The sequence below is a fragment of the Amphiura filiformis genome, chromosome 18 (assembly GCF_039555335.1).
Source record: "Amphiura filiformis chromosome 18, Afil_fr2py, whole genome shotgun sequence".
Lineage (NCBI taxonomy): Eukaryota > Metazoa > Echinodermata > Ophiuroidea > Amphilepidida > Amphiuridae > Amphiura > Amphiura filiformis.
The window spans coordinates 3,125,529-3,182,183 of NC_092645.1; the positions used below are offsets into that span (position 1 = coordinate 3,125,529).

At 38.3% G+C, this 56,655-nt stretch overlaps 2 protein-coding genes across 2 annotated transcripts; both read right to left on the reverse strand.

Annotated features, from left to right (window-relative positions):
* Window positions 1-1,632: 1,632 nt before the first annotated feature.
* LOC140139753 (ceramide kinase-like) lies at window positions 1,633-49,367 on the reverse strand. Its single transcript, XM_072161461.1, is given in 15 exon segments — window positions 1,633-2,199; window positions 2,881-3,140; window positions 3,814-3,824; window positions 3,827-3,925; window positions 3,928-4,017; window positions 7,692-7,795; window positions 9,459-9,564; window positions 10,957-11,109; window positions 12,625-12,699; window positions 27,004-27,149; window positions 28,101-28,164; window positions 30,601-30,729; window positions 31,549-31,671; window positions 32,831-33,004; window positions 49,021-49,367. Coding segments are annotated over 15 exon segments (1,812 nt in total). The 5' UTR covers window positions 49,169-49,367; the 3' UTR covers window positions 1,633-2,069.
* Window positions 13,492-18,452, reverse strand: LOC140139563 (uncharacterized). The gene is given in 4 exon segments (XM_072161270.1): window positions 13,492-14,913; window positions 15,266-16,637; window positions 16,640-16,702; window positions 17,590-18,452. Coding segments are annotated over 4 exon segments (2,649 nt in total). The 5' UTR covers window positions 18,053-18,452; the 3' UTR covers window positions 13,492-14,162.
* Window positions 49,368-56,655: the final 7,288 nt, after the last annotated feature.

Consider the following 56,655-nt stretch of genomic DNA (forward strand, 5'->3'; position numbering starts at 1 on the left):
GCAATTTTGCTAGTAAGTTCTGACAGTGCTTTTGCAAAGTTCAGATTATATGGGTAAAATTTCTGGAAAATAATATCCAAATTCAAATGTTGCTTCATACATCACCAAAATTAGCTATTTCTGCAGTGCTTTTACACAACTTTTTTTGTTAATTTCAGATTGTTAGGGTAAAGTTTCTGGACAATTAAGTCCAAATTAAAATGTCTCTTAATATGTCACCGAAACATGCTATTTCTGAGTACTGTCGCACATTCTTTTTGTGTTCATTTCAGTTTGTAGTCAAGTTTTTGGATAATTAACTCAAGTTTAAATGTTTCACCATGCTTGTGCAGCATAACACACACACACATGATCCTACATTTTGTATTATCATTGTATTTCCAGGATAAATTATTTCAGAATGGTAATATGATAATCGGAAATCAGTACAGCAAGGACAAACTATGAGGAATGAATGAAACTTGAAAATCTTTTCCCAAAATGAACCAACATTTATTTGGAGAAGGCAAAAGATCCTCAATACCATCTGGCATTGACACTTTCATCAACCTTTTTGGCAAATCCTGAAAACGTTTGCAAGTGAACTGCTACATACACAAATGTGCTCATAGCATCGAGCTACTAATAGAAAGAGATTCCACAGAAAAATCCTAATCCACTCAATAGGGTTAAGCCGATTACGCTATTCAACGCGAGTCATCACTTGGAATGGATTTAATCAGTGCAGTCCCTCAAACACAGCCTTTGATGTTTATGATCGTTATGCGACAATATCGATCATCCATTTTAAAATTTAATTTAAACCGAACCCCCAGGTGACCCGTACCGAAAATGGATGGTATTAGTGCCCTTTTGCATCGGTCACATGATCTTCGATTGCGTTATTTTGTTTCCGAGTTCAAGTTGATTTACTAGCGAAAACCTGATCGAATTCCCTCATTTCCTTCCAAAGTTACGGTGAATTTATGTATTTTTTCTGATCGTGATTAGTAATACTGGCGGGTGTCTGCGGGACTTTTAAACCACTGGAAATGATTTAGAAAGGTTTTCCAAGACTTACAATGTTGTTTCTACGATCCGCCAATTAAGCTTGGCCATAAGAAATATTGGCGTTATAAAATTACGAAGTAAATTGTTTTCCTTTGTTTATGGTCACGGCCACAATGCTTTGTGGGTAAAAATGACGTCATTCTGCTTAGAAGTCGCGATAATGGTGGTTCATAACCGGCCAAGCTCAATAGATAAGAAGCTTAGCAAATCGATAGTGCACCATTCATACCTGATTGTTCAGTATCGACTCATAACGATCATAGTACAAAGGGAACTGGGTTTGTGGATTCTCCTTCTATTAATAGCTCGATGCTCATAGCTAGCAAACATCTTTACCAATGTGTGCATCAACATGACATACTACATGTAAATATCAAATGGGCTATTCCAGTTGAAATCCACACTACCCCTGTGGAAGATTTTGGAAATATCTTCCACTGGGGGAATATGTTATTAAAATGTAATTGGTAAGAGTTAATCATTTTGAAACCTATACTCCCCTGTATTATGACTTTACCACAAATGGAAGTTACCCAATTGTTTATTCTATTAAAAATTGATACTCCCTCTGTGGACGACTTCAACTAAATCTTCCACAGGGGTAGTGTGAATTTTTACTGGAATAGCCCAATGCACGAGGTTTCAGGATTAACCAAAATGGTCAATCCACTCCTAACTCTATTTATACATAATCTGTAATATATTTGCTACAATTGCACCTTGTCCCTCTTACTATACTTTATTAATGGGGTTTCCACATGGAACATTTGGATTCACATCAATTAGAATTCAGATTACTTTTTGAATCACTTTGACTCAATGAACTGAATACATATCAATTTAGATCACTTTGATCCAAATTGAAAATATCAATCTGGATCACTTTGATTCAAATCCAGCATATGAACCTCCTTGCTTTCTACAATACCCACTGTGCATCAGTACTGAATCCGGTCTAAAGTGGAAATCTCTGCCTTGATCTGGATTAAGCAGCCTCATGTGGATCGCCCCATCATATTTTATGCCTCTGATCCTACTTCTATGTCTTCTTGTGTGGTACCAAATGAGCAGCATCCTTTGATTCTGTCCTCGTTTTCTGCAGCACTTTCACGCCCTCTTGCAAACACTTTGACGAGTTGGCAATGGACCCTGAGTACAGAAATATCGACAAATATTGTTCTTATTAAAATATTAAGTTAAACATTATGTGACATGATCTGATCCACTCGGACCAAAAGTCTGATGTGATTTCTCACTAGTCCGAAAGGTCGCTAGTCTGCGATGGTTCTCTAGTCCAAAGGGTCGCTTATCCGAAAACCAAATTCCGAAAAGTCCAAATATAGAATAAGGGTTAGGGTAAGGGTTTAGCGTAAGGGTTAGTGAGCCTTATTCTATATTCGGACTAGAGACCCTTATCTATTATTCAGTCTATAGCAAACCCTCTGACTAGAGAAGCCGATATTCTGACTTTTTCAGAATTTGGACTAGCGAATGGTAAATTACACTAGCGAACCTTCGGACTAAGGAGCCTTCGGACTAGGGAACCTTCGGACAAGAGAGTTGTTACTAAGTCTGATCAACTCCGACCAAAGTATGACATTTTAGAAATTGTGTTAATACCATGGCTACCTTGCTCTGTACCTATGCTTACATATGTCGAAATGCCCACTCAACGTAATTTTCTTTCTGATATAACCTGTACGTAACTTCACAAATCATAATTCCGATTTATCCAGGCAGACCAATATTATTCTACTTTTATCCATCGAAATGTGACATTTTACCTTCAGTTTGACCTTTGACACATGAACTTTGACATAACACCCTTACCTAACATCAACATCTGGTGCATCTCCAATTTCACCATCAATATTCCAGGAGCTGATGCTAGTCATGCTGGTCTGCCGGTTGACTCTAACCACAGGTTTCAATGATGACCCTTTTTGACCTTGCACAGGGTCAAAGGTCACATTCTCTTGACCTTTATGGTAAGATGCTTCATGTTCATGTTTTTTCTGGAGATCTTCAGGTCGGAGTGGGCGGAACTTGAAAGCTTTCACCCTGTGCACCTCAACAAAGTTAAAATCAAGCTGAAAATACAATACAATACAATGATAACCTTACATCGGTCATATCACATTTTTTCGACATTTTTAACATTTTTGAGAAAATTGGAACATTTGTTTATTATGTTCTCTCTCATATATTCACCAAAACCATGCCTCATTTTGTTATCCACAGCCTCATCCCCTCACTTTTCTCAAAACAAGTTTAGATTTTTATACCACTGGAAGCCTCTTGCTACATAATGTTTATGTACCAAAAATTTCTTGCAGAAGTTTGTTTAGCAAATATATTGTCAAATTTGAAGTTAGTTCTGGTATACCATAACGAAATTACAACAGTGGCCTATTATGGAGCAGTGTAACACGCATAATCATGCATAACTCGCAAACGCAAAATCAGAATCAACTGAAATTTTGGGAAGAAGCTTTTTATGTGGATATATACTGAAAAATGTCATAAAAAGAGTATGCTAGGAACACAAAATTCTCCTTTAATTAGTAAGATATTAATCAATTTAGCTTTTAGCTCCTGCTAATGAAGTCGCCTGGTTTATTTTTTTACTTTACCTTGGTCATCAATGGTATACACATCTCCTGTTTTTTAAGGTTTCTACTCATTTCACATTTTACCCTAAGAGCAATGTGGGCTCTACCTTATATTTTACATAAAATAGGCATGTTAAGATAGCAAACTTACATGGTTAGCCCGCTTGCTAATCTCAGCATGTGCCTCAGATAGTTGATCCTAGAGCATTTCTTAACTAGTACGAGATCCACGCAGCCATTACCCAGATGAGCTGTAGGTGATCGCCATGCGGTGTTTTACCACACATGCCAGCAACGAGGGCGGCATTTACGCAGATGAATTCGCCTCGGACTGTCTTCCATCCTGTACTTGGATCTGTTGGATTGAAATTTGGGTGAGGGGATGTTAGGTTTTGTATGGGCGACGCCAGTTGATATCTACACCTATGAAAGACATGACCTTAATCTCCCACACATGGGGTATGGAGTCACCCATTCAATAGTTGTTTCACATTATTCATGAGGTACACGCATGTACCTAATATGACATCCTCTTCATGTTATTATTGTTTCATTGATACACTAGTTCACTTATTCTAGTTAAATTATTTATTCATCCATAGTTTTTTTTTTTTTTTTTTATATTTTTTGCAACTTTGGGTGCCATCAGCCACACGCCTAGCGTTCTTGATGGCATCCACATCTCATGTATTTAATATGTTTTTGCTAAACTTAAGATATTTGCAATTTCTTGTATTTGCTAAACTGTATTTATTTATCCTTATATGTATTATCTTGTTTTATAATATAACTTGTTATATGAGATGGAAAAAAATAAAATTGAATTGAATTGAATTGAAAATTGAAATTGAAAATTGAATTGAATTGAATTGAATTGAATTGAATTGAATTGAATTGAATTGAATTGAATTGAAAACCCCATTTGAAATTCACACTCCCTGTGTGTAAGATTAAGGTTATGTCTTCTATAGCGGGTGTATGGATTTCAACTGGAATATATCCCGTTGTGCAGTTTGGAATAGATCAATGGTTGAAATATAATCACAAGGTGAAAGATGGATTGTTCCATTTCACAAGCCGTCAGTGGAATGGTACAATCCATCTTTCACTTTCATATTTCGACCATTACACATAATTTCAGACCCAGGGATGTAAGTAGGCCTGAAGAAAAAATCCTGAAATTTGGAAAAAAACCCAGGAAAAAGCGTGTGAATTTGGGCTAAAAGCCCCAAAATGGGCTGATAATAAATAAAAGTGCAGAAATTTGGACATAAAAAACTGGTATTTAGGATTATTTGATAACAAGTTTTGCTGTTACATAATTCATATCCAATTAATAATTTACCCACAACTACATTGACAAGTCTTATGCTGGTTTTATACTTTCTGCCGCTTGCCGCTGAGCAGCGTGACACTTCATCATGCCACTTGCTCTTTTTCCGCATAAGCTGAGCATCACACCGCTCAGCTGCATGACTATGAAAACCAATGTTGCCGCTCAACATCACCAAAAATCGTACCATGTTCCCTAACATCAGAGCGGCACTGCTCCCATGTTGACATGAATTAAACTCCTAGCGATGCTGCCGCTTGGGCAAAGGTGTGGAGTGATCAATATATCGGCTTGCCGCTGGTCACCGCTAGCGTTTCTGGTGAAAATCGTCATCAGAGCGGCAGGAAAGTATGAAACCAGCATTAAGTGGCAGGAGCCAGACACTGCTAGTTATTATACTTTATTTGGCTTACAAATGGCAAGATTCGTACCACTGTGAATTGAAGGCAGGTGGTAGTGTCATCCTGCCCATTGTTTTCTAATCATCATCTATGTAGCCTCAAGTGATATGTCACCTTTAACTTGTAATAATATTATCCTTAGCAATTGAGCTCATGTATAGGAAAATTGAATACATGATCTTGGGGTTGCTATGATGCTACACCAGTGGATGTAACATTTGTGACATGATCAATGAAAGGAATGAGTCTAATATTGATTTTGAGTCATTGATTGATATCAACAGGCGATACATTCTTATGTTTTACTTTATTTTGAGCTCATGTATAGGAAAATTGAATACATGATCTTGGGGTTGCTATGATGCTACACCAGTGCATGTAACATTTGTGATATGATCAATGAAAGGATTGAGTCTAATATTGATTTTGAGTCATTGATTGATATCAACAGGTGATACATTCTTATGTTTTACTTTATTTTAACAACTAGAGAATAAATCATAAGGCCTGAAAAAAAATTATTTGATTGCCTGTAGATTCTTTCCAAGGTGTCACGGACGATCGGTTGGTCAGTTTTTTTTAAAAGGTCATAGCCAAAACATATTTGCCTGAATAGCTTAACAAATAGCCCAAATGTGAATTGGGATATTTCTCTACTGTATACCATTTCATTTATGTTTTGACAATAGTTTAGAAGTGTGAAGAAACGGTTTTAAAAAACTTTTTAGGATGTCAATAATTTTGAAAAAGAAAAATCTGGAATTTCCAAAATTAGGGTCTGTATTCTTTAATACAGTAAAACCAAAAAAAAAAAACTTTTTCCAGATTTTGGTCAGTCGGTTGAGGATAATCCAACAACTTTTTTTGCCTAACATTAGATCGAGTCCAATGTTAATGGAGTTTGGACAATTTTTAGCATTATTATGTTCTCAGAATCTTCCTTCCTATACTTTGTACAGAGTTGAAGAGTCCAATATAATTAACACTTGGACTCAAAACTTGGACTGTGTTGGATAGGCTCACTTTTTCCCCAAAAATTGTTTTCTACAATTTTTGACCAAAACTCATTTTTGACTTGCTCATTTTGGACTAAAAATCACATTTTTGACCAAAAGTCATGTTTTTGACCAAAAAAAGATTCTGAAAACATAATAATGATAAAATTGGATGGTTTTTTCACCCAATACAAAATTTATTGGTCTCGCTATGAGTTTTAAAATATTGGACTCGACTACGTCTCGGCCAATATTTTAAAACTCATAGCTTGACCAATAAATTTGTGTATTGGGTTCAAACCATCCAATTTTATATCATTATCAAAGTCTGATTGAATGATGAACAAAACAAGTATATGTCAAAATTGAAAATGGTTGACATTAGATTCATTACACTTGATATTAAAAAAGTCAGGCTTAAAAAAAATGACAATTTCTGGGAAAGATTGTGTATTATAAATGGCGATAATCTGCCCAAAATACTAAATTTCCCAGGACAGAGCTTTGTGATTTACAATATTTTTTCTTTGAAATATTAACTATGCAAGAGAACTGCAGACAGAGACATTGTTGTATACTGTGTTTACATTGTAGGTAATGTGTTGTTTATGCAGGCTGTTTTGCAGCTGCATCATTATTGACACATAGTTAGGCATGAGACAGAGGTTCAATCAAAAAAGTGGAAAAGCACCAAAAAGAAGGAAAATGAATGAATCTCCTATACTTTTGTACAGAGAAGAAAAACTCAAAAAGGAGGAATTCCTCTAATCCGAGGAAGAATCACATCCCTGCATAGTTGAATACGGACCATATTTTTTATGGTCCCTGATGAAATACTCCCCAGAATGCTGTAACACTCAATGCATACATGTATATTTATTGCGCTCTATAAGCCCAAGTTTTGAGATATTTTCTCACAATATCAAGCGCCATCTTAAGAACCACTGAACCAATACTAGTTTGTTTGTACTCATTTTAATCAAGCATGGGACTACGCATTTATGACAAAGTCTGGAAAAGCTGGAAAAGCGCATAAAATTGGCCAAAAACACCTGAAGATGGGCTGAAAATAAATAAAACTGCAGGAATTTTGACATCAAAAAAGACTGGTTCCAGAGTTTTGACTGGAAATTCTCATGCCTGTTTAATGCATTTTTCACGCCGATTCCAAATGTGGTCACGACTATTTACATTTCTGAAATTTTTAAATTTTTAAAACAAAATTTGAAACTTGTCTGCAGTCGACACCCGGACGGTGGAGAGAGTTAACAGTGAACATGATTCGAATGCACTCACTCACCTGTAATAGATTGCATCTGTGTTGATGGGGAACCATAGGAATTCTGCACCTGTTGTCCTTGTAAACTCAACTGTGAATCTTGTCTCCTTAAACACACACCACATCTACAAGAAAACAAAGTTACTACTTACTTAGTACATATATAATATTAATACACACTATTAAGCGTGTTTATAGTCGTAGCAAGTGTACAGTATCGTCAGAAATTATCCACACACTCCTCACTGTAAACACAAACCATATCGGGAATGTACAGTACATCGATATTCTTCTAAACATATGGATACTAGTGCACCATTATGACCAGTCGAGGATAACTTTAGTACAGTATTGCCGCAGTGAAATCATTAGATGTGAAACTAATTCATTCAGGACTTGATTTCTTGGTAGGCTTGATTAACAAACATAAGAATCTGCCTGTTGGTATAACTTTAATGAGTTCTTTTATTATTTTTTATGTATATATATTTGGTATGTTTTGCTCTGTGAGCTTCCTGGTTTCCTTTTAGTTTATTTTATGCCCTTGATTCTTGATGTATAGGTACTTAACAAATGTATGTAATGTGATGTGATGTGATGTGATGTGATGTGATGTGATGCAATTTATATGATATGATGTGACGTGATGTGACTCAGTGCAATTTATGTTTTGGAAATAAATGTTTTGGAAATAAATCTAATACTGAAATTTATTTTAAGCTTTTTGCAACTTTGTGATGTTGCATTTGGAACCACAAGATTTCATCAGGCAACTGATGCGCTGGACTGGTTACACAACCTATCTCATGCATTAGACCAAGCCATCAAGCTGATACCTAGCCATCTATCACATGACCAGTCCAGTAACTCAGTTGCCTGATGGAAGTCTGGTGGTCCCAGATGCAACAAGTAGATTTATTTCAAAACTATGTTTACTGGATGATTAAGAACATTCACTCAAATGTAAAGCAATGTAATGTAAGTGTTAATGTAAAATATATTACATCATTGGTGCCTAGAGAGCAAGTAGCCATAGCAAAACATGATAATTGTATCCCTTAAGGGGGTACTACACCCCTCGATAAAAATGTGTCTATTTTTGAATTTTACTCAAAAACTAATAACACACTGGTAACAAAAGTTATGTATATTATAGGGGCAAGGAATCCAATAACTACACTGGAATTTCAGTGACCCAAGACAAGCGGTTCGTTATTTATGATAAGAAATAAGGTACCGCTAGGATGTACCTCATTTCCTATCATATTAACGGAACCGCTTGTCTTGAGGCACTGAAATTTCAGTGTAGTAATTGGATTCCTTGCCCCAATAATATACATAACTTTTATTACCAGTGTGTTATTAGTTTTTGAGAAAAATGCAAAAATAGTCACACATTTTCCACAGGGGTGTAGTACCCCCTTAAAGCAACATACAAGAGGTAACTTGGGCAAAAATGTCTTTAAAATGACTTTTTTGATGAATGTGTGAATTTAAAATGTCTTTGATAGACCTTGCAAGGGATAGAAGAATGTGTAGGGGAGAGCAGAGTTTAGATATACTGAGGTGCCAATACCTATCCCTAGGTGATAGCATTTCATTAAATAAATTATAACATTAATTAGAAAATTAATTAGAAAAGTGTATTTTTTTTTGTCCTTGACAGTGCTGGGTAAGAAAGACACTTAACCACAATAAGATTGGATAAGATAAGATTCTTAGCACCTACATAATGGATACCCAACATCCTCCTTCAGCACCCAGAGAGGTACATTATATACTACTAACCCTACTCTACAAGTAGCTTTGTCCCATGGGTTATGGTCCTCATCTGTGCTGGGTAAGAAAGATACTTCACCACAGTATGATTGGTTTCGTAAATACTTCTTAGCACCTACATTATGGATGGATAGATGAAATGACATGTCAAAGAAAACGCATGAAACATGTGAGTGATATGACTGCAAGAGCCTTGAGATAAAGACAACTTTTTCTTGGAATAATGAAAATTAGATTTGACTCAATACCCCTTCTCCCATCTTGTTCATGTACGTTGATAAAACCATGAGTGTAATGGTTAATTGCGGAAGGTGCTCACGTCACATTTATTATCACCATGGGGGCTGAATCAGTCAATGTTTTTTAAACCATGTTAAGGAATGGGACATGTTGTAATGAAAGATGATAGAACTGAATGTTTTTTTCTTGATAAACAAAACAAAGATGTCCAAAATGTTGACTGAGAGGTGAGGTAATGAGCTATTCTAGTAGAAATTCACACACCCCCTATGAAAGACATGACCTTAACCTCCCCACAGGGGGTGTTTATTTCAAATGGAGTTGCCATATGAAATTCACATATGGAAGATTAAAGTCATTATGTATTCCATGGGGGTGTACGAATTGTAGACGTGGTGAGATGAAAATTGGCGACTATAGTGTGTCTCGTCTCAAGTTGAGAGTAACACCATGTTGGATTTTGCAGTTGGCAGTTTTGCATCACACACGCTAACTTAATCCTGCGGTTGTATACACACATGTAGAAGAGCGACTTCGTCCATACGCTGTTAACACACTGATGGCACTCTTAACAGCTCTTAACTTGAGACGAGACAGACTATAGCTAGGCTGTAGACAAGAGGATATCTTGAAATTAGAACTTGTATGCATTTCATTTCAACTCATAACATTTTGTTATCAGGGATGCAAGTAGAAATTCTGAAACCGTGTGAGCTAAGTGATCAAGCCAAATGTTTAATGATTGGAGCACTACATTTATCTTTTTAGAGAACACTAAGAATTGGTGAAAAGGGTGTGAGGGTATCACCCCCCTGAATTTTTTGTTTGTTCTCTTTATCATCCAATTCTGGTAACGTAAAAAAAAAATATTCACAATATCAATGTTTTGTGCTTTCTCAACTTTCGCCAATTACTGACGCTATTATCGACCATGTGGGCAACTTGGTAAGCTTACTACACAAGATAGCATGGAAATATCAGCATTTTTGAAACATCTCGGGTGAAAAAAGTGGTGGGGGCGTTTATTTGAGGGGGGAGACTATTTGATGAAATACGGTCAGTGTTCGAAATATGCCTCAAAAAGTTACAGACCAGCCGGGCTTGACCTTATAAAGTTACCGGCCAGCCGGGCCGGCAACTATAGATGCCAGTCAGAAAAGTTACCGGCCAAGCCAAAAAGTTACAGGCCAATGGCCGGCTGACCGGCCCTATTTCGAACGCTGAATACGGTACTTCCTTATTCAGTGACTATATGGGAGTGACTTACCAGCCACTTCATATCTGTGTGGTCCAATCCAGCGATAATTCTCACTGTCTTTGAGCATATCACCAAAGAACCCATAACCAAGGAAAGACACGGTATAGCGAACTAATTCGTTGTTGTTATGTACTGAACAAACATCAAGACCTAAGGAATAACCTGCAATTTAAGAAAATTAGATATTTATCATTCCGAGAGCTACTGCTTTCTTACAGTACCTATATTGGTTAATTACATCATAGAATCATTTGAGTAACCAATTGAAATAGAGCTTTTAGATCTCAGAGCAATTTTAAGTCTAATCCTTTTCAGCTCTAGTGACTATTCTTACCATATCTCTGATTGGCTCAATACATGAGATAGCACTCTTTCCAACCAATCAAAATAATTCTTAGAGACAGGTAGGCCGGTAGTGCCCATGGGGTTAAGTCCGCACAACATTGGACTATTCCAGTTGAAATCCATACACCACCTATGGAAGACATGATCTTAATCTTCCACACAGGGAGTGTGAATTTCAAATGGGGTTACCTGACTCATATGAAATCTACACCCCCTGTGTGGCAGATGAAGGTCATGTCTTCCATAGGGGGTGTATGAATTTCAACTGGAATAGCCCATGTCTAATTTTATCTGGTACTTGAAAACATTTGTAAATTTCTGTCAATCAATTATAAATTGCAAAAATTTAAGTATTTTATTTTAAGAGGAAAACAGTAATCTTGTTCCACATGACAATGATAGTATTCCAAATTAATCAAATTTCAATTGTGTATTGTTTTTTGCATATTCAGTTATCCATGGTTTTACCTTTCTAAAATAAAAGAATACAACTTCCTTGTTCACTTTAAAATCAATACACTGATTGTTTTAACAGCTGCCTGTCTGATAGTTTGTTCATATTTGAACATCAACACTAAGCTTTGTAGCTTTTATTTGATTTGGAGTCGGGGTTGCTGATTTTTTTTTAATCAGATTTTTTAAAAATTTGTTTTCTTTGTTAAGCGCTAAGGGACTTCGGTGCATACAGTGCTATAAAAGAATAGTTGTATTATTATTATTATTATTATATAAACGAAGAATGAAAACACTGGTGTTTGATGAGTTGGTATTTTAACACATCACTGTTAAAGAGTCTGACTGTAACACACTGTGTTTTACCTTTTATGCTTTTTTTGTGTTATTATTAGCTAAGACGAAAATACCTAGAGATATTTTTGTCTCAAATTATTTGTGGTGCTTCCTTGATTCTTCTAATGATTCATTTTTGTTTTTTCTTAAGCTATAAAAAGAATTCAAAGCGAATCAATTTGCCATATTGTATACTAATTTTCAAGCGGATTTCCTCAGTAACATTGAGCACATTTCCTGGTAAAATTGACAAAAAATGGGTATAAATGGTCATTGCCATGGAAACTGCCTTCTCTTTGAATTCTCCTAATAGCTTAAAATTGTATCAATAATACAGAGTGTAATACAAACTTTTGTAATGCAAGAAATTGCTACAAATGATGAAAAAGGGTCAATTTGTGTCCAAAATGCCTCAAATCACCGAAGACATACATTTTAAGCCTATTATGAATCGGCCAAAAAACATAGGTTACAGAAAAATGATGTTGTTGTCATATCATCTGGGATGAGGGAGGCAACAAAAGATGGTAGATTGCGACTTACCTAATATAATTTGTAATGCTGATGTGACTGGATCATTCACACCAGTTGTATTGTATGCTATTACATCTGTGGAACCTATAGGAAAACAAATGGAACGACAATAATTAGTTGAAAAGTTCCCTGCTGTCAGATTCCCATCATTGCTGTGCGTGTAGCTTGCTAGTCACAGGCTTCAATATCCCCAAGTTTTGAGATATTTTCTCAAATTGAGAACCACTTAATAAGAACCACTGAACCAATATTAGGCTTGTTCGTACTCATTTTAATGCATTTGAATGCTGATTCCAACCATGGTCATGTAAATGTACAATTCTGAAATTTGCGAATTTTTAAAGACTATCTGAAACTTGTCGTCTGCAGTTGACACCCACGTAGAGAGAGGGTTAACTCTAACCCAGCTAGGTCTCACTAAAGCTCACTATTAAAACCACTCTGCAAGCATGCATTCCACGGGACTTGATGACGCAATCAGCACAAGTCATAAATACCCAGGGATTGCTGCCCGGGGCAGCCAAACCTCGGCAGCTACATGTCGGTGATCGTGTGTGTGGCATGTGAGGGGTCCCGGGTTCAAATCCTGGGGGTACCAAGTGACTTCTTTCTTCACCTTCTCTCCTTTTTGTTTCTTCTTTCCCTTCCGATAGCAAAAAAACCATGTGTAGGGTTAGGGTTAAGGAAGCATTACCTATGTTTAATTTTCAATTTATGAACATGATGGAACACAAGATGGACTCCACCACAATTTGTCTAAACACAGCTGTTTACTGTATAAGGGTATGGAGGGTTCTCCATGGTTGAAGGTATTACGGCAGACATGCCAACTTTGAAATCCTGAATTCCGTACTCAGAAGACCAAAAAAACCGTATTTTGCACCAAAAAACCGTATTTTTGTAATTTATACCTTTGCTAATAGACCCTATCGAATACTACGCCACTCATCCTCATTTAAATAAAATTCTGCCCATCAAAACCAGAGACCTGTCCCTGACACCAATTTTTTTTGCAACATGGCTGCCATTTCAATTCTAATACCATCACAGGTGGCTTATTCAATAGGGTCTATAATACAGTCATACCTACATGTATAATACAAATTACAAACACATCAAGTATATCAAATAAGCTCTTCACATTTAATACAATAACATTGAGTACATCATTATTACCTTAATCCTGTTGGGGCCACACACACTTGAATAGCTACTTCACTCACAAATGTAGTACACCACTCCACAGTGTTTTTTGCACCAAATGATGTGTGCACTTGAGTGTCTAAAATGCTTGAGTACAATGGTAGCACAAAGTTGCACAAAGTAACTCCATAAAACATGTTCATATTGCTACATGTAGTTGATAATGGTAAGATGCTTGCAAAAATATAGTCAGACTGATACAGGAATTTAGTTAGTTGTCTTGGCTGCTAGACAAAATGAATTTGCTCAAACTCTTCAATGTACAAGTAAGCCACATATTTTGAGTTTTTGAATATTTTAAAATTAACAATGCAGGCAAGAACTATCCTTGAGTGTTCTGAACATCATGGCCTATTAAATGAAGCTGCAGCTCCTTTACATTTAGCAAGAAGCTTATCAGGAAATTGAACGTTGTGGCAACTGTTACCTTGGGCACTTTGATGCACTTTGTATGTTAAGAAATCTGAAAGGGTTGAGGTTGCCAGATTAGGGCGGTATTCTGTGGAATTCTTCCTGACCATACTGAAAATTCTTTCATCTTCTGCGTTGCTATGGGCTATAGAAAGAATAACTAGCATAACCTTTGAAAGATTAGAGTACTTGAAGCTCTCTGATGACAGATCTTTTATGTTTCCGATATCAACCCACACACGGTCAGCACGTTTTTGGCTCACCAATTCATCAGAAAACTCATCAACCTGATACTGAGCAAACTCAATTTCTAGTTCATCTAGTTTGTCTTCCATGATGTGAAACCGCTTCACAAAGTAGGATACAGAAGAGAAGTCCATCTCTAGCCGCTTCATGGGGTTTGCTATATTTGCATGCTGCAGAAGCTCATTACAAAGTGGGAATTTGGTCACAATGTAATCACACACAGTGGTGTAATATTTTCTTACTGAGGTAAAGAACTCTTCTTTTTGGGAAACAGAAAAGTCACCTGTGCGAAGGAATTCCTTGACTTCTTTTCCCAGTATGAGATCACTGTCACATCTCTGATTCTTCTCCGTTTTGAAGTTGCACTTCTCAATTGGAGAACTTTCCGCAATGATAGAAGGCTTAACAAAACGCAAGAGCAAATTCTTCAACAGAGCCCTTAAGGGGGTACTACACCCCTGGCCAATTTTGTGCCCATTTTTGCATTTTTCTCAAAAATTATAGCACATTGGTGACAAGTAAGATATGCATATTATAGTGGCAAGGACTACAACTACTGTACTGAAAATTCAGCAACTCAAAGCAAGTAGTTATTGATTTATTGATCAAATATTGGTTTTCCTCATTTTTTACTGTAACTCCATAACTGTTGTCTGTGCTGAAATAAAATTTCCAGTGCAGTAGTTGTAGTCCTTGCCCCTATAATATACATATCTTACTTGTCCCCAATGTGCTATAATTTTTGAGAAAAATGCAAAAATAGGCACAAAATTGGGCAGGGGTGTAGTACCCCCTTAACTTTTCTTGCAAGACATGAATTTTTGGAGCTTCCTCTTGCAATTCAACATTCACTTTATTGAAGACAGGTATTGTGTACTTCAAGAATATGCAATACAGTTTGTGATAATTGCTTGACAAATTATCAAAAATTAATGCTGCTTTTGACGAGTTTGTTTCAGATGTCTCTGTTTTAGATTTACCTTGAAGAGGGGGAGTGGTATGTTTTGGGACAGTCCCAATACTACTGTGTTTGGTAGTACCCTTAGTTGATGTACACTTGACTACAGGAACTGATGCTTTTGGTACAGTCCCAATACTACTGTGCTTCGTAGAACTCTGGGTAGATGTAGGCCTACTCTTGACTACAGGAACTGATGCTTTTGGGACAGTCCCAATACTACTGTGCTTTGTAGAACTCTGGGTAGATGTAGGCCTACTCTTGACTACAGGAACTGATGCTTTTGGGACAGTCCCAATACTACCGTGCTTTGTAGTACCCTTAGTTGATGTACACTTGACTACAGGAACTGATGATTTGGGGACAGTCCCAATACTACTCTGCTTTGTAGTACCCTTGGTGGATGTACTCTTGGCTGTTGTCACACTCTTTGTAGCACCTTTGGAAGTTGATGTTTTGTCAACAGAAAACAGGGATCCAATGCTGCTAATTGCCTTGGATGCATTTGACACAGCTCCAGCACCACCTTTCTTTGTACTGGTCTTCTTCAGAACAACTGAAGCTCTAACACTGACTGTGCTACCTTTCTTGCTGGATGAAAGTTTCTGTTTCTTTGGATTTGGCGCGACATCCCCTTCTAGTTTCCGTTTAGTTGTCACACTTCCTGCTTCTTGCTTAAAGTACTACTCTAATGGTGCCCCCTGCTCTAGCAATCTGTTGAGTGCTCTCTCTAAAGAAAGCCAGCGTGTGCAAACATGCTTTAGGATTGCGTGCTGTTCAACATTACAAAGTGTCTGCATCTCCTTATATTCTTTGTGGCGCTTGCTTGACTTTTCCAGGTAATAGAAGATAGGAATAAGCAAGGAAACAGGAGAAAATGGTAACTGGTTAGCCCCCTTTTCAGCAGCCAAATGGATTAAATGACATGGGCAGCCTAAGATGAACACATCTGGATTTTGCTTCTTCACAAAAGCTGCTACTCCCTTGTGTACTCCCATCATGACAGCAGCATTGTCTGCACCAAAGCATATCACATTTTTCCATGGTATCTTGTTGTCTGTCAACACTTTGTCCAGAAGAAGAAATATATTGTTCCCAGTAGATGCATCCTTTGTTACTGCAATTTCTAGAAGAACACTCAACACTTGGCTCAAATCTGTATCATAATATCGCAACAATCGGATATAATTGTTAAATCCGCACTACGATCTGAGCTGCCGTCTGTTGATAACGAGAATGGAGTTTGCTTCAGTTTACCAAGGATGTCGCCTATAAAAACAAAAATAGCAAAAAAAAGACATGAGATCAACATGAGAATCACAGAAATGGAAAGTAGATACATCCAGGTCAGAAATTGAAAACTAAAATTTAAAAAAAATTGGCCAGAGCTCCGCCGTGTGTCAGGGCTTTTAAGTGAAAGCCCTGACGGAAACAGAGTCCAGAACAAATAAATAATTAATATGGAAAGTGTTAGCAACACATTTCCATTTAATTATTTATTTGATTTTGAATGATACTGTTACATTTCAATGTTATTGTGATTGGAAATTTTTCTTTTTTTGATCTTCTGAGTCTTCGGGATAATTATATTATAAACGTGCCCTCAACATTTGCTCATACCTTCAAAATTGTAGGCACCCAATGATGATTCATCTACAACTTTATGAAAATCTATTATAAGATTCATGAAAATCAGACAATCTATTTTCATGATTTGACAGTGCTGTAGGCCTACATGTAGGTCCTAAAAAAATCGCATTGACTGATCACTGATTGCCTAAAAAGAAGTAGGCCATGTAGGTCACACCTGTGTCATACCATTCACTCGGTCGGACATCCGGGAACATCCCCTTCACACAAGTCACAAGCGTGCGCATAGCAACCAGCTCAAGAAAGGGGAAATGCACATGCGCACACTGGTTTTAAAAGGCTATTTCCCCTTTGTGACGTCAGCCCGACCAAGAGAATGTTACGCAATGTGGTGGCGATTCAATTAGCCAATCAGAACCCCACAAATCAAAACACTAGGCTGGGCCAGGCGAAGGGTCTTTGGCTGCCTTTGCAAAACAAATCTAATTCTAAAATAAAGTCTATGGTCTAAAACTAAATAAAATTTATCAAGAGGAAGTAAAATTTATGCAAAATTACAAACCCACCTTTAGTGTCTTGACCCAATGTCCTCGCTATCGCTGTTGTTTTCGTTCGACGACAAGAGTATTTGGAGGCAATTTTGCTGTCAGGGAACATTTTCTTTGCCAGTTCACTAAAATGATCCGAAGCAAGAAACGGTACGTTGTGTTCGATCAGGAAAGAAGTCATCAGCGTTTCTGCCTTAATAACTGAAAAGTCAGGTTTGTTAGTAAACTGCAGGATGTTACCACTGCCACTTACTGCTTTCGCAGCAGTTTGGTGCCTTTTGGTATTAATGTGGCCATTTTTACCGTCTATGTCGCATTTCCCACCATGTCCGATTGAGAAATCTATACCGCATGTCGTGCATCTTGCGCTGTAAATATCTCTTTTACTGTTCACAATAAAACTCCACTTTGCGGTGTATTCCTCTTTGAAACACTGTTTTCGCCCAGCTTTCTTCCCATCTTTGCCTTCTTTGGATGCCATTATTCCAGTGATTTTCGTTTTCTTGTGGCACACAAAAGTCTTCAAGTTCTTGACAGATTTGTGCTTCGTTGCAAGCGTGACTACTGGTACCCTTTCGACTAGGCTCCTTTCAATTGTTCAGCCGGCAATATCCGTGTCGGTGAAAGCTACATACAGCCAGCAAACTGCGCACATTTACGATGCCAGAGTCTTAAAAGACAAGCGTGCCGATTGGACGACAAGGCCGAATTGATCAATGTTTACAAAATATCAACCAATCAAATGACAGCTATGTTACCATGCAATTCAACAGGTCAAACGATGTCAATTCAGATCGGTAGTCTATTACTGCAGCCGTTTATCTTTTTGAGGCATTTTATTTTTTTCATTCAGATTATCGAATACCGTATTTTTCGGGAGTTGACCGTACCACCGTATTTTTCACGTTTTACCGTACAAAATACGGTGAAACCGTACTAGTTGGCATGTCTGTTACGGGTATGTGCCACCATTTTGGGGTACCTTTTCAGCAATTTTGGTATATCGATGGTTGGGTTTTTGGAGGAGACCAATGCACCTAATTGGGCCCATTTGGGCAAGTGCCCTTAAAAGCACCCAATTTGGGCAAATATGGGTGCTTTTTGTGAGAAAATTGGTATACTGATGGGTATCAAAACAGCAAAAAGTTCAGGATCTGAAAGTCTGAGTGGCACATCCTCATACAAAATTTTTTGAAGAAAAAAAGCCTCCCCCAACCTGATACCAAAATCTGCATTTTGCTCCAGGATAGAGTGGGAGGCTGTCAATTGGTTGTCACACCTTTAAAAAGTGTGTAATTAACACAATACTTTCTTTTGAAAATCAACATTAATATAGTAATGAGACCAATCATGAGCCAAACAACAGATGTGATGAAAATTGAATTGTTTGTAACAAATATATATACATTTTGAGCTGTCAAAAAACATTCATTGTTTTCATCTGGATGATAACATAAGCCCCACATATATGTGGGGGCCAAAAATGATAAAAAATTGGTCACTCAATCTCAAAAATATTTTTCACCTCCAAAATTTCATTTCCACCCACCATATTTGGTTTTTATGCGAGTTCAGGGCCGACTTTCAATCCTTAATGCTATGCTAGCCATAGGTCTCAACATAAAAAGTCCAAGTTTTGGGATATTTTGTCAAAATATCAAGAGCTATCTTAAGAACCACTGAACCAATACTAGGCTTGTTTGTACTCATTTTAATGCATTTTCAAGCTGATTCCAAATATGGTCATGAAAACTTACAATTCTGAAATTTTATTGAATTTTGAATTTTTTAAACTTATCGGCTGCAGTCGACACCAGCGTGGGGAGAGTTAATGCTAACCCTGGAGTCCAAGAGAAAAGTTGACCTCAACCAGGGCAAAATGAAGTACATTATTAGTGATGTAAACAGAAGATACAACCTTTTATCATTTCAGGGCTACGCAACAATCACCTCATCAACTATTCCAAACACACATCTGATGGCATGGCTGCTTATTATGAAACTCATTAGTTTGTGTCTGTCATATATTTTTGTAATTTGAGAACGACATGTACGTAATTCATCATTTATTATCAAACACATGTGGCTATATCCATACACATGTATTGTTATACAAAATGGGCTATTTAAGTTGAAACCCATACACCCTCTGTGGAAGATTTGACATTAATCTCCCATACAGGGGGTGTAGATTTCAAATGGAGTCACACATTCAGGTAACCCCATTTGGCATTTCACTCCCTGTGTTGAAGATTAAGGTCATGTCTTCCATAGGGGTGTAAGGATTTCAACTGGAATAGCCCAATATGTCAAAGGACTCAATTTATGATGCCTGTAGACTATTTGGAAGGTTTGACATTTTAAAAATTGGACATAAATTGGGACTTGTCAATAATCATAACAGGACACTTGGTGGAATTGAGACCTGCCAAAACTGCAATATTCTACAAAAACAAAACATTTTGTAGCAACGTGAAAGGCAGTACCAGCAACTATTTTGCAACCACATCTATATCTTCCTCCATGGGGCTCTGTTTGAATAGGCATCATATAATTTTTACCTAGCTGGGGGGTTTACACCCCCCAGCTAGGTATTGTAATCGTTCGGGTTCTTCCGCTGGCAACAAACCACTGTAATCTTCCCGTTTTCTTCCGCTGGCAACAAAGTGAAATTGCACATGTTTTTACCTAGCTGGGGGGTTTACACCCCCAGCTAGGTATTGTAATCGTTCGGGTTCTTCCGCTGAAAACAAACCACTGTGAAACCCTGACTTGATGCTATGTAAGAATTATTTGACTTGTGAAGATATGGTTTGGCCTTTTTGAATCATTGTTTTTAGCTGCGGGTGTTAGCTGCGGGTAGCAGCTCTATTAATAAGTCACCATGTCTCTCCGTCTGTTAGTCCGTCCGTCCGTTAGTAACAAACGCTAAAAAATGCTGTTACGTCTACATTGTTTGTCGCATGGCTATGATACTTGGTGAGGGGGAGGGCCTATACCGCCCCATACTGGAAAAGAGTTTATCCCGAAATTTGGGAAAATGAGGGGAAATTGAAGAGAATTAAGGGAAATTGGGATTTATTTTGAAGAGAATGAAGGGAAATATAAATTTTTTGTTCTTTTTTTTCGAAATTTTTTTTTGTGAAATTGTTTTTTCGAAATTATTTTTTTTTCCGAAATTTTTTTTTTTCCCGAATTTTTTTTTTTTTTCGAAATTTTTTTTTTTGAAATTTTTTTTCCGAAATTTTTTTTTTGAAATTTGTTTTTTCGAAATTTTTTTTTTGAAATTTTTTTTTTGAAATTTTTTTTCCGAAATTTTTTTTTTTGAAATTTTTTTTTCCGAAATTTTTTTTCAAATTTTTTTTTTTTCGAAATTTTTTTTTCCGAATTTTTTTTTTCCCGAATTTTTTTTTTTCCGAAATTTTTTTTTCAAATTTTTTTTTTTTTTCCAAAATTTTTTTTTTCCGAATTTTTTTTTTCCGAATTTTTTTTTTTCCTGAATTTTTTATCAAACTCAGTGACAATAAACTTGATGAGAAGAGTAACATTTTGGAATATTTTGCATGGATCAGGTCAAAGGTCAGCTGGGGTCAAATCTTGAATTTCAATATCTGGACATCTGTAAAGGGTGCGGGCTCAATCTCAGCGACAACCTCATGACCAGAGTAACATGTTGGAATATTTTGCAGGGGGCAGGTCAAAGGTCAGCTGGGGTCAAATCGGCGAATTTCAATATCTGGACATCTGTGAGGGGTACGGGGCTCAATCTCGGTGACAACCTCATGACCTGTGGAACATATTGGAACATTTTGCACGGGTCAGCTCAAAAGACATCATTCTGGGGCCAAATCTTAGAATTGCGTTATCTGGACATCTGTAAGAGGTACAGGGCTCAAACTCGGTGACAACTCATGACCAGGGGTGAATTATGGAACATCTTGCAGGGGTCTGGTCAAAGGTCATCTGGGTCAAATCTTAGAATTGCATTTTCTGGACATCTGTGAGGAGTACCGGACTCAAAACTCGGTGACAACAAGCCTCATGACAGGGGAACATTTTTGGAACATTTTGCAGGGGTCAGATACCTCCACAACACCAACATGCCCCAGCTAGGTTTGTGGTCTATGACCACCATTTGCCTCTAGTTCTTTTTATAATACTTAATCCACCGATTAAGGGGTGGGGTATGAACGTTTGGACAGTATTTATTGTGGGACATTAGAGCACATCAGACATATCGAATTGCATTATGAATACGAAGAATGTCCTTCTGATATCAAATAATTTTGATTTTTTGAAATTCGCAATGTAATACACATTTTATGGCAAATGATTAAAAATTGATATTTTTATATGTTCAGTATATTTAACAGTACTCGAAGTAAACTTTATAAATCTGATGATTTATACTTAAAGTGTATGTAGCTGGGAGGAAAAGCCGACGATCAATTGAAAATTTTGACCTTTCATATTGAAGATATGGATTTTTTCCCCAAAAGCCCTAATTTCTTCAATATGAAAGGTCAAATTTTTCAATTGATCGTCGGCTTTTCCTCCCAGCTACATACACTTTAAGAAAAATATCAAATTTTAATAATTTGTCATAAAATTTGTATTATATCGTGAATTTCAAAAAATCAAAATTATTTGATATCAGAAAGACATTCTTCGTATTCAGAATGCAATTCGATATATCTGATGTGCTCTCATGTCCCACAAGAAAATACTGTTGAAACGCTCATTCCAGATCCCTTAAGTAATCTTTTTTCGAACAAATTTGTGTTGGGTCAACAAAACCTAGATACTATGGCAGTGAACTACAATGCACTTTAAACTCACTGGAGCAAAATTTATGCTCCCAAATGGTGTCCCTGCATATTGTGTGCACAGATATATCTAAATGCTTAACACATGCTTCAACACAATTACCCATCCCCCTTGTGTATTAACACCATAATTAGAGCAGAAATAATATGTAGTAATGTTCAGATGACAAAGTGCATATATGGGGAAATATTGTATAATTGGCTGCGCAATAATTATGAGCCATGGAGGATAATATTAGGGAGGGGGTTGGCAAGCCAATGGGGAGGGTTAACACATTTTTGGCAGGTCAAAAAGGTACAGCGCAATTGATTTTGGCACAAATATATGGCACTTTTTAGATAAAACACTCTAAAAAGGAAATCAACATGGAAATGTTCAAATATGCAAATTTCCTGATCGCTATGCTTGTATTATTTTGCTAATTGGGTTGTCAAGTGCAAAGGAGGAGGGGGGGGGGCAAGGAATTTGTGGCAGGCAGAGAGAGGAGATACAAGTTTTTTTTTGGGGGGGGGGGGATATAATTATTGCACAGCCCCTAATTGAAGAGGCTGACTACTGTATGCTGTTATTTTTGCATGCAAAATTTTACATGATTTAGGAATTTTTGGAAATTTTACGAGTTGTTTTCGTGTAATTTATGTAAGTGTAAAGTAATAATTATATAAAAGCTATAGTGTGCTGTTATTTTTGCGCTTGCATATCTACTCGCAAAATTCATAAAAAATAAAACCCACACAAAAATGACAGCAAATACAGAATAGTAATTAACTCTGAGTTTCACTCTGCAGGCTTTTGTTCTGGGTAAGCAGTTTGCAATATTTAACATGTTTAAAAGAATTGCACAAAATAAACTAACTATGAATGGACAACCCTCATACTGCATAAGAAGGTTGGAAAATGTGTAATTTACAAAATGAAATATATATAATTGTAAAAATCTTGTTAAAACTAAATCTGTTAACACAAAATTCCTGATTTACACAAACTGCTTTTCAAGCCCCAAGTATATATGTGACCATCCACCACAAAGTGGTAGTAAAGTCGGCTTTAGATCATTTTCTGTTTATTGCAGATTTTGAAAGAATGCACTTTCAGCTTTAAAATGACACCTCAACCAGCTTCATCGGACATCTGGAAGCGAAGTTATGGTTCATCCAAGGTGAAATTCCTAATATATTTTACATAGAAATCCATATACTGTTTTTGATTGTATCTCAAAATGGAAAATGCCAACTTTACGACCAGTTTGTGGTGGATGGGCACATATTATTTCATATATTCTGAAGACCTGACAACACAAAATCCTGCGAACGCAAAATAAATTCTGAGGCCCTGACAATATTGTCTTTAAAAACAAGGTACAGGTACCACTGTATCTACAATGCTGTAACGCATCCGTGTTGATACGGTTGATTAAATCGCCACCATATTGTCTGTGCAATTGTTATTGACAGTTGAAATAAAAATAAAGCAATGAATGTAAACTGCACTTAATATTTTACATACATGATCAGTCAGACATCACTTCCTGGTTTAATTCCTGGTATTTTAATGAATAATTATTTAAAAAAAGACATCTACTTTGACTACCTGCTTTTTTTAAATATTATTTTAAGTTGCTTGAGGGAAAATTCATTAATGTTTATGAGGCAAATTGCTCAGCTGGCCAATGGTAAGGCAAAAAAACCCCAAAAAAACCTGCCCCTTATCTACAAAAAAATATGGGCGGGTCAGTCGGTCAGGATTTTTGTTTTAATTTCTGGAAGTGGCTAAATGATTCTAAAAATTACAGTAAGCTTCAAAAATCTGAAAGATTTAAAATCTGTGAACATCTTAAAAACGTCTGAAATATTTTAAAAAACATTCAATCAAAAGCAATCCACTGCACCTAAGAAATGACTGCTTGAATTTCATGTAGCTAAAAAAAATCCCCACAAGGCCCGTTAAAATTAACCACCATCAAATTGTAAAACAAAAATATCAACCAATACAAAGCGATTTAAGATCAGCAATTTCTACCAGTCGGTATAACATTTGCAAAAATTGTGCTTACCAACTCGCCCTGGGAATTGGCTTTCTACAATCAAAATAGCATTGCTAATAGATAGTACTCAATATTATGTACAGAAACTTAAGCTAACTAGAGCGGTTCTCGACTTGCGCGGTTCTCGACGCTTTCGTCGGCCGCAATGCCTCCACCTTGACGCGTATCATTTTAACTGGTGCAATTTCACTAGGAACTCAGTGTAGGTTTTTAGGAAAAGTGTAACAAATGAAAGATGACTGTACAGTACCCACCTGGTTTCATGCCCATACGACAGTTTTTTAGTCATTTGACCTCAGATGACCCCTGTGTGAACCTGGATGACCCTAAAATGACCTTCAAAAAATTAAACTTTAAATGTTGACTGTACCCACCAAGTTTCATGCCCATACGAGTTTTTAGTAATTTGACCTCAGATGACCCCTGTGTGACCCCGGATGACCCCAAAATGAGCGCCCAAAAATTTGACTCTAAATGTTGACTGTACCCACCCAGTATCATGCCCATACGACAGTATTTACTAATTTGACCTCAGCTGACCCCTGGATGACCCCAAAATGACCTTCCAAAAAATTGGCTCTAAATGTTGACTGTACCCACCAGGTTTCATGCCCATCTGACAGTTTTAGTAATTTGACCTCAGATGACCCCTGGGTGACCCGGATGACCCCAAAATGACCTTAAAAAAAATTTGGTTCTAAATGTTTACAGTACCCACCAAGGTTCATATGCCCATGTTTACAGTACCCACCAAGGTTCATGCCCATACGACGGTTTTTGCTAATTTGACCTCAGATGACCCCTAGATGACCTTGACCCACTAACCAAACCTACTGGAATTTGAAAACCGCCAATGACCATCCCTCCACCAAATTGCATCACTGTACATCTTACCAGTTCCGAGAAATTGCACCCACAAGCTCGGACGGACGGACAGATGGACAGACGGACGGATGGATGGATGGACGGACAACCAGGAAACATAATACCTCCGGTGGAGGCATAAAAATGTGCATATTTTCACTGCAGTTTTCAAATGTCATAAATTATCAAAGGGCTATGATGAAAGAACAAAAAAGTATGTTCTACTATTTTTAGCTGTTTTACGATCCATATATGACTCTGTGTGCAGCATTTCGTATTGCCATATAAATGTTGTTTCATGTAAACTGAACAGTAGCTCATGATAAGAGAAAATGGCCAGTGAATTTACTATGTACAGATTCACTCAATAAATTTGCATTAGAACTATATGGACCGCGGTTCTCGGATGTCGCGGTTTTCAACGCATAGCGTCGACCGAGATGCCTCCACCAAAGGGAGCGATGTGGCACTCACAAGTTGATACAAAGCTTCAAGCCTAAAAGAGGAGACTGAATTTGACCTTAGATGACACCTGGATGACCCCAAAACAACCTTCCAATGACTCCTGGGTGACCCTGGATGACCTTCAAAAATGTTGGCTATAAATGGTAACAATACCCACCAAGTTTCATGCCCATGGGACAAATATTAGAATTTGACCTAAGATGATCCCAAAATGACCTTTCAAAAAAGCATAGAATTTCCTGACCCCTATACACCTTTTCACCAAGTCCCATCACTGTACATTATGCAAATTAGCTAGTACTTCATTTGCATATATTACGCCGACATCTACTGCATAACAATTGTATTCCACCAAAGTGCATCACAACATGCCATACCACTTCCGAGAAATAGCCTTCTCAAATATGTGACGGACATTTTGAGGAAATGACCTTCCAAAAATTTGGCTCTAAATGTTGATTGTACCCACCAAGTTTCATGCACGTATGACAGTTTTTACTAATTTGACCTCAAATGACCCCTGGGTGACCCCAAAATGACCTCCCAAAAATTTGGCTCTAAATGTTGACTGTACCCACCAAGTTTCATGCCCATCCAACAGTTTTTACTATTTTGAACTCAGATGACCCCTGAATGACCTTGGATGACCCGTAATGACCTTCCAAAAATTTGGCTCTAAATGTTGACTGTACCCACCACGTTTCATGGCCATATGACAGTTTTGCTAATTTGACCTCAAATGACCCCTGCATGACCTCAGGTGACCTTGACCCACTAACCAATACAAACTTGTTCTGCTTGGGGTCAAGATGCACCCACCCACCAAGTTTGAGGAACGTGCGACCCCTAGTCTCCGAGAAAAGAGGTAAATAAGGAAAATGGGCTCCCAGACCTCAAATGACCTTTGACCTCAGTATATGACCTTGAACCTCACCCAAAAAAAAGTAGCCAGAGTTTCTGACCATGACCCACCTATCCTGAAAATCTGAAGTCAATCCGCCCATCCATGCCCGAGATATAGCATCCGGACGGAAGCACGGAAGGACGGACATTGCAACGAGGTGGAGGCATAAAAATTCATTTGATTGCCTCACGTATATTGCCCATTAGAAAAGACACTCTTACCTGCCGGAATGACCCCTACTCTAAGATTGGGTGGAATCAACGTAAGATGAGATCGAATTACTAAACACGATAAGAAAGACAGAGTAAAGGGGATATTTCTTCCTTACCTGCCGGGATGACCCCTACTCTAAGATTGGGTGGAATCAGTGTAGCGTGAACATCATTGACATCAATAGCTTCAGATTTCTGCGTCCTGATCAACAGGCCGTTGACAACCTCTGCGAAAGTTCCGTCTCCACCCACACACACAATCCTGATTAATGAAGATCAAGGGTCAAAGATTTACATTAGCGTTTAATACAAAATGTTACTATAAATCCTTTTAGACCCATCGCAAATCTCTGTCCTCAAATCCTTGGACCACAGTGTACATGTAGGACATAACCACAATACATAAAAATCGATAAGCCAACTGCAAGAATGACCTGGGCCCTGGAGGTATGGACAATTCAGGTTCAACATAATATAAAGATAGATATATCTTGATTTAAGGTAAGCCTTGTTTTGTATATTAATATCTTTACACCAACGTTCATGAAAATCAAAAACGTTTAAATCAAAATCATCTTTACACCAAGTTTGTCCTCAAGACCATTGATAGAACTCTGGGCCTCTATATCTGGGATTCCCAATTACAAATATTTAAGGGCCATAAAGGACCAACATATTTCAAAGGTGCCTGCTTGAAAGCCAAGAAATCTGCATTTCTTATGCAAGCTGGATATAGCCCGCAGGCTGCCTATTGAAAACCACTGCTTTATTTGCTCTCATAGGACCAAGTTCAAGAGAAACACATCTCCCATAATCATTTAGGGACACACAGGCGGAGTACCATGATCTGCCTACATCAAGATAACCTTCACAGCCAGGATCTACCCCTTTCCTAATCTTTTGTATGAATAAACCCCTGACAATCAGCTGTAATTTCCAACTGGCTAATTTTTCTTTCCCACAAGAAGGCACCATGGCAACAATGCCTAGAGAAGTTGTCTTTTGCCTTGTATACTTTAATTTTTTGCCAAAGTTTTCGCCAATTCCTTTTTCCCGATGAAGGCACCCGATGAATCCACCTTCCTTTTTAGTTTTAAACGCTTCTAACCAATCAAGGGTCATGGGGGCGCAGTTTGAGTGACAGTGACTAGTTTGCGTCTTTTTAGTCTTGAATTATAGTGATTCCTCAAACTTGAATTGATGATAGACTTACCCGTCTACTTTTTCTACCTGCCATCCTATTACATAATCTTTGGCATAACCTGAGGTTTCTGTTACTGTGGAAAAAGAACAAAATAATATATCATAATTCATATACCACTAGTGCGATTATCTCAGAGGTATATTCCCTGAAAGAAGCATCCCATAACTGACAACCAGCAACCCTGCTCTGACCCATAGCACCTCCCGGTCACCCTCAACAGCCCTCCCTTTGTTGCCTCTTGCCACACCCATGTTGCAGGCACACAACCACCCTCCTCTTCAGCACACTAACCGAGACTTCTCTCTAGTCCGAAGAGTCGCAGCACTCGCTATTCCAAAGGTTCTCAAGTCCGAAGAGTCGTTAGTCCGAAAACCAAATTAAGTTCGCTAATCCGAAGGTTCTCTAGTCCAAATATAGAATAAGGGTTAGGGTTTAGGGTTAGGGTTAGCGAGCCTTATTCTATATTTTGACTAGAGAACCTTATTTATTATTTGGACTAGTGAACCCTCGGACTAGAGAACCTGATATTCGGACTAGTTAGTGAACCTTTTTTCAGAATTCGGACTAGCGAATGGTAAATTACGTGTTTGGACTGGTGAACCTTCTGACTAAGGAGCCTCCGGACTAGGGAACCTTCGGACTAAGGAGCCTTCGGACTAGGGAACCTTCGGACTAGAGAGTTGTCGCCACCCTAACAGCCCTGAATCCTACATAACCCTACAGGCTGAGCTAAGCTGGGTGCCTCCTTATCAGTGGGCGAGGGCAGGCAACACATAGGGCACCTTAACCCCATGAGAAGTACCTGCTGATTGGCCAAAATGAATATTATGTCCAATTTTGAACCAATCAAGGAGCGTATTAAAAAGATCATAATCTGCAAATGCAAGTTTGACCATAAATAGTTTAAAGCCTAATCATAATTGGCAATAGAAATAAGCATTTCAAGTTATCAACCAATCAGAAATGCTCTTAGATGACCAGTATTGTCCATGCCTGGAAAATATGTGAAAAGTAGGAAGCTCCTTCCCGGGAAATCTGGAAGTTTAAAGGGAAATTGAGGTCTTAATCAGAGAAATACATAAGAATTTGGAGGGAATTTTGTCTTTTGAAGGGAAATTTTGACCATCTTCCAGGGAAACATTCATTTTTTTCCAGCCCTGGTAGTGTCCATGGGGTTAAGACATAAGGCACCTCTGACCGAAAAACCCTGAAACACATTAGGATGAACAATGTAAAAATCCAGTTACATTATGCAAGGCCATGTCTTTCATAGAGGGTGTATGGATTTCAACTGGAATAACCCTGGTATATGTACATATGTATATGTAACATAATTGCTGTAAGCCAATATTATCAGCTGTGCTGCCATAACTGTAAATTGTTATATCATGTATGAAAATGAAAAGAGGCATTCCAGGTGCATAGCACTGAAAATTTATTTTCTTTGAACCAACTAATAGGGCCATATGCTACAAGCTAATTCATTTGGCACACCATATATCATATCAAATTGAATTTTTTCATCTTGCCCATTTAAAAGGCTACATTAAGGAATTGGATAGCAATGTTTGCACAGTATTTTTGTGGGACCTGAGAGCACATCAGACACACCAAATTGCTTTCTGAATACGAGAAATGTCCTTCTATATCAAATAATTTTGATTTTTTTATAATTCGCGATATAATACAAATTTGATGGCAAATTATTAAAAAAATTGGTATTTTTTATATTTAACAGGACTGTTAAATGTCAAAATATCACTCAATTTGCCATAAAATTTGTACATCGCGAATTAAAAAAAAAAAAATCTAAATTCTTTGATATCAGAAGGACATTCCTCATATTCAGAATGCAATTTGGTGTGTCTCATGTGCTCTCAGGTCCCACAAAAATACTGTGCAAACGTTGCTATCTGATCCTTTAAACAGAGGGCATATTCTGTGCTTTTAGCATCCTCTTTTCACAGTACATGTATGATTCAATAGCCATGGAAAATGCTTATTTCTATCTAAAGTTTCAGTTTCAGTTAATCTGGACATTGAATTTGCAAGTCCTACATTGTACATAATTGCATGCCCCATACAATGCCCCATCAGCCACTGTAAATAAGCCACTACACATACAACCCCATCAAAATTGAAGTTCCAGAAATGTGATAATTGTCATGTTTCAGACTGCAATGAATTACGGTATAATTTCATACTGTTAGTGATAAAGACTCATTTTGCTTGACAGCTGTTCTGACTGTCATCCCACAGAAAAATATGGGCAGAGCAGAAATTCTTTTCAGAAGGGCATTGGGGAGCAAAGTGAGAGGGACAAAATCAGAAAAATTTCTAAACTTGAGCGTTTTTCACCCAAAATTTGCCAAAATAGTTTATTTTCTGTGATTTTTTGTCCTGATTGGGGGGGCCGTAGTGCCATGACTGAAAATGAAGTATCTGTGTTCTTAATTGTTAGCAGATACTTTCTCTTCCTTTGGAAAATAAAATGCTACTGAACACTCACCTGTGATTTCAGTTTGTATTCCCGCTAATTCAAATAGTTGCGCTACTTTATTGTAATATATTTCCTTCGCTTGACCTTTGCCCCCAACTGGGTTGATGAACACTATTAACCTTTTTGGTCTTTGGGTTTCTGGGGGTAAAAAAAAGCAAATAATGAGCATTTTTTAAAATAAAACAATCCATTAATTCAAACAATCAACATCACTTGAAACATTACGGTACATTATATTCACAAATATTGCCTTCAGCACATAAAATTCATTGCTACATTTTGGAAGGAAACAATCACTCAAAAAATATTATTCATAAGTATTCTTGTTCTCAATGTGTACGTACATCATTAGTGGAGTAAACAAGTCAAGTAAGGCATACACATGGTTATGCTGTTTTGATGTTCAATAAAACATTGAACATTGACATTGAAATAAAAACATTGACTACATTGAAAATTTGCAAACTGCTCTAACATAATGAGCACCAAGTCAACAAAATGACTGTTTGAGATATAATATAATTGAAATCTGTACTTCAGAGTTTTACCAGTTATTTACTCTCAGTTACTTTTATTAGTAATGACATACAACGATTTCCCTGATTTGGTTGTAATCTTGTCCCCTTTTATTTTTAAAATCAAGAAAAATACAAAGTGTCAGAAAAGTACAATTTAAGAGGCGAGGCGAGGAGAGAACATTCACAATTTGTCAAGAACATTCACAATTTGATGATTGCAATGTTGTCAATGTAATAATAGACTGAAAACATTGACAAATCAATGTTGGAAAAAACATTGTTATTTTTCAACACATTGAAACACCTCGATTGATGAGGAATACGCCACAGGTGTGATCTTTTTTTTTTCCTTCCGATTGCTAGTATTTCTTTTGATGTTTTTTTTTACATTTGAATGTCCATCCAAGCCTCATGTCTGATGAGGATTCACAGTGCCTACCTTGTTTGGCAATAGTTTGTTTGATGGAAGCAACCCATTGTTTACATGACTGTACATCAGGACAATGGAATTTGATCTTCTGCACCCGCCATTTCCGCCTCCTACTTCTTTTTACTGCAAATACTACAAAAAAAAAAAGAAAAAACAATAATTCAGATTCTTCTTATCAGTGAAAACAAAAAAAGACAAAACCATAAAAAAACATACAGAACTCAAGATCTCTTGGTGGTTACATCGATTTGAGAAGTCATAGCTAGGGCTGTTGTCGAGTAGAACTTTCCTTGTTGACAATCGTCAAATCTCAAGATCCCACCTTGGCAAGTTGTCGACAAAGCAATACATCAATAAAGGCCAAATTAATTTCAGTTCCTTAACACGGAATCAAATCGGTAACTTACCACTACAAATGAAGTCTATAATCCACCAATCAATGTCATTGTCATCTTATAATTAATTATTACTTTTTTTTATACCTGGAAGTTACTTCATGGTAAATAATGATGATCTTATGACTGATCTTTATCGTCAATGTTGTTGACAAGACAAATTTTCCCGATAGTCAACAATATCAGTCGACAAGCAAGAAGGGAAAAAAGATAGAGTTTACTAGGCATGTTGCAGCATGATCCAGCATCACACAATAATTATGATTGCGATGGATGAACAAGTTCTAGAAAGTGTCTACTTTGTTATATACTTTGTTTATACTTTTGTGATGATCACCGTTTTTGGTGGTCAAGACCGTTGCTTAATGTGATCATAGATTAGTATAGATTGGAAAGTTCCATGCCTGTGCCCTCTAAGCGTACTTGAATTCAGCTGACGCCGGTACAGCGTTCAGACCTGGTGACATCGCTCATTATACGTGCAAGGTTTCTGTTGTGTACGCTAGCGCTATTTTTGAGTTTGCTCACACAAACCTGACTTAGCGTCAACCCCCACAGGTGACAATGCCTACATTTCGCGGTATGTATTTGGTTGATCTGATTTGTTGTCTTTGTCAACAACTTGTCGACGTCAGGATTGATTTTTTCCTGACATGTCGCCAACTTCCGCCAAGCAAAAAGCTTGGCCACTATGGCCTCATCCCAATGGCATAGTCCAATAACCTCAATTAAACAATCATAGTGCAAAATTTGACCTCAAGTTGCAGAGTATGAGTTTTTGTACTCAAATTTCAAAGGTCATGCAATGAATGTACAAATGTATTGGGCTTAAAAACTTTGTCCTGATAGATGTGACACCCCTTAACATTACAACAACGTTGTCTTTGTGCACCAACCTGTGAAGCTTGTAGATTCTTCCTTTAATGAATTTGTTTTCTGTATTCGTTGATATCCCTCTGTTCCTTCCGGTCCTTTCTCGTTACTCTCTTCTTGTTTGTCTATAACATGACCCTTGGTGCCAAATTCTGCAGTGATCACCTCGCTCAGTTTCAAATGATGGTTAACTATTCCTGGATGATGAGGAAAAAGAAAGAAAGAAACAAAAAATAAACATAAAACTTCAAAATAGATAATCTTTGCTATAGTATTCTGATATACTTTTATACATACATTGCAAATGTTGTATTGTCTGACAATCGCCTTGCGGTGTGAAACTCAGAGTAACAACTTCTATTCCAGAAGATCTATTTGAAATTTTATGCTCTTCCTTTTTGAGATTGAGCACTCTTTTCAAAAAAATGAATAAATGTTGGTAATATGTATATTAGGCCATATGGAATTATTTTCTTAGTTCTTGTACAAAGGATTTTCATAAATTGATAAGGGATGGAAGTAATATTAGCAGTCAGTAGTTTTCGTTTTTTTCCAAAGTGCTTGAGGAAAGGGCCTCCTTTTTCTTTCCTTTTTTCAAATGTGAGATTCTAAGGGATAAACACCCACAAGTACCACAAAAATCTTTGCTCTCTAATATTTTTTATCTGTATTTCTGTAAAGCTTTCGTAAATTAATTAGATAAGTCTTACAAGTAATATTTGTGAAAGATCTAAAACATCAGCAACAAAAAATTAATTTTATACAACCTTAAGTCTGAACAAAAAAAAATTGTATTTCCTGCCGCCTGACCTACGTACTCTTTCTCATCCCTCGATCCAATTCAGCCAAAAAAGGACCACTTTTTTCATGCAGTTATCAAACAGAAATCTACAAAATGCAAACTCTGGGTTGGTCAGGCTCGTAGAACATGTTATTTTGGTTGCTGTCTGATGCCTTACAATTCTTTGCTGTCTCCCAACTGCACATCATAAGTGTGATGTTTCTTAATAATTAGACAAAAAAGCTACACTATTTAAGTGTTGCGAACCACAGCGCAAATTACAACACACCAAAGAGTTTGCCCACCAGCACCACTATAATAAGGATTGCTTGTTGAATGTTCTATACACTATACCAAATTTCAGACGCAGGTCAAAAGGTTAACTTGTAGGCAACTAAGCAGAATCAGTTCCTGAGATTTCAACACAAAACTTACACATGTTTATTGGTCCTCAACCTGAAATTGACAGACTGAGGGCATCATAAATAAAACCTGTCACATATTATGGACCAAGTTGACAAACCCTGTTTAGTAACCATGGTAACAGAGTAAGAGAGGCAGAGAAATCATGGAAAAATACTTCATCATGGAAAAGTTTCTATGATATAGATATTAATATAATTGCCATTTATTGTTCATAAGTAAAGTACGGGAGTTATTTCTTACTTGAGAAGGCAAACATTGAAACAATAAAATGATGAAGACTCCATAATTTTCAGAATACTACTTAAAGCTATACATTTGAAATGATAAAGTTGGTAACTCCGGAAACAGGGGGCTATACATTGGTTCGTCTCAAGCTTGGTAGTGACGTAGGTTCATATTTGGCTGGTCGCAGTATGGAATTGTGCATGTAAAATTAATTGCGCAGAGCGTACACGCACACGTAACAAGGGGGTAAGGCCCTTCGCACTTGATTATTAGTTTCCTGTTTACCGCCCGCGTCCAAAATTGAAAATCTCAAAATAATTAATTATTTTATTTTTATTTCTAATTTTCTCCTTTAAAATAACTTTCAACTATACTTCTACTTGCCATTTTCTGACTATAATAATATCAACAATAATGATGAATGAACAAAGAGTACAACTCCACCTTCACTTATTTATAAAATCAAATATTGTTGTGAAATAATTAAATGCCCGCTCTAAGTCAAAACGAGTCAATAGTTGCTTGTAATAATTCAAACTAAATAAAGAAAATAAAAGATAATTAATAATTAATAATTAAAAGTCACCTCGTCCCTCTTTCAAAATCTTCAACAGGAAACTAATAATCAAGTGCGAAGGGCCTAATGTTGGCACACTTGCAGTGCAACCGCGGAAAAGCAATGACATCACTACTGTCCTTGAGTTGAAGGTTCCAAAGAATAGCGGGAGACAGGAGTTCGCCCCCCCCCCCCTATTATTTGGGTATGGGCTTGAATCAAATTTTCTGACTCCTCTTGGGCACCCCCCCCCAAAAAAAAACAGGTCGTCATGTCAAAGAAATTTGGTTTTGTCAGCCCCCCTCCCATGTTGAAAATCTTCAAGAGCCACTAATTTGAAACTTCACTTTTAAATACTTGCAGTGCTGATGTGTTAGGATGGTCCAACATAACTTGAATATTTGGTGTGCTATTTGTAGTGCATGATTGTACATCACAGATCTTGGCGCCAACATTGCCATGACCAGTTTGCTGGAACATAATTATTTAACATGTATCGCATATAAAGCCTCATACATGAGTGATATCAAAGTGATACATTGATATACCGTAAAACCTCGTCTACAAGCATATAGAGTGCTTCTGATGAAAACTAAATTAATCCAGGCGCCATTATGGAATTTGAGCAAATAAATTACAGATTCAAGCATATACAAACAAGTATTATTCTAAGACCAATCTATTGTACCGGTATTGGCATATATAAATTACAGATTCAAGCATATACAAACAAGTATTATTCTAAGACCAATCTATTGTATTGGCATATTCACGGTAGTATCGTATTGATTTAGCTTTCATCAAAAACACTATATGCTTGTAGACGAGGTTTTACGGTATGACAGGAATGTGACAAATTCATGTCCCATAGTAAACCAATGGTCAATCAATCAATCAATCAATCAAGAAAGAGAGAAAGAAAGAAAGAAGGAAGGAAGGAAGGAAGGAAGGAAGGGAGAGAGAGTGGAGAGAGAAAGAATGAAAGACATACAGAAAGAAACAAACAAAGGAAAGAAAATATAAAGGGCAGAGAGAGGGAGGGTGGAAACCGAAGAGAAAACAAAAAAATGAAAAAAAAAGGAGAGAAAAAGGGAGCTCGAGAGAAATAAATAAAAAGAGGGTGTTTTGGAACAAGAATTAATACGCGAAAGTATTTCTTATTTCACTTCCTTGCTATTTATAAATCTTTTTGTGCATGAAGCCAACAATGGCAACTCATCAACAAAGACGCAGGATATTCACTGCCCTGTGTTGTTCTTCCAAAATGATAAATCAATATATCAGTTGATTTTTCTTTTCAACATTGGAAACCTTTCAATGAAAGTTTGTTGACCTGTCAGGGACACAAATCACACAATTATAGCAAGGTATATTTTCATGGCATTACATGTACTTTATTGGTGATTTGAACTGTTCAATTTTGCAGTTTCCTAAATTTGCCATACAAAAGGCCACACATTATTAAAGACTACAGGTAAAATAATATTTTTGTTGGCTTTTAAATTCACAGTTCTGCCACAGAAAACATGAAAATATAAACCTGACAAAATATCCCTACTATACAGTAGTAGGAAGTTTGTTCACCTCATAGCTGAACTGTCATCAAGTGTGATGCTGCTGCTGTGTAATTTCACTGGAATTTTTTGTACCACAGAAAATGTCATCTTTTATAACATGGCTGGTGGAGGGGCCAGTGGAACATTTACATACTCTGGTGTATTTATCAATTTCAATGTTTGTGGTTGATAATGTTTTTTTTTGGGGGATTTTAGAGCCTTTTTTATTTGAAATTTTTACAGGACAAAATAATACACAGTCTAAAAGTTGGAAAGAGTTCAAATCACAACTCAAGCATGAAACTTGATAAAAAGGAAAGTTTGTTGAACTGCAGTGTGGGAGTTGCCAACACTATGGCCCACAAGAGCCTCATCCCAATGATATAGTTCAATAACCTCAAAAACATAATCATAGTACAAAATTTGACCTCAAGTTGCAGAATATGTGTTTTTGTACCCAAATCTTCAAAGGTCATTCAATGAATGTACAAATGTATTGGGGTTTAAGAACTGTTCCCCTGATAGATGAGTATGCTGTGGATCCTAGTGCAGCCTTGCTGTGGGCCAAGGTGGGTCAGGAAAGATCAGGAAAACAGGATTTAGGATCAGTGTACTGAGGTATTCAGAACAGACTCTTTTGATTTTGAATGTCATGTTGGATGTTCACCCATTTATTTTCAATTGATTGACTATACTGAAAAAGTGAACTTTCTGCAGCTCTGTCAAATTTTTAAAATTTTGTTATTCTTTACCAAAAATAAACAATACTAGTTGAACCTGTTAAAACCATGAAAACATGACACCCATTTTTGAGTTAGGCACTTTTTCTTGCTTGAGGATATGAACATTTTTGCAATTGTGACATGCAATTTTTCTCATTTCACAGTCTACCTTGAGCATGTTCAAACTACTTTATTTTCTTTTTTCTTTACACAAATGTTTGATATCTTATCCGATCATGGTACGTAATTTAGACCAGAATAACCAGCATCATTATTTCTGAATTGTATGTCCAAAGTAGGCCCTATAAAATACCTACATTTCTGGAAAGGAAATGAGTAGGCCTAAAAGGAATCCCATGGTGATGTCAGATTTATTTTTTATCTCAAATTTATCACTTTTTTACCCTAATTTTTGAGACAACATAAAAACAATTGGTCAGAATAAAAACATTTCAGTTAGCTTTTCATGAGAAAAGAACACAAACAAAAAACAATACATCTCATGCCTTCTTTAGCTTTATTCCCACAATTATCAGTCTAGTATTAATATATGCAAATTTATAACAAAATGAGTAAAACAAGAGTGTTTTTTCATACTAATAATAGAAGTCTACCCACCTGAATATGTTGATACAAATACAAATTGCAAATTGCATTAATCTACCGATTATGCGAAACACAAAAACCCTCTCACACAGAGATTTTCCTGACCTGTCCCTAAGACCGACCTATCGGCGCCTTTGAGTTGAGCGCATGCGCAACGATCCCTGTTCACTCCCCACCGCCCAGAGAAATAACATACCGCAAGGGGTTAAGGAGGCGGGATCAACATATTCAGGTGGGTAGACTTCTATTATTAGTATGAAAAAACACTCTTGTTTTACTCATACTTATACATAGAACTACCCACCTTCAATGTTGATACAAATACAAATTGCATTAACATTGACTAGCACCGCTAATAGGTGGTAGAGGTGCGGTCTGTTATTTAGACGCGAGGTCAGGAAAATCCCATTTTGCTTAAAAAGCAAGATACCAAGAAGATTGCATAAAAAGCAAAAACCCTGAAATTGCTTGAAAAGCAAAAACAAGAATTGCTTAAAAAGCAAAACATAGACTAAAAAAGACAATAGGATTTCAAGAATGTCTACAAGTAAAGTTATTCAATACACTTACGACCTGGTCATTCCTGAAAACAAATAAGGTTAGACAATCAATGATTAAGACATTAATGCTAATTGTTATCTTACCCTTATTGTCTGTTAGTCGAAGTCCTCGTCAAGACTGCTTTTTAGCGAACTTGACCCTGGAGTAAATCCTCTCCGACATTACGCAGATATGTATCAGTAAACGAGAGGCGGTGCTCCAAGATATAGTTTCGCAAATCTCGTTCAGAGTGACCCCTTTCTGAAATGCCCACGAGCCTGAAACTGCTCTAGTAGAATGTGCCGAGGGGCACATGTTCCTTGAACGCTTTAGCATCTACTATGAGCGAAACCAACCATCGTGCTAGTGTCTGTTTCGAAGCTGCCTTGTTAGGTTTAGCATGGGTTATAAAAAGTTGGTCAGTCGATCCCCTAATATTACTGGTCCTATAAATATAGTGTTCGATAGCCCGCACAGGGCACCATAGTCTATCTTCTCGAGAATTGTACATGCCATTGAGGAGAAGACGGATGTAGTCATTCTTATATAGAGTTGATCCGTCCTCAAATCCCCTATGGAGCGCTGCGATAGCCGATTTATAGTTGCTAACTGTGGCTACCTGTAAGCCAGAGTCGAACACTTCCGTGTGAGGAAGTCGGCTATCTGAGACTGAGTTGCTCTGGCAGGAGAGCAATTTGTCTTTTCGCACCACTTGTAGTATCGACCCAGCGTCCAGAATAGATTCCGAGTGTTGAGTCTTCTACCGTCGGCGATGAGGTTAGCAGCTTTTTGTGAAAAGCCGCTCTCCTCGCAGCGTTGCCTGATAACGGCCATGCAGTTAACCTCAGATGACCCAGCTGAATGGTCGGCACCACTGTCTCCAGATCCTGCTGTCTCAGGAGGTCTGGTAACTGTGGAAGAAACCGAGGTGTACCTATGAGAAGGTTCACCATGGGCCGAAACCATAGATGCCTTGGCCAAAAGGGTGCTATGAGTATTATGTTGCAATCTTCGCTGGCTATTTTCTGTATTACTCTCTGTAGCAGCTTAAATTGGAGGAAATGCGTGAGGCCGTCATTCCTCCCCAGTTCAAGTGTAGTGCGTCTACCGCCAGTGCTCTTGGATCTCGCATCCTGGAGCAATATACTGGTAGTTGGTGGTTGCTTGCTGATGCAAACAGATCCACTGTCGGATAAAACATTACTCGGAAGATGGTTTGGACCACCTGAGGAGACAGTGCCCATTCTGTCGGGCCTCGCACTCGACCTCGAGAGAGGTCGTCCGCTAGAATGTTTGTGACCCGGCTATGTGGATAGCCTTGAGTGACATTCCTCGATGGTGACACTTCTTCAACAAGCGAAGAGTGTGCATGCACAACAGGGGAGATTTTGTACCTCCTTGTTTGTTGATGTATGCTACCACCGTCGAATTGTCCGACTGCACTATGAACTTGCAACCCATCAACTGATCTTCGCACGCCTGGATCGTTCTTTCTACCGCCCAGAGTTCTAACAAGTTGATGTGAGACTTGGCTTCCGTTGGGGACCACAGGCCCGAAGCCGCCTGATCCTGAATATGACCCCCAGCCCATCTTCGACGCGTCCGTCGTGATGGTAAGCTGAGGGAGCGGGGCAGGACATCTGACCCCTATGTTCAGGCTGGCCGTCGTGGACCACCACTTGAGTTTGTCGCGGATCAGTTCCGACATTGGAACCATCCTGTAAACTGAGTGGCAACTGGGTCTGTAAACGCCAGTAGGTGCAGCTGAATTGGTCTCATATGCATACGACAATTCGGCACCAGGTCTACTAGACTGGCCATGAGTCCTAACACTCTTAGCCAAGCAGTGGCTGGAGCGTGACTTTCTGCACTGAGAATCTTGACGCATTGTATTATGTTCATAATTCTCTCCGGAGAGGGCCTGGCCAGGCCCTCCGATAAGTGCAGACGGGCCCCCAGAAACTGGGGGATCTGTGTCGGGACGAAGTTTGATTTCTTCACATTTATCACAAAACCCAAACTCGTCACGGTCTCTGGAACCATTTTTATATGGTGTAGAGCCTCTACCCGCGACCGACTGTATATCAGCCAGTCGTCAAGGTAAACGCACAGATTGACGCCCTTTCGTCTGAGATAAGCCGCCACTGTCTTTACTATACGAGTAAAGACCCGTGGGGCTGTGGAAAGACCGAATGGAAGACATCGAAACATGTATGTCTGGTCTTTCACCCTGAACTTGAGCCATTTCTGGTCGTTCGGGTGGATGGGTACATGAAGGTACGCATCTTTCAAATCTATTGACGTTGCCCAACAATCTTTGATTGGACATGTCAGAACAGTTGCCAGAGTCTCCATCCTGAATCTTCGTGGTTTGATATATTTGTTCAATGGTTTGAGATTCAGGATGGGACGCCAGTCTCCAGTCTTTTTGGGAGCCAGAAAGAAGCTCGACCAAAACCCCCCCTTGAAAGGGGGGGGGAAGACTGGGACTATGGCATTTTTCTGAAGTAGATTTGAAACTTCGGAGAGCAGTACCTGCCTCTGAACTAGAGAGGCTGGTAATCTTGTCTCCCTCTGCAGGTTCTGCGACGGAGGGGTTGTGGTAAACTCTAACTGATAACCCCTGCTCACTACCCCAAGCACCCATGAGCCGGGCTGATGGTTTCCCATGCCCAGGCGTATGTCTGTAAGCGGCCGCCCACCTGTGGGGAAACCCCTGGTGGAGGGTTCACCAGTAAAGGTGAACACGCGGCCGCCCGTGCCCTCAGGCACGAGACGACTTTCCCCCATGAGCGTACTTTGCTCTTGGAGGATTGCCGCCCGCTCCTGTGCCTGCTCTCTTCTTACCCCGAGGGCGGAAGAGGCGGCGCTGGCAGGTGCTTGAGCTTGTGGCGTCACATTGGAAGAGGCTTGTCCGGTCACCTTGACTTTGGCATGACCTCTTGACCTCCTCTTCCTAGACTTGCCTTTCTTGGTTAAAGACGAAGTCTTTTCCTGCAGAGCTCTCTCTTGGGTGAGTTTAGTTGCGAGTGCATCAACCACTGAACAAAACCCATCACCAAAGAGTGAGGCTTGTGCCACCGGAGTCTCTTTCAACTTTTCTGACAAGTCTTTGTTGAAAACGAGATTCAACGAGGCACAAGCGTTCTCCCGCCTAAGTAGGACTGCTCTGTGAGTCAGTAGCATAGATTCCTCCATGATAGTAGAGGAAAGCTTTGCCGCTAGCTCACAATCCCGATAAAGATCGGAATCCTCCCCACACAGCTCCTTCACTTGATGACCTACACTCGAGGTCAACAAAGAAGAAAAGGCTGAAAGTCTGGTAGATACTCTGAGAGAATTATCCACCGACTTTAATTGTTCCTCCCAATATGGGGAGAACGATTGTGGGTGGTTCTTATTCACTTGGTGAGGTAAGAACTTAGCAACGTCCCCTTCTATACCTGGGCACCGGAACATTCCGTTATAGTCCTTCTCAGACACACGGAACGTTTTCCGTGAGGTCGGCCCTCTATAAGACAAGGATCCACGATGATCTCCTTTCTTATCAAGAGCCTGCCAATAGCCAAGTATTTCGGCAGGAAGAGTGACACCAGATAATGTGTGTAGTCCACTACCTACCCCCAAGCCTCCTAGAAGGACGCTTGGTGTCTCCTCGGTTACCTCAGGACCATACGTCAAGTCTAAGTTACGAGCTAGACGACGTAACGTGTCCGGGGTCTCCTTCGGAAAACCGGGTGGTATAGAATCTACCCCACTAGACGTTGACTCACTTGCGCCCTCAGTACGGGCCGGAGGAAATGACGTCATCTCCTGTGACGTTCCCTCCTCGCCAGAGTCTTCCTCACCCTCACTGGTATCTGAATCCGACCCAACACCGATCTGTGATTCAGACTCCTGTGTTTCAGAAGTGTTTGTCATGGTCGATCCCTCAGTGTAACCTGATAGGAGACCCGACATAACGCCAACTGAAGGGGAGGACACGCCTGCACCTTGCGATGCATTAGGTGTCACTGGGAACGTAGGCTCGCTAGTTACCGTTATCGGTGTCGACCGCCTACTCGGCTGCTGTCGCACTGGTACCGACCTAGGTGCTCTACGTTCCCTACCCGAAGTACCCCAGTATTCTGAACTTGAGTCTGTCCAAGTCCGAACATCTGCGGGTTAAACCAAGGAGGAACACATCCCCACATTGCTGCGGATTCATCCACGGCCCAGCATTGGGGAAATTCCCTTGATTAACGGGTATACCAACTCCTGGCACCCCCATGCTTGTTGCCACTGTCCGGTCTGTGGTACAGTAGTATACAAGTTGGGATTGGGCGCGGTTAGCATGGTTGGCAACTCTCGACCTTGCGGGAAAGTTGAATGACCGCTGGGTCCCTGCTGACTAGTTGATTGATAAACACTAGTATAACCTCGAGGATTATCGACCGTATTGGGAGAATCCGAGGTCAGCGCTGCTTGATTGAACACTTGATGTAGTGTACTTGGGGAGTTATTCATCATTGAATAATTCGACCCATCAAGCATGACCCTAGGTGATCGACTATCAAAAGGATGAACATCCTCTTGAGACCGCTCATGAGTAACTTGAGCAGTCGGATCAATACCTGATGATAATAACTTATCAGGGGGCTCGCCCATGTCCACGCTACCCTGGATATCCCGGGTTGCATGTAACGGGGTGCCAATGATAGGCTCGAGGTAGCACCTTCCGCATCTACCGATCCTTTCATTACTGATCTAGTCTCGTTCACGGGGACCCCGTTACTAGAAATTGGGTCTACCACTGGCTCCGTTTCTTTCGAGAGGTTTCCCCCTGTACTCCGAACTAAGCCTAGTGGGTCCCTTGTCACTTTCGGGATCGCTCCCTTACTGGTGGCAACACTAGATGCTGGCACCCCCGTGTTCAACAGAACAGACTGTTTACTAGCGAGAGAACCAGTATCAGATCCTCCTATTTTCCGGGGGTTATTCACCCCTGTACTAATGGGTAGATCTTTGGAACCAACCACTTTCCGGGGGGTGACCCCTGTACTCATGAGTAAGTTCGATGAACCCTGCACTTTCCTGGGGTTTCCCCTGTACTCATAACTGGGTTCATTGTATCGAGACCAGCTGTGTTCCCGGCACTTGCGCACCTGTACTAACTGCTGGTCCCAACTCTGACATTTTCTGTGGCACTACAGTCGCACCCCTACTCGTGTCTGAGCCTTTAGACCCCAATTCAGGATTCCCGGGGGAACCTGAACCAGAGAAAAGGGCAGGAGCCCTAGCATCGGTAGCCCCTTGCCGCCTAACTTAAGCGGTAGCGGCCTCCTTTGCTATCACGCTACGTTTCTCAACTAACTTACCCGACTTACCACCTTTTGAAGGTCTCTGCTTGGATGGTCTAATTCCCAACTGCTGCCCTCGCTCCAAAGCGTCAAACTGCTCCTCTGAAATCCCTATACATATGGTACATCTGGCGGAACGCTTGAACACTCACGATGAACATAACAAAGTAAATGAGGGTCCCAGCCAGGAACCGGTGATGGGCACTTAGCACATCGACGGGAAGACATAATAGGATACAGGTCACTTCAAAGTACTAGCAAGATGGTATAATCTTTATTATGGTAATTAGATTTCGATTAAATTTTATTCAATCTACACAGAGAAGCGGCACAAAATAGAGATTATATAGAATATATCTCTATAAAATATGACTATAAAAACCCGTCACTCGACTTCGATATAGCTTCACTGATAGTAGCAATCCACCATCACACAACTTTCACCTACTGTACGTCTCTGGTATGTTGTCACTAGTCTAATTCTAACAACTGCCAAGAACAACAGGGAAAACGCTATATGAGTATAACAAGTTACGGATATCATATATAGAATAAATTGTGTGATTAAACTATACAGCGGACGCTCTAGCAATGCCTTCCAAAAGCTAGGCAATCACACGGTAACAAAGGGCGTATCTTAGATTAGCGACCGCCATGTTTTGGGCGATCGCGGGAATCGAAAAAATTCGACTAAAGGACACATCCCGATAGTTTAATCAGTTTAAAAGTGCCCCATGATACTTAACACTCTCCGCTATAACTGCTATCCTTCCGATTGCAATACACGGCTGTTTTTAGTACACAAAATCGTTCGCCAGCTAGCACGACCGTCCGGAGCTCATAAGCAACACGTCTTTCTTGGGCGGTGACAAAAATTTTGAACAGGGATCGTTACGCATGCGCTCAACTCAAAGGGCGCCGATAGGTCGGTCTTAGGGACAGGTCAGGAAAATCTCTGTGTGAGAGGGTTTTTGTGTTTCGCATAATCGGTAGATTAATGCAATTTGCAATTTGTATTTGTATCAACATTGAAGGTGGGTAGTTCTATGTATAAGTATCAGGATTTTCCTAAAAATGGGCAATTTTGTGAATCTTTAGAAGCCTGTATCTTCGGTCTTCGCAACGGATTGTCCGATTCAGGCGATTCAAAAAGTTTTGAAAATCGTTTTGCAGAAGGAACAATCCTGGCAGAAAAAGTAATTCCAGGTGTGGGTTTGAAATTTTCATGTGGCCCCCTAAATATAATGCTAAATATAGCATTATCTTTTATAAATGTTAGCTTAAAACATAGCGCTATAACTTCATCTTCAAAATACTACACCCCTTAATAAATTTGTGACTATTTTTGCATTTTTCTCAAAAAGTAATAACACACTGGTAACAAAAGTTATGCATAGGGGCAAGAAATCCAGTTACTACACTGGAATTTCAGTGACTCAAGACAGGCGGTACATATAAGAGGTACTGCTAGGATGTACCTTCAATCTTAACATTTAACCACTTGTCTTGAATCAATGGAATTTCTCAGTGAAGTAATATTATTGGATTCCTTGCCCCTATAATACATAACTTTTGTTACCAGTGTGTAGTTATTTTTTGAGAAAAATGCAAAATTAGTCACACATTTTATCAGGGAGTGTAGTACCACCTTTAGGAAGTGAATCTTCATCTAGAAGAAAAGCATATCAATCAAGAGCTAAGAAATCTCAAATTAATTATGTTTTTCCATAGAGGAAGAGTCATAGATAGTAGTTAATATTATGTATCCATATTTCATAATCACATTCATTCTTTCAATCACTGTAACTTCCAGGTCCATCACCTCGAGGCTTCAGTTCCTGGGAAGTGGGGCAATTGATTGTATGCACTAATCATTGAATGAAAAATTTGATAGCGGGAAAGTTTTCAGCCATAATAATTCCTTTTTCTTGGGTTGTAGTGAATATATCTCCGGTCACAAATGCCGTGGTGCTGGGAAAAGCACTCGCTTTAGCCTTCTTTCACTCAGTTTGGATTCTGTGTTCTCCAGTCGAGTGTACGCTGTAGAATTGAGTATTTTTACTTGCATTCTGGAATCCTCTTTTGATTGTGTTTTGAGATTGGGATTCAGATTCCTCAGTCGGGTGGTTGCTGACGAATAGAAATTGGGTTGATCCTTTTTGCTCTTGCGTTGGAATCCCCCATTTTGTCTGGTTTTCTAGGGTTGTGCGCAAACCCTGTGCTTTTATGCTATAATGGCTGGAATCTTTACAGATTATATGAAAATAAAATTATTGCCTATCCTGATGGTCAATATTAAGTTTGCCAAAAGATTTGCATTCCTTGTGTTTCCTTGTCTCCGTCGAGGTCTCCGTCTGCAGGGTTATATATTTTTGTTTTTAAAAAACGAATATTTTGACAAAAATGAGAAAACATTCCCCAGACTTTGATGTGCTCAGAAACAAATTCAGCGCTATAAAGACAATTATGATTATTTTCTTTAAATATCTCTGATTTTGTCACTACTACAGCTACAATGTAATATACATTGTAAAGTACATTGCAGTTAAATCATTGAGCTCCTCACACTCAGGAGGATATCATTATCAACCAAGTACCAAGTAAGAAAAATTGAACAAACATTAAGAAAGGGATCATCAATATTCTGTCGGTCGGCATGACGTCACTTGCGATAGATCGCTTCTTCCCACTGGCTGCTTTTGTAGAGATTTTGCTGTTCCATCTAGCCCCCTCGAACACAAGTGTCAAGGGACACTTTACCGTTGCTCTCAATGGGGAAAATCACAAAACTGCACTATAAAATAAATACCTATTGGGCCAGAGCCAAAATTCCCGTTTGTGGCGGGACAGAATTTTGATAGACCTTTTAAATTGTACATGTAGCTCTGTGACTGTTTATTTTATGGATTCTTCATGTTCTTATATAAACAAGTAAGAGAGTCTACACAGTTTGTTTAAGTTACAGACTACATTCACACACAATTCCACAGTAGGCGGAGGCGCTGTCTTTAGCTTTGGACATTAAATTATTTTCCACCCGACTTACCCGGGTGAAAATAAAGAAAATAATTAAATATCCAAATTCCAAAGCTATTAAGTTACGGTACGCTAAAATAATAGGTGCCTCCACCTAATGAAAAGTTCAATTTCAAAATAATTATCAAAGACAAGGCAAATTGGTATTATTTGTGCTTATATGTAGTTTTCAGAAGAGAACTTTGACCAGCGGTCTGTAAATTTGGCGCAGTTTATGGCGTATATCATTGAGGGAAGGCTATAGGAGGGCGTCCAGGTGTCATTTGGATGCCCTGTTTTCAATTTGGACACCCTAAAATTCTGATTATTTTTTAAATGGAGTGTCAAATAGGAAGTGGACACCCTGATTTTGTAGGGTATTTTGACCATTTTGGACACCCTAAAGATGCACCTCTGGCTAATGCCTTGTATGGAAGTGGGGTTCTGCAAATGCATTGGAATCAATCACATCATCATCACATTGCCATCCACCACTCATTCCCTGGTCAAACTGCGTAGCAACGCATGACATTGCTCTTTTACGCGAGGGGTCAGGGCAGGCGTCGAGACAGACACTGCTGAAGTAATTTGCTGAATGGTATAGAAAATTGGAATTGAACTGAAAGGCTTACAAATTTCGCGAGGGTGTCCCCTTTGACACTACGTGCGAGTGAGAAGTGGGTAAGTGCACTGCCACTGAATGGAACAAGACTGACGGCAACATGCCCGACCGAGAGCGGGACCGAGGGTCAGAGAGAATGATCAACATCATTCTAACCTTGATCAAGGGTTTTTCTCCTAACTTTTTTCTCTATTCATGCCATCTGTCTGTGACTTGACCAAGAGACCCATAGTACGGTACTAGTAGTTTCATATTATACTGGACTAGTCCTCAGATTTTCGTTCGAATCCCGGGGGTGCCAAGGCCCACTTTTTTCTTCATCTTCTCTCCTTTTTCGTTTCTTCTTTCCCTTCCGATAGCAAAAAAAACCACGGGTAGGGTTAGGGTTTATGCATGTTTTTCCTAGTTATTCGCGCAAGACATACAAAAGTATACATTTTTATGAAGGCAAGACATCAATAAATCTTAATATAAATTTAATACAGATTTGGGGTAAAAACAACAATTATGAAGAAAATCACAAAAAGTGAGTTTTTGGCAATATTTGTTAGGTACATCATAACAAAAAACACTTTTTCCAAAATATTTTATTTTGTTTTTAGCTCAATCTTGAGGCTCCATTCCAAAAACGTTTTTTTGATTTTTTTGATATGGGCCTTATTTTTCGAGATATTGACCATAAGGCATCAAATTGAACTTTTTAAAATTCACAAACGCCTATTTGCACAAAATGATGCTTAAAATCGGAAATAGACCAAATAATAAAAAAATGAGAAAACCGTTTCTGAAGTCGATCATGCTTTTTATGATGAGCATAATTGCTTATCTATAGATGCTGTATTTATTGAGTTATTGTGTACCTAAATCGTCATTTTACCGAGAAAATGAACATTGAAATAAAGGCTGTTGAAGTTAAAAAGTGATTACATTTTGCACTTTCATCGAACCTCACAGGAGAATGCGGCAGTTTTCGTTTTTGTACCTTATATTACGTGAACATCGGGTAAATCCACAGCCCCTTGAGAAGTTTGAGCGAAATCCATTCATAACTTGATATTTAAATCGGGGAAAGAACTTGAAAAAAACCCCACATTTTATCAGCTAAAACGGAGCCATTTGACCACTAGGTTTTTGTGAAATCAGTGCTTCCGTGGTGTTTCCATAAGATGCGCCGCGCATGCAGATAAGCGTTGCATATGCGTAGCGTATTTGTGCGTTAACAAATTGTGTGATACGCAACGCGATGCGTTGTTGCGCGCGTGTACCCTGCTGGTACAACAAAGATTTTCTTTCCTTTTCAATTTCAAACACGAGTGGAATAGTGAAATAAAATCCTTAAAATATTGCAGTTGGAGTTTACAAATCTGGATTTTCATTCCTTGTACATGTATTTATAAAAAACATAACAAAGTACAAACATATCAAAAAAACTCAATTTTGCGAATGAAACAATGTCTAGAGTACACAGCTGCCTTAACCCTAACCCAACTAGGTCTCGCTAAAGCTCACTATTAAAACCACTCTGCGTGTAAGTGCATGCATTCCACAGGACTTGATGACGCAATCAGCCCAAGTCATATATACCCAGGGAATCGTTGGCCGGGCCAACGTCACCTGTGTGGCTACATGCTGGGGATCTTCTGCGTGGCATGCGAGGGGTTCGAGGTTCGAATCCCGGGGGTGCCAGCCCATGATTGAGTGACTTTTTTCTTCATCTTCTCTCCTTTTTCGTTTCTTCTTTCCTTCCGATAGCAAAAAACACGGGTAGGGTTAGGGTTAAGCTTAAATTTAACAGAATAATACATATAATAGTCAACACACTCACTCTGTGACGAATTATTTTGAAACAATTTCCAACTCAAAGATTCCTCTGTCAACGTAACCTCGTGTATTTTGCCATTGATTTGTAGTCGCTCCTCAATGCTGCCACTGCAGCGTTTTTCTTCACATTTCGTTACTTCAGCCTCGGCCATTTTCGCTCACGAATAAATTCAACATTCCATCGCCATATCGATTCCACAATATCCTCATTAATTTATTACGTTGTATCTGCACTTAAAGTTCGATGTATGTTCGTATAATCGTTGTATTGTTGACAAATGCAGTGCTTTCACTTCCTTCGATCAGCGGCTCCTTTGGTTTTATGTCGGCAATGCTTTATTTACATCTGAGCAGGTTTTTAATAATACCACACAAGGCTCACTTTCCTCATTCAAACAATTAGGGATTCTGGTCTCTTCGCAGTCTATGAAAAAATGGCTTGTAGAAAACATAACAACGGGGAAAACTATTTGCCAAATATCCCTTGGCTAACTTTGCTAAAAAATTCAAAATTTGTTGATTCCCCCCCCCCTAATGCCCCCCGAAATTTTTTTCCTGGCGCCGCCACTGTCAAAATTGGGTTCAAAATCAAGATAATACCTATGCCTTCCTCGAGGCAGTAATTTCAGGTAGGCCTAGATTGTGTTTCAGTGGCAGGAGCGCAGGGGCCTATATGTGGGCAATTCCAAGCAAAAGTGGACATGACTCAAAAAAATAAAATTGCCTCTATGTATTTTTTTTATCTTTCATATTATTCCAAACAGATGTAATGTTCAAGTTCTAAACTTTTTTCGGTATTTTTCTAACATTTTGTTTAAAAAAAAAAAAAATTTCGGAGAGTGTATTTTTAGTCGAAAAATCCTGTTCAACTTGGATATTTTCCAAATGGGCCTATTTTATTACACAGGGGCACTTTTATTTTTAATTTGATACAATTTATATCTATGAAATATGGTCTTCAAGAAATATCCATCACATTTTGAATAGTCCCCCGACAATTTTTTTCTTTCATTGTGTTTTCATAGCACTAAATATGATGTAGCACGAGTTACCGAAAGATGCATTTTTTATATATTTACAAAATGTTGGCAATTTAATTGATGCCACTTATTATTTTCCTTCTACTAGTAGTGCCTTGAGTAAAAATAGGAAATTAATATACAAAACACTATCCATCACATAATAATGACCCATTAAAAACTGTAGCACGAGTTACCAGTAGCACGAGTTACCGATGTTGCACGAGTTACCATAGCCCACTTCCCCCTGTACCAGCAAAGGTAATGCAATTACCACTTGGCAGCAATAGAGGATCTCCCAACTACATGAATATGCATTTATATGTGACCATGGTAACAGCTTTCTAGCATCAGTGTAGCCAGTGGGTGGGGGGGGGGGGGGGTAAGGGGGCAGACTGCCCCATGACAAAGTAGAATTAATGCAGTTCGTAATTAAGGTGCCCCCCCCACACACACACACCCCACCCTCACACACACAAGTGTGTAAATAACATTAACAAAGGTTTGTAAATAAAAAATAATATTGAATATTCAAATAAGCTCATTAATATTCATAAATATGCAAATAACATGACACAAAATTATACAGCACATCAGGCCACCATATCCAACCAAACCGAGTTTGAAGTTGATTGGTTATTGCGTTTAAGCTGCAGAGTGGATTAATGAAAATGTAGGCAAAATTTGCAAATAAGCTCATTAATATTCATAAATACATGTATGCAAATAACATAACAAAAAACTACACAGCACATCAAGCCACCATTATCCTATCACCATACCGGTACCAAGTTTGTAGTTACCGTGTTGGAGCTGCACAGTGGATTAGTGAATTTACTTCCCCCGGATAGCAAAACAAAGAAAGAAAGAAACAAACAACCAGGCAAGCACACATATGTGTGGGGCCAAAAATTAAAGAGAAAAGTGCCCTCCTAACAGGAAAATGAAAGTAAAAATATGGAAGGCAAAGATAGAGAAAAGATTCAAGGAGCCAGTTTCCACCCCGATCATGTGCAAAAATAGTGTAAATACCAAATTTTTGCACACACCAATAAAGTCCTTTTTTGAGACTTTACTTTGTACAGTCTCTCTAAAAAACATGCTACATGTATAGTTTATATCCCACTAATTAATACAGGTCTGGTCAAAATGATGCAACCAAAATGTTAGTCCCTCCCCCTCCCCTAGGATCTCTAGCCTAAGAACCAATCAATTAATACAGACTGGAAATCCTGAGATTAACAGCCACAGTGACATTGTTGATACTGAGATTTGTATAGTTCTGAGATTTGTGTAGGAAATTGGTTTGTTGTTGAGTGTAATGATGCTCATTTTGCAGGTGAAGTGATTGAAATCAGGCATATTGTATTTCAGTAATGCACCAAGCAAGAAATCACAGGAAATTGTCTCAACCAAAAGATGACCAAACATTCTATGCCTCAGAAAGCAATTTAAAAAAACTCTAGCCGATCATTGTAAATAACCATGAACATTACAAGTTTTGTGAACGAATTTAGGGTCAAATAACCTGGAAATAAAAGTTTTATCAATTGTTGATTGTTCAAGTTAACTATTTAAATTTAAGCCCTAGTATGATGAAATAGCCAAACAGGATGAAGCAAGGCATTTTACTTGAAAGTACATGTATGTAATGCTGGGATGTATGTATGTAATGTGTGTGGTACATTGTACATTGTATGCTGAATGCTGATACATACACTGAATAGTGTTATTTGTACATAGATGGGTTATTTGGGGGTTATTTGTACATAGATTGAGTTATTTGATCATTACACCAGTTGTTGAGGAATTGTTATCAAAAAAATTTGACATTTAGATGAACAATACCATTTTATATATGACCGGACAAACTGTAGCACGAGTTACCGTAGCACGAGTTACCATGTTTTTTGCCAGTCAATGTAAAACTATGAGGGGCACAACTTTTTAATGTATACCAAAACAAACCTTATCATAGCAATTACTTCTCATATAATCAATAAGACTTTAGTGTTTTTTGTTTTAGAACACCATCCAAATAAAAATGAGTGATTTTTAAGCATGTCACAGCTCGTAGCACGAGTTACCGATTTTTACAGCTGTCCCATACGTACAAAAGTTGATATCCTGAATTAGCAATACTATGAGGATCTAGCCTTGAATGTTGGGTATTAAAATACAAAAATAAAGATTCCAATCAAATAAGTTTAAAAGCTGGAGCACAAATTATGTAAAAGGACACCCAAAAGTGTAGCACGAGTTACCATGGAATTGCCCATATGATGATATTTAAAGTAGGCCTACCGGTATATAAGTCCCGGATAAAAATGATACATTTCCAGGAAGGAATAGGGGGGGGGGATAAATCCAGCCCAATATTTTGCCAGGAGGCATGATGGTTCATACAAGGCCCCTTCCCCCAATGTTGACGCCTCAGTAGGCCCCCTATGTGGGTTTTGAGCCCCAAAAGTGCAACTTTTTTGCACGCTTCGCGCGGATTTGTACCATAAACTTATTCCGTCGCCAAAATGCGCTGGATTCACTATAATTAGGTATGTCACAGTGGCTGCACAATAATTCTGCTACACTGTGCATGCAAGCATAACAGTGAATTGAAAAGGGCGCGCTTCAAATTTGGCCAATTTTAGAAAACATCCATGTCGATAAATGAATTTCCTCATATATGCTTCATTTATCCAAATTGTTTAAATGTTTAATATATGGTGTGTGAAGCCTTTCCGAGGCTAACAGCGGGTCCTCAAAAATTAAAAATTGTTTTGTTTAAGAGATACTGCCTGTTTTTATGGATTTTTGAAGATCGCTCATAAATCAGTAAATATAGGCCTACTGAAGTAAAGGGACCTACCACCATTTAGCTGAAATACTAATCTTTCTTAGCATGTACATTATTTTCGTCGACAACGAATGAAACACTTCCCTAAAACTAGTTGAAGCAAAACATTAATCCATGATATTTTTAGGGAGTCATTTTCCAAACCACAATAGCTCTAAGCCATTGTGTGCAAGGCCATACTATTTTTGTATACGCGGTGCAGTAGAATGGGTGTTCCTTTTACCGATTGTCCTCCCTTGTTAATCCAGATGACAAAATGTTAATTTAAAGTCTCATTGCAACTGAATTTTTATTTTTACTTTTCGGACTTGGCTTTGAGTAATGGTGACACATACCATGTTTACAGTAAAAATGAAAATTATATTCCAGACACCGTCAAAATGTCAAACTTTTCATTTTTTTGCATTGTTTTTAAATAATTAACTGCAGTTCATTTATTCAACCTCATAACAGGATCATACTTAAAAAATTTATGATGAATGAACAGACGTTCATTAAATATTGAAAAAAACCCAAAATTACTCATGCCTAATTTGCATAATAATATCATAAATACATACTTAGCTGTAATTACCTAATTTGCATAATTAATTACTTTTTGGGAATTTTTTGTTATCAATTGAAAGAACTTTGTATACATATGTGCGCAAAAAAACCCGCACCTTTATATCATGTAGCCTACGGTTTTCTATTGGCATCAATTTTGCATATTAATTAGCTGAACTTAGTCATTTTTTGAGATTTAATTTGTCTGCAGATTGGCCGAAATTGCTAAAATAGTATATTGGTTAATTTATTATAATTATTCAATGATAGATTTTTAAATTTTGTTTTCTGTAATGAAGTCAGGAAAGATAGGCATTTAACATGTGATATTTAAATTAACGCTGCTTTTTCAACCAAGCGTCCAAATAAACCTTCAAAATCTCGAAATGTGCCAATTATTTTGTCATTACAACCATTTGTGGCAGGATTTCATTCCATCTACGAGCATCTTTAAATTGACACTACATCACAATGCATTGACCGATTTCAATTCTGTTTTTTGATTTTGATGCTTTAATAAAGCTTAATAATGTAGGAACATTAAATAACATGTTTCTGCTGCGATTATTTTTGAGGTGATATGCCTACTATAATTCAAGAAATTCCTCCCCCATCCCCTAGACTATGCCATAGTCGATTTTTGATTAATCATGATGAACGCATATGAACTCGAAATTATAGGCCTAATGATATATAGGCTTCCCGCTTATAGTCCTATTTTGTGAGTTATTGTTTGGATAAACTTGGGAATAATGATGACGAAAAGATATGGCCATTATCGCTTTTCATTATTAAACAAAAGCGATAAAACAGTTTAAACAGTTTAAACAGTTAATCAAAGTGGCTCAACACAATGCCTACGAATTGATAATTCTAATTAGAATATAGATCTAATTATAATTAAATAAAACTAAAACAAACTTTTACTCAAACGCAAAACATTAGTGTAAAATCTTGAATAAATTATGCGAAAATAATTTCAAGGTGATTTCCATTGAAAAAATGGAACTGGTAAAAGACCTACAAAGGGTATGTAAAGTTACTTAAAATCATAAAGAGATGATTATTTAACCAAAACAGCATTAATTTGTCCATAATCATGATAATTGAAAAATTTAATTGAGGTTTATAAAATTTGGTGTGAGCGACCACTGAAGCGAAGCCAAAATGTCAAAGTCATTTTTTTTGCATACCGGACTAATGCCTTGCGGGGCAAGTTTTTCCCGGGTTTAATCCACCCAACCAATCCTGAGCAATTGGTAATCCCCGAATAATACCAACCTGACCTGAAGAGTCCCGAAACATTTGGAACAAATCTGCCCAATTCAGAACGATTCTACTTTTTTATTATTATTTTTTTTGCACACCGGACCCCCAGGGTGGTACTCAATGATACGGGGACGTATCGCAAACATATAGGTAGCATTTTCAGCCTTTTAGGCTATTCTGGCAATTCTACTGATGTAAAATCACAATCGAGTACCAATTTTTTGTTCTTTTCAACCATTTTTTGACAATTCAAGCCGATTGTCCCCCATGCACATTGGCGCTAATGGGGGAAGGTGAAACGTGACCTGTATGCCTTGGGGTGGGGGAGGGGCGATTCAGCGCATTCTGCGCCCCTCCAAGTAGCTCCAAGCTGAGCTCCAAGTGATGAAAGTCAAAAAAAAAAATTGGGGGGGCTTGACGCAGTGACGGCAATGCGGGGAAATTACACTTGAAACTTTTCTACTGTGCAAAATTGTTTGTTGATTTCCCCCTCCCCCATGATTTCTCGCGCTCCACGCGCCGCATGTATATCCTTGGGCCCCGGGCGCCACAACCTGAACCCCGGGCAGCTACGCCATTGTGGCCAAAAATTCACTGGCAGTATGCCGGAAGGGGGGGGCATATGGAAAGGTTTCTATACAAAAACGATTCTCTTATTTTATAAACCATCATGCGCACAGTTTCCACCTAGTACCTCGATACACCTAACACCTGAACACACATTTTCGTCCAAGACCTTCCAAGCCGAGAACAACAAGCAGTGAATGTCTCCACCACAGTCTTTGATTACACTAACACTGCACTGTTGAGTCAGTGCATAGTAATGTAAGAGCTGTGGAGCTTCTAGCTGAAAAATGGACCTCTTTGATTGGTTTTTATCGAAACCTATAGTGTTCCCTTCATCCAATCAGAATTGTTTTTATATCAAACGAAATCTAACACTTCCCCCTAAAAACAGTTATCGTCACTAGGTCAACAGATATATAACGCAATTCAAATGTTATACACTCATAGAAATTGTTCGTTGGCATTACTCAGTAAGTTGATGTAAGTCGTTGCGTCAACTTTCCGAGTAATGCCAACGCGTACAATTTTGAGTAACGCTGACTCGATATCATTATGTTGGTCGCACTCATTTGCACTTACTTTATTGAGTTGTTACAACTCAGAAAATGAAACTAGGTTAGCATAATAGTGTGCTATAGTATACAAAATGTTGCACTGATTACAAAAATAAATATTTGAATACTGCTAATTGTGCAGAAAATGATCAAATTATGTGAATTAAGTAACAAAGTATCAAATTGGAATAACTCAAAACAATAAGTACCAGTAACTTAATATGAACGAGTTACTTCAACTTACATGTTGAGTTACAATAACTCAACTAGGCCTATATTGGTTCTTTGAACCTTGTTCATTTTTCTAAGTTCCCTGAACTTGAATTCAGAACTGGCATTACTTAAAAGTTGACGCAACGACTTACATCAACTTTTTAAGTAATGCCAACAAAGTTGATTAGTTGACGGAACTTTTTGAGCTTTTTCAGCATTTTTAAGTTCGGATAACTAAATGAATTTTGTTCTGGCATTTTTTACACTATTTTGAGTTGTCCAAACTTACTCCTTTTGAATTGCGCCAACAAGGCGAACAAGTCATTTCTATGAGTGTATAGCAAGGCAAATCTGTTGAAAACTACCTATCCAAGCACATTTTTTGACCAAAATATAGGTTTTAAAAGTCAAAACCTCAAGTGTTCCTTACAATATTTGTCAAATTGTATGTCATTAAATGAAAAGGCACACTTATATTGTTCATTATACTAGCGTCACTAAAATGAGCAATGGTCAATTCTCTTTAAATTGCAAATCGTGTGCAAAAACTTACAATTTCTGTTTTGTCATACGGTTGTAAATTCAATGAACTATGACTTTTAAAAAAGAGCGCTTAA